The following is a 72,089-nucleotide window of genomic DNA, read 5'->3' as shown; positions in this document are numbered from 1 at the left end:
CCATTCCTGGACCCAGAGATCATGAGCCAAAGGCAGAGATCTAACAAACAGAGCTACCCAGGTGCCGCTAGAACTTGATCTTTTTAAAAGTAGATATCCCAGGCTGCCTGGGTGGCTCAGTCAGTTAAGCAGCTGCCTTCAGCTCAGGTCATGATCCCAGAATCCTGGGATCAAGCCCCACCACGGGCTCCTTGCTCAGCAGGAAGCCTGCTTCTCTCTCTGCCTCTGCCTGCCACTCTGCCTGCTTGTGCTTGCTCGCTCTCTCTGACAAATAAATGAAAGCTTAAAAAAAAGAAAATTAAAAGTAAATATCTTCAATTTTTTTATGAAAACGATAAAAAATTACTTTGCTCTTAACCACTGTGAATACCACTGTAAGAAAGGATTGTTTAAAAGCTGATTACACACACACGTTTAAACCTCACCTTCTACTACCATTTTGTGGCCTTGAACCTGTCATAGTGTTTCTCCATATTCCTTTTGCTTTTTTACCCAACAGGACTAAAAGAGAATTTAGCTATTTGGGGCCAAGAAATATCATAGAATGCACTGAATATTGCCATTCTCCAGGTAGCTTCGTGTGTGTTGTGTCTCAAATGGAACAGCGGCTTGCCTAGGCATGCCCAGGTCCCCAAATCAATGGAGGTCAAAGATCGCCCGTTCCAGCTTCTTCCTTCCCAACCCGACTTAAAGCATATAACCCCACAGGTAACATAGGAGACTGCTGTGGCTTTCTACAATCACAGAGAGACATTTTGGCTTGAACTTTCCTTAGTGTGACAAATGTTTCCAGTTTTAGGGGGATCGTGATTCCATGGGAAGAAATGGCTGAGGTCTGCCTTTCTGTTTGGTGACACTGCATCAATACAGATAAACATATTTAAGAAAAAATTTAAAATAAAGAGAGTACTCCTACCACCGTAGTGGATGTTGGTAGTTAGGACACAAAGAGCTACCACAGAGTGAACTGTTTCTCAGCCCCTGGACCAGGTTCCTTCCTTAGTATTCAAGTTAAGATATTTTGGAGAAACAGTAAATAAGTTGGGAGAGCCTAGATGGCAGGTATGATCACCATCCTCATGTCCTGAATGGGCAGAATATTAAATTCATGCCCTATAGAACGGTGCCTAAAACAGAGCTGATTCATTATTGAGATGTCTCTGCTTAAAGATATACTGACGTATTGTTGCCAAAATGTTGTTTTATATAGAATACTTTCTCAAAGCTCAAGGCGATTTTGATTTCAGTATTTAGGATAAATGGCAAGTAATTCAGATATAGGACTTCCTCGCAAGCTGAAAATATTTTAGAATTCTCAGGGTGGCTTAATCTCAGAGAATTCTAGTTTCTGGAGCATCACCTCCAGAAAAGGTATCACAAATTCAAAGGTATAATATCGTCTCTTATATAGAACTGTAGGAATTTAAGGGAAACTTTCAACCACACTTTGACTACTGGGATTCCCCTACCCCTCCCTCTTTATAAATAAGGACTCTTCTAAACATGAAATAAAATTCTACATCTATACAATGCCTAAAAGGCAAGCATTAGTACACTACAGTTGTGTTATTGTTTTGTTTTGTTTTTTAAGTCCATGCTATTCTGTGAGCTTAGTAATCTTATAAGATTAATTGCACTAACCAGCTGTTGAGATGTTGGATGTCATTTACTTACTCTATTCTTGACATGTCATATTAGAAAAGGAAAAAAAAAAAGGAATCGGAGTATAATGAGATTGAGAATGTTACTTTATCAATTTTATACAACAGGAAATCTTCTAAGAAATTTAGCAGTTTATTGTGAGTCTGTCCTCAGTGCCATATGGTGCGTATTTCCAAATAATGAGATTACCAGCAGAAATGCCATAATGGCTTATTTTTGTCAGGGACTAGGAGGCCTCTTATTTATTCATAGGCTTTTGCCAGGAATTTTCATTTTCCTAGTGTGATCCGCACAGGGTGGGACCAGTGGTCACGTTCATCATGAAAAACAACAGGAAGCCTATGCTTTGTTAAAACCAAGGAAGATTCTCAGAGATGAGCATCAGTAAACCCTATGTCCGTGGCCGCCGGTGGAGTCAAGATGTAACTAATATTATGTTTATTTGACCAAGACAGGGAGCCAGACTGGATAACTCTCAAATCTAATCTGATTTTACTGAAAGCATCACACTTTAGCTGCTTATCTTGGTCTCCTTTCTGCTTGGTGTTGAAAACAGATGCTTTAATCTTAAGGCATAGCTTTCAAACTCTCCTACATGCTTGCCCTATTGATGTGGAGAAAGATCCAAAAAGTAATAAAAAAAAAGAAAAAAATGCTTGCAAGATACAAACCCTTGCAGTGATCTGGTTCTTTCCTAAGGTTCCTTCCTGGTCTCTCTGCTTTTCCAAAGAAGCTTCAGAAAAAAAATGCTAAATGTTTAATCCAGGGCTACTGACTAATAAAAATGACAAGATCATTCTTGATGAGTAGATTAGATCAATTTTTTAAAATATATTCACATAATATCTGCTTAATGGAAAGCCCCCTAGTGTGTTTCTCCGTGATTAAAGGGACTTACCCCAGAACTAACATGGGAACTTCCTGGTTACATAAAGTTTGCACACGAGTTAAAACTTGAAATATTCCCCACCCAAGGGTTAATTGGCCGCCATACATTGGGCTTATTCTGGGTTTGACTTTTCTCTGGAGGTTTTCAAAATTTTTCAGCATCCACTCATACTGTGAAGTTAGAGATTTGGGTCAACTCAAGATTTACCTGATTTTTTATTTTAAAACTATCGTTGGTTTAAAATCCTTCTGGTTTTAAAGCCAAATGGCCTCCTCAGCCATCGTTGTGCTTTCAGTAAGTGGACCTAAAACCCAAAAATTGGACACAAATAGTTTACAACTCTACCTCCATTTTGCAACAGCCAAAGCAACAATCTCACAGAATATATTTCAATAAAATCATCTTTGTTATTAGTCACATATGGGATAAGAACAGATGCAAGTAATAAAATTGATCAAAAGACATACAGATCATTTGAAAGCTAAAAAGGATACTTAGAAGAGTTAAGGACATTAAGATAGAGAATCGATATAAAATAAAGCTCAAGTATTTATTTCAGAATGCTTCACAAAGCTGTTTCTCATATGGAATGGTCAAGAATGTAAAAAAATGTGAGACAGCGTCTTACAGACCACTCTCCTTTGCCATGGGTACATCCATCTACTGTTTCCGGCCCCTGCTGAAATAAGCCTGGGCAAGGAAATACCATTGAGGGAGCTCATTCCAGTTTTGAACAGTCACAGAAGCATTTCCATATATTCTGCTGATCTCTACCCGAAATTTCCAAATCCACTTCCTTTACTTCTTTTCCAGGTGACTACCGTTCCACCATTGGATGGTAATTCTCAAGGCCTCCTCCCGAGGGTCTCTTTTGGGAGCCATGCATCCCTAAGTAGTTCATGCATTTGTTCATTAACTTATTAAGTAGTTATTGAGTATCTATTATATACTAGGCACTGGGGACTTTGTTCTTAAAAAAAAGGCATAACTCCCTCCCTGAAGGAGCTAATGGTTTTTAGGTGGAGATAATACACAAAAGGAAAACTGACAATAGAGTGTGGTACATAGTGGTTGGCTAGACTTTGTGAGAGCCTGGAGCAGGGACATATTTGGGTGTGAGAAGGTGACCAGAGAAACCCTCTAGAAAAGAAGACACTTGAGATGAGTTTTGGTGATCAAGCAGGAGTTACCTAGGTGCTAATACTGAAAACAATAGCATTTTCACTGTGTCAGGCACCCAGCTAAACCCCTTACAGACATAATCTCATTAAATTCTTAGTAATATAGTAGGGAGTGGTTTTTTTTTTTCCCTCATTTCATAGATGAGAAAATGAAGGTTTAAAAATGGTTAGTGTCTTCAGGGAGTAGCAGAGCTCTGTCTAGGAGAGTTTCTGGCCAAGGCAATGGCATATGAGCAGGTCTTAAGAAGGGTCACAGTCTAACCTGCTTGAGCAAAGAAGGTGGGACTGTGTAGCCAAAACCAAACCAGCCTGTGCGAAAGCGAGGGTTGCTGACTGCCATAAGGAGGCTCCAGCCCAGCGAAGCAGAATTGATTATTTTGGATTTAACTCCACAGCTATGATAAACTCTTGAGAGAGCCTACAGAGGACAAGAAAAGTGGAGCATATTTATCCGTGAAGGCTTGAGTTTCTTTTTTATTTCCTTTGAGACCTGGTGTTACCAATTTGCATGACTTGACCACCACCCATTCCTCCAGGGGAAATGGCACTTCCAACATCCCCGGTGCTCTTGGACACAGCCTCCGTGGTGGAGATTTCAGTCATCAAATTTGAAACGCTAAGTAACGGACCTTCTCTGAATCGGGGATCCCTCATTAGGGGTTTTCAAATGCTAACTAACCACGTTTGGAAAATCGGAGCCTCTTCACAGCGCACAGAGATTGTATCAAAATATTTTCAAGTAAATCAAGATCTGGTAACCCCCAGATAGGGTTTACCACTAAAAACAAGAGAGAAGAGCATCCCTGTGTGTGTGTGTGTATGTGTGTGTGTGTGTGTGTGTGTGTGTGTGTGTGTGTGTTTAGGGACGCGGCTCTCCTTTCCTTTTCCTGAATGGGTGCGCAGATGATGAGTTAGGAATGTGGGTTTGTCTGCAGAACCTTGTGACACACTCCAGCTCCATAAACACAACCATTATCCCTCATGCCTCTTCCGTACCTGGGCGGGCGCTGACCAAGAGAAGTCCAGGCCCAGACTAGGCGGCCACATCTGAGAAATGAGAGCAGGACCGACAAAAAGGTCCCAGATGGCATCTCGTTTCCACGTGGCTGGCCTTCGGACACACTGCGTGTTGCTGGGCCCTGCTTGGGGAAGGGGGACTTTTTCTGGGCCAACGACAAAACACAGCACCTCTGGGGAGGTCAGTGCGCCTCTCGCTGAGCAAGATCTGAAGGAGATCCGAGATCCGGTCTGCGCTCCTTTGGAGTGTGACTCCCTGAACTCAACATGGGGCTCGAGGGAAGGCGCGGAGCCCTGTGGGACTCCTGGGCTTACGGAATCTCACAGAAGCTCTGGCCCCAAGCCTCCCTCCCAAATTACGGAGCACATATGTTCACACTCACGTGGTTTTGTGTCTAATTTCAGGAGGTTCCTGGCCCTTCCCCTTTCCTAAGAAAGTAGAGTCGTTCAGTGCACTCTAAAATAAATGATCTCTGAGGGCAAGACCACCACAAGAAAGTAAGTAATTTTTCTATCATTTCACCTCATTTCAAATCAGATTTTAGCCGAAAATCAATATAGAATTGTCTGGCCTTTGGGGCGTCCAACAGTGACATCAACAGCCCTGATTTCTTTATTCTAGTGATGACCGACTGAGGTTGGGGGCTACCAGGCAGGAGTGCTGGGGAGGGTCTCCTATCCCGGATGGGAGATTGGACACGATGCCCCACACACGGGCCTTTCAACTCTTGAGTCCATGTACTTCCATTTGGGACTCCAGTGAAGGAGAGTGCTGGAGAATCTCCAGGAATCAAAGAGAGTTCATCTCCTCACAGGAGGATCAAAGGTTACCTGTAGAGACTGCAGGTCTCAACACGGAATCAACTCTAACACCTTGAGTTCAGTAGCTCCTGCCCCTCCAGCCTGCTCACTCCCTCAAGCCCCCAAATTAGGGACTGGAAGAGCAGGAAGCAGGCCTGGGGTCCAAATGCCTCCAGGACTAAGATTCAGAGCTGAGAAGTTGGGTATTTGAGGTCTGGAGGTCTACTTCTAGAATAGAACTACAGTTTTCCTGTGCAGTTGGTTTCCTCATCCCCTCCCAGCCCCAGGCAAAGAGGATGTCAGCATTCAAAGATGATTCTTTGGGGTGCCCCGGTGGCTCGGTTGGTTAAGTGACTGCCTTCGGCTCAGGTCATGATCCTAGAGTCCTGGGATCGAGACCTGCATCAGGCTCCCTGCTCGGTGGGGAGTCTGTTTCTCCCTCTGACCCCCCTTCTTCTCATGTTCCTTCTCTCTCTCATTCTCTCTCTCAAATAAATAAAATCTTTAATAAAAAAAAAGAACAAAGATGATTCTTTGAAGATAATAGAATAATAGAATGTGTTTATAAAAAAATAAAACACACATGTACAAATATTAAGACAACACTGAAAGCAGACAATAAAATGTTCATAATTACTTTTGGGTTGTGAATTGATTGGTAATTTGGGGGTCTTGTATTTACACATATCTTTATAGGGCCAGCTTCTGTTTTCTGCAACAAACATTATGACTATTTTTCCATAAGAGCATTGACAATATTTGTAGATACAAATTCTGATTGAGAAATGCAAACCATCATTGTTGGAAGGTCAGACCTGGTAGGACAACTCAAGACCAGATCAAATAATTCTGGGGAACAAGGGGCTCTGGGGTTCTCTGGATGCCTTGAGATAATCACCAATGCCACAAAACGCATTGCCATACATTCACACAATTTCACAATCAACACACTGAATCTTACTGGGGTGCGGGGTGGGGGGAGGTGTCAAAACACAATCTGAGCACATTAGACTTTCAAATATAATGGCAGCCTCTCCGAGATAGAAAACCCCTTCTTGATTTGGGGTTCCATACCTTCGGACACTCTCTCTTTCTCCTAGCACAATTTCAAACCTTTCCTCCTTCAAGAGCTTCTTTAGAGCCTCAGGCAAGGTTGGGAACAGCGAGGCTAGCCGCACCTTCCAGTTTTCTCCTGGCTGCAGTCTAACCCAGTCTCTCTGACCTCCTACTCCAACTACTCCAAGCATCTGCAACCAGCCCCTGCCTCTGTTTCATCTTTTCCTCAAGATCCTTCCCACACCTGCCAAAACCAGGTGTCCGTCATGGGATGCCACTCTGCCCCATGAATCAACAGGTCCGTATGAAATTCAAGGGCAGGTGCCCTGCCCCACAAGCACCGATTTCCAGTCAAGCTGTTTCCAACATGAGTAACTTTATATAGAAAGATCCAGGAAAATTAGAAGCAGGAACTTTTCTTTCCTTTTTTTTTTTTTTTAAGATTTTATTTATTTATTTGACAGAGAGACCACAAGTAGGCAGAGAGGCAGACAGAGAGAGAGGAGGAAGCAGGCTCCCTGCTGATCAGAGGGCCCGATGTGGGGGCTTGATCCCAGGACCCTGGGATCATGACCTGAGCTGAAGGCAGAGGCTTTAACCCACTGAGCCATCCAGGCGCCCCAAGAACCAGGAACTTCTTTACTTAAAAAGGTGCAGTGATTCTCCCAAGCAATCGCAGATGGGTCGATCTTGGTTTATATGGTCTCATGACAGCCCCACTGCCTCTCGGACTGGACTCTCTGGTCCCTGGGAGTACAGATGCACCTTCTACCTCCCTCGAATCCCCCACTCCAGTTATTGTCAAGCTGAGCACCGAGTACATAGTTTATAAATTCTACTTGACCCAGCATAGCCATTGTCTATGGTCCCTACAAGGGTATCAGGGGAAAGTTGCAAAGAACAGAAAACGTTTGACTTGGGCTTTGAAGCCCAGGGAGAGATCAAACGAATACAGACTTGAAGGAAGAGCCTTGGAGGCAGAAGGAATGACCTGCAGAAGCACAGAGAAGTGAGAAGCAGGTTAGGGATGGAGAAGCACATCCCCCATGTGGCTAGCGGACTTGATGAGGTGGGAGGAGGGGAGCTGGCTTCAGGCAGGAGGTGGGGAGAGCTGACAGGGGTGGGGAGGAGGGTGGAGATGGGGGAAGCTGGGAGGGATGCCGGGAAGTGAGGGCTTCCTCTCTCGGTTCCTTCTTTCTTTCAGGTCATTTTCCTGCAGCCCCGGGGACTACCGGTTCTGCTGCCGTGATGTGAGTCACTGCCTGTCTTCTCTTCCCCGGGCCTGAGAGCGGCCTGATGGAGGTGACTGCTGTTCCTAACATGCCCCTTCGCATGCAAGTTTCAGTCATTAGTAACAGCCGAGATCCGGCCTGCTGTGTCACCGGCTGCCACAAAGCTGCCCCCAGAGGTGCCATCGACACTCCGACCTTGCCCAAAGACAGGTTCCTGCCTCAGGAAACAGGACAACACACTCAGGAGAGACACATGAAGAGGAAAAACAGGAGGAAAAAAATTGCAGGAGGTTGACCTGACACTTCCCAGACAGGGCGTGGCTGTGTCAAGCCCAAGATTTTCCTCAAACATTCCAGAACAGTCAGAGAGAAAGAAAGAGGAACAGAGTAAAGAAGAGAGGAGAGGAGAGGAGAGGAGAGGAAAGGAAAGAAGCTTACTTTCTTTTTCTGTCCCTTCATAAGACTCTCAGTGGGTCTGTGAAAAGCAAAAAGGCCTATGTGCTTGAGGGAATGATTAGGGATGCAGGGTTAGGCTTGTGCAAGCCAGGAAGGGGTTTCCCCAATGGTATCATTTGTAAGATTTCTTCCGTACAATAAAACGTCAACTAGACCACAGAGCTGTTGGAAATGCACAGACCCTGTCCTTTGAGTGTGTAAACGTGGCTTGTAAGCTGCGAGAAAGAGGTGGCAGTTAACGTTACCTTATTTCTCTGGGCAAATACCCCGGGGGGGATGGATGGATCCTGGAATTTCACACTTTTTCAGTCTTGTCGTCAGCAGATACTTGTTGAGTGGCTACCGGGTGCCCGATGCTACTGTCGATCCTGGGAACGTGGCGATGAAGGGCTCAGTTATCATCCAGGGGTGTGAATTCCTTTAACCACGGCTTATCCCGACCGTCTCTTGTGCAGAGCCAGGAAGGAAGGAAAGGAGGGAAGAGTGAGCAGGCAGACATCATGGTGGTTAGAGGTCCCTGGGACCTGGCCGTGGGCTGAAGGGAAGCCTGCAGATGGAAGACAGAAGAGGAAAGGGGTTGTTGGAGAATCTGAGAAGCGTGTTGATTTTACCATTTTGTGTGACACTCATCTTAGCTACAGCCAGGACACGGGCAAGAGTCAGCCACTCTGGTCCTATGATCCCAAGGGAAGTTGTCCCAAATGTCACATGTTAAGTTTTTTTCCTCTTCTCCCCTTCCCTCTGTGAAACGGGAAACCAGGAAGCAAGCTTCGGCCGGACAGGGAGGAACAGGAGGAGGAACAGGGAGCGGATTCCTGCTGGGAAGGTTCTACCTTGCTGTCGGCGGTCCCGTTCCTTCTCATTGCAGAGTCTAGGTATGGAGGAAGCAAAGCGCGCCTGCAAAAGGCCAGGTAAGAGGGGCAGGGGCCTTGCTGGAGGAGGAGCCGTTGATGGCCCTCACCTGGATCCGCCTGGCAGCTGGGGCTGCAAACAAGGCCTGGTTTCCGAGCTCCTTCCGGGCACCTGGCAGCTTCCATGGCCCCTGACTGCTGCGGAGCCTGGAAACCGGAAACGGAGCAGGTGGCTGGATGGAGGTGGCTCAAGGTCAGACGGATGCTCTTGAGCGCCAAGGTGTCGCCTCCACGCAGCGAGCGCAGCGGGGGTCCTGAGGGACTTCCTTGTCTCATCGAAGGAAACAGGAGGGTTTGACATCATCATTACATTATGCCCTACGCACTGCTGGGATGCGGTTGACTCTGCCAACAGCATTCAGTTCCAGGCCAACCACCATTCAAGCTTTATGATGTAAGACCACAAAAACTGGAAAAATTGCTTTTGGGCAAAGGCCACATTTTTGGTGTGGCGAGTATGCACATGTGGGGAAAACATTGCGGGGGTAATGTTTCTTCATTCAGTACTCTGTTTTTGTTTTGACTTTTAAAAAGGTTTGATTGACTTATTTGCCAGAGAGAGAGAGAGAGAGAGAGAGAATGCATGTACAAGCGGGGGTGGGGAAGCAGGCTCCCCTTGAGCAGGGAACCTGGTGACAAGGGCCTCGATCCCAGGACCCTGGGATCATAACCTGAACCGAAGGCAGACACCTAACTGACGGAACCACCCAGGCGCCCCCTCCTCATTCAGTACTTTGAAGTGTCAGTTTCCCTTACTAGACCCGGCTTGTTTAGGATGAGCAGTGAGTTCCAGCTGATGATCTATTTCAGAAATCAGAGCAGCCTTGACCGATTTCTGGTTGAGGTGTACTTTGGCTCCTTGTTGAAGCATGTGTTGAGGTTGGAGCCCAGCATTCCTCATCCAGAGCCTTCCCCAGCATAGCCAGATTACCCGGGAGCCTGGCACCGGGTCTGTTTGCACAATGCATTTTTAGACTCTGAATCATCCCAGGTTCTCCCCTTGGTATCACTTCGGATTAAACTCAACGGCATCCTAGTGCCCTGGCTTCTCCTTGTACAGACAGGTTGGTCTCCCAGGCTTCCCGGGCACCCTGCCTTGAGGAAAAAGAGAGGCCCCGCAGATAAAAGGGTTGCCTACATTAGACACCCACTCACCTGGGACGACCAGGTACTGGTAAGAGGCTTTTTATCACTCCCAGCCCTTCGAAACTTACACAAGGCTGCCCTAGGCAAAGTGGTGAAACAGACCCGATTCATCCGAATTTGTTCTGTCTTTCCTTATGTCAACACTAGCTAGCATTCCCTTCTATTTACACTGAAATGTAGCTTCATGCAGCAAGCGTTCATTGACATTTATTTTGCCAAGCAACGTGTGCCAAGCACTGGTCTGGGCCTCGGGGATGAGGCAGTGAACAAAATGGGTGAGGCCCCTTACCTCATGGAGGGGTTGAAAGCTACCATGATATTTGCTATGTAAATTTTTCTTTATACTGTGTACAGAAAACCTGTACATAGTAGCGAACTATATGAGAAGTTAAACACTAAGCGGTTAATATCCATGTGCCACAGAGATACACACCCAGTAGTGAAGGTATAAAGAATGCAGAAGAATGACACACACACACCACATGAGGAGCTCACCACTAGGAGAGGAAAGGGGACAGGGTCAAGAAGAATGCAAACGGGCTCCCGTTCTATCGCTAAGGATTTCTCAAGCTGAGCGGTGGGTACACGAGTACTTTTCAACAATGACTTGTGCTCTTTTGCGTATCTTAAATAATTCATTACACTTAAAACAAAATCTCAGTACTGGATACAAAAGCGTGTGTGCGAGGATGCTCATTGCCAAGCTATCCGCAGCAGTCAAAATATTTTAAACCGAGTGTCCAACAAGAGACAATTGGTTAAGTGAATTATGGCGCAGTAAAAAAAAAAAAAAAAAAAAAAAAAGGCAAGATGATCCTGTGAATATTACTCTAGTTGTCCTAGGAAACTTAGGTTACCTAGTTTAATGAAGCTAGCTGCTGCATCTACCAGCGTAGGGAGGAAGATGACAGAAACGTGGTGCCTCGTTGGAAATGGGGAGTCCTCACATTTTGTTTTGCTCATTCTCTCTCGCTCGCTCAAATAAATAAAATCTTTTTTAAAAAATGTATATTATATAGTAACGGACCTTGCCAAGGATTTGGTTATTTCTGTCCATCCCCTTTTGCACATCCCACCCAAGAATTCTAAGGAATGTAGCTTTCAAATCAGTGTTAAAAGACAACTGTCTTTCTACTCTGCTGTGGGGTGATTAAACTGTGGTTTGGCAGTGGAGGGTAAACTTTTTCCATTTAAAACAATTAAAAGTAGCATTGTTTTCTAAAGGCATATGATGCAGATATGGCCACCAGCCACTAGGTGTCACTACAGAGAATCACAGGATCCTTTCAGAGCATCACAAGACCGGTTGTAGCAGAAGGCTTAGCGGGATTTGTGTTCAGCTCCTGAAGACCTCTGCTTCTGCCCTCTATCATCACAGTTTGGTGATCGCTCCTGAATTTCCAAAAAAGCTTCCCAAAAGAGCTTCATGGGAATATGAACATATGTAACTCCTCCACTCTGGTTTATTTGCATTTCAAACTTTATCTCAAATTGTTGAAATGCTTGTGCTCTGTTAATAAACCAGAAGCAAGAGGAGATGTATTTCAGGGGAGGGAAGAACTATGAGAATTTTCAATCATCCATACTCCAGGCAAGATTTGCAAGTACATTCAATTTTATACTTTTGTTTATGTAGCCTTTGTAGAATGTTGTACTGTAGAAGCTTATAAACAAGCTTGTAAATTCAGTTTATAAGTAAAATGTCTAGTTTCCAGGGAGCCTCGGTGGCTCAGTCAGTTTAGCAGCTGCCCTCGGCTCAGGTCACAATCCCAGGGTTCTGGAACTGAGTCCTGCACTGGGCTCCTTGCTCAGTGGGAAGCCTGCTTCTCCCTCTGCCTGCCACTCCCCTTGCTTGTGCTCTCTCTGAAAAATAAATAAAATCTTTTAAAAAAAAATGTCCAGTTTCCAAAGTCTGTACCTAAAAGGCACATACAGGAAACTAAAACATCAGTAAAAAGTATGAAATTTAAGTTGAATTAGAAATGATTTAATTATACCATAACTTGCCATTTACCTTGATTTTAATAAAGCAGCCCATTTTATCATAAAATGCCCTTCAAGGGTGCCTGGATGGCTCAGTGGGTTAAGCCTCTGCCTTGGGCTCAGGTCATGGTCTCAGGGTCCTGGGATCCAGCCCCGCATCGGGCTCTCTGCTCAGCGGGGAGCCTGCTTCCCCCCCTCTCTCTCTCTCTGCCTGCCTCTCTGCCTACTTGGGATCTCTCTCTGTCAAATAAATAAATAAAATCTTAAAAAAAAAAATGCCCTTGAACCTTTTTGAAACTTAAGATACACGTATATAGTTTGATCATTTGACTCAACTCCACTTATGAGCTTTATTCTGCAGTAAATGTCTGTGTTGTCTTACCTGCTGAAAAAAGAGATAAAGGTAGGAGAGCTCCAAACCTGTACAGCACCTTAGTCCTGAGCACCCTGACACAAAGGCAGCCCCTCCCTCTACGGATAGCCCCCCCTCTCCCTCCAGTTTGCATGACAGTCAGCGCAGCCAAAAATTCATAGAACTGCCAATGGAACTAATTTCAAAACCAGATGATTATCACCTCTATCTTACAAAGTTATGAATCTAACATTTTTAATCTCACATGATTTTTAAAATCCAAACTGTAAATTTCATGTTGATTCTTCTACAGTTACAGATGTGGGTGATGGTATGGTGTAGAGGATACCGATTAAGTGTAGGTAAAATTTCTTCAAAAAAGGAAAGATGATTTGTAAGGGGAAAAAAAATGAGTCCGAGAAAAAATGGAGTTTACTGATTAAGGGATACAGTCCAGTTGGGTAAACCAGCCCTTTCGCGGGACCGCACAGATGCCAAGTCTAGGGCCGGGTCATGATACACAGCTCCTCACTAATTACCACACAGGACTGTAAAAACACTGCTCAGGTGTTTGCTACTTAGGATCCAACTTTGAGACTTCTACTAAAACTCAGCCTACATATAAAGAAAAAAAGAATTGGTGATTGGAATAACCCACAATGATGACTTTGACATTTTCTGTATTACTCAAGGATATTGATTATATCGGTGTAAATATTACTCAAGAAAAATGTTAAGTAATTAAGAAATTGATGAGTAATTCAACATATTTTAGTAAAGATAAGAAAGAAAGGAGGAGGATAATAATGGTACTTTATCTCTTCACCTAGCATCATCATGGAATCAGGCATTCTATGCAAGTGGGAAAAGATTATTTACTAAAAATTTTAGGGCACATTTTATATTTAATGGAGAAAGTATAGATGCTTTCCTTGAAGATCACAAAAGCACCTGCTATCATTGATCCTGCTTAACTTAGTACCGGAGGTCCCTGCCAACATTATAAGAAAAGAAAAAGAGAGACAAAAGATAAAAATGTCATCATTTACAGCTGATATGGTCTCCTACCTGAAAAAAATCAACAAAGAAAGTTTAACAAGGTTGCTGGGTGCAAAATCAAATAACAATAAACCATACTATTTCTCTATGTCAATCCTATCCACCAATGTAACTAGTTATATCCAAGTTACCATTCACAATGACAACAAAAACTATAAATATCTAGAGATTAATTTATCTAATAATATATAAGATCTCTAAGGAGAAATTTGTTAAACTCCAAGACATAAAAGATGATCTGAATAAACGGAAACACATTCCATGTTCTCAGGAAGGGCAAGCTATTATTATTAAGATTTTATTTACTCATTTAAACAGAATGAGAGAAAGAGAAGGCATGAGCAGGGGGGAGGGGCAGAGGGAGAGGGAGAAGCAGGCTCCCCACTGAACTGGGAGCCTGACATGGGGCTCCGTCCCGGGACCTGGAGATCATGACCTGAGCTGAAGGCAGACGCTTAACCATCTGAGTCACCCAGGCGCCCTGGGAAGGACAACTTATTATTAGAAAGATATTAATTCTCCCCCAAGTAATCTATTTAATGGAATTCAAATTCTGACAGGACTTTTTTAAGGAACTCAACAGACTCTGAAATTTCTATGGCGGAACTAAGACCCATGAATAGCTAAACCTACACAAAGTCCCAGTGAAAACTGGGGGTATTTACGCTTGTGGCCCTAAACTTTACCCCATGGGTTTGTTTTTTCCCATCTTTGTTTCCCCACCCCAAGAATCCAGTAAAAGCTTTGCTCAGCTTTCCAGCCTCTCAGTTCCGTCTTCCACAATCGGCAAAGCCAGGAAGGGGGACTATGGCACCCATGGTTTTGGCTCTGTGGGGGCTCCTTCTCTTTTGGATCTTGGCTCAGCGAATTCTCACTGTCATGGTAGCTCTCCATCCAGACTTGTAATACTGAGAACTGTCCTAGCCAGTCTCAGAGAGAGGGTTGGTTTCAGAGATGAAATTCCTTTTGATCTTTTTGACACCTTTACCTCACTTCAAGAAATTTTCCATGTACGTGTTTCCATAGTGTAGTGGTTATCTCGTTCGCCTCACAAGAAATCTTCCGCAAACCCCAAGTATGTAACCCTGGGTTTTCCCGTGAATTCTGCACCTTCTGATCACCCCCCCCCCCCGCCGTCATTGCTGTCACAGGGTTCTCAGGATGACACAGATTCTCTGACCGCTCTCTCCCAGATACCCGCGCTCTTTTCTATTTCTGCAGCTTAACTGGCCCCAAAATGAGCTCTCGACATCTCACGTCACCCCAATTGACTTTTTTCGCCTTCCGCAGTGTTTTATGTACAGACCCGTACCTAGATTTCCAAATTCTGTTCACTTATTACTTCCTAAGATCACGAGGATTGTGTGTGTTTTGTTTACCACACCGTTCCCGGCACCTGGCAAGGCGCCTAGGTGATCAGTTGTAGATGATCAGTAACTCTCTGCTGAGAACATGCCTAACAACAAAACAACAGCTAAATATATTGAGTTCGTAGTTAATCCTTCCTACAACCTCATGGAGAAGGAGACTCTAGGGTCTCACCATGGGGAGGTGGGCATAGACATACAAAGCTTGCCCGGGTTACTCAGGTAGTAAATGGCAGAGATAGGATTTCCATAGAGGTATTACGACTCCAAAGCTGGCCTTCTTTTTTTTTTTTTCCAGATTTACTGAGACATAATTGACACTTAACACTGTATACGTTTTAAGTGTACAACATAACGATGTGATTTAGTACATAGACCCTGCAAAATGACCACCACAGGAAGTTCAGCTAACGCGTCCATCCATCACCTCGGGGAGCCAGCCTTCTTGACTTCCTTTGTCAGCCTTTTAGAAAGCACTGGATGCCTTCTCTGGTCCTACCGCACCTCCCCCTCCAACACCCATTTCCACTTCCTTCCTTTCTCAGACAACACTGCATATTTCCAAGTCAACACGCATCTGCCTTTAAGATAAAACCTTGACCTGGGGGGGCGGGGGTGGGAGGGGATTGGCATGGGGACCACAAGCAGTCCAGCACCTGAGCTTGGCTTTGTGAGAATCCCTTGCCTCTCTCAGGTCCCCAGCATGTTATACAACCCTGGCCTGCTCCCCGCCTTGATGAGTCAAATATGCAGGGCAGAGAACAGCGGAACAGGCACCTCGGCTCTTCGCCCCTGGATTTCGCTGGGTTTTGCTGCTGCTCTGGGCCATTGCCTGTGTAGGACTCTGCTTCTTATCAGCATCTCCTGCTTGCTGTGAATCCCCTGACTGGGGCCTGGGCTTGGTTTTCCTTCTGCTTGGTTGTTCCTCCTCACGCAGCCCTTCCTGGTGACCTGCTGCTTGTCTCCTCAGGCCTTGGAATGCTCAGATACAGAACTTGGCCTTGCTTTTTATCACAAGACTAAGCGGCCTGCTTACGTTTGTGAACACTCTGGCCTTGAACTCATGGGTCACCTCCAGGCCATGTGCAAAAAAAAGACTCCCAGTGGTGGTCTTTTCATAGACCTCTCGGGCTTCCCTAAAACCTCGAGGCGAACATGTGTCCCCTAGGTTTTTCTCATTCTCCCATTTATCAATGAAAGTACTTTAGTATATTCCCTCAACTCTTTTCTTTTCTTCCTCTCTTGCTAATACTCCTCAGCTTACCTCCACCCTGTGACCTCTGGTTTCATGAGAGCACCAGGTGCCGATGTGGGAAACCTTCCTAATTTTTAGCAAAGAACTTTGGCAAGGGGAGCTGTGGTGAAGCCATGTATGCTAACAGTATGATGCACTGTTCTCTGTGGTGTGGAGATGGGGATCAGGGAGGTACAGGGTCGGACCTTGAAGAAGACTCCAGAAACTGTATGTAAGGGACCACAGAGATAAAAGGGAGAAACAAACAAACAAACAAATGTGACTAGAAATTATTCTGTGGGAAATAACATAAATTAAAATAAGATCGAATCGACTCCATTATGGCTGCTTCCCTTTTGTACCTTGTGTGTGTGTCAGGGAGACTGCTGGGACCATCTGTTAAATGTTTATTTCCATTGTTACTTCTGAGGTGCCAGAAAAGCCTGTAATGGGAAGAAAGAGGAAAATCGTTTTTTAAGTTCACTGGAAAATGATCAAGAAAAGGAAAAGCCAGGAGCCAAATTCAGCCTCGAGTTCTTTCTTTTTATAACCAGAACGTTCTAGAATAGGCAAGTCTGCATTTTCGGGGAATTATTACCCAGATTCTCCGCTTGTGGCCTTGTTGTTGATACCACTCCTTTATGGCAGAGGAAACGGGGTACTTAGGAGAGAGACAATTTGTCATTTGTCAATACATCTCTGAAAGGACGGAGGAAATAGAGCAAAGACAGGAAACAAACCATTTTACTTGTTAGCTCTCCTGGAAAATAGTTGGAGAATAAGGGTGCAGTCTTCGGCCAAAATAAGGTACAAGAGTTTGTCTGTACAATTTAATTATTCATGCTTTCCCTTCCTACCATTAGTCTGGATAATCAAATACTGAGTGACCCAGAAAGAAGGAAAGACAATGAAGCATTTTCCAGAGGCCTCACATGCTCCTGTGGTTTAATCCCGCTTGCGGACATCCCAGAATAGCTTCATCATGGAAAAATTGAAGAAGAAAGTAATTAGCATCCCTGAACAAACCTTGAAAGTTTATGTTTACATTGGATTAAATTCATAAGAGGGAAAATTGGGTTTTCTGTTCTCTGAACTATAAAAATTTGGTTAGACAATACTTAAAGAGCCAGCAGCTTCAGAGTCAATTACCTTGAATCTTGTTGCCAAAAACTAATTTCATTTGGTGAAAAGCAAAGTGAGAGTCTACTGGTTTGGCCCAAACTTCAAATTAGCTTGCAAATGACAAATTCTCATTTTTTCCATCTAAATAAAATAGCGCTACTTAAGCACTGTATATTTCTAAGAGATCGAAACTAACATATAGGACTTACTTTTAAGTAACTTAACAAAGACCTGGGGGCACTTCAGTAAATAAACCTCTTGGGTAGAATACAGCAGAGCAGAGTTTGATAAAAAGTCAAATCTGTTTAAGGGAAGTTGTGGTGAGATTTCAGTATTTTATGGAACAAATCACTTTAGGCTCATCTGATGGAAGACTGATGAAAGTAAAGGACTGTAGTGCTTTATATGAACTGTCTCATTTCATCTTCACAGTCCAGTAAGGCAGGTATTTTTAACAATTTTTTAAAGATTTTTATGTATTTATTTGACAGAGAGAGAAATCACAAGTAGGCAGAGAGGCAGGCAGAGAGAGAGGGGAGGAAGCAGACTCCCTGCTGAGCAGAGAGCACAATGTGGGGCTCGAACCCAGGACCCCGGGATCATGACCCGAGCCGAAGGCAGAGGCTTTAACCAATTGAGCCACCCAGGCACCCCTAAAAAATTTTAGAAGGTAGATTTAATAACTCTCCCAGCATCATAACGCTGGTATTGGAGCCAGAACCTGCCTACAGGTGACCTAGCCCCTGAACTGTCTCTATAAAGCAAACAGGAAGTTTTTCCCCTCTAATATATTACAGAGATTGCAAGATATAAGAAAACATTTAAATTATGGGGCACCTGGATGGCTCATTTGGTTAAGCGTCTGACTCTTGGTTTTGCCCCAAATTATGATCTCAGGGTCGTGAGATCGAGTCCCACTTCAGACTCCACATTCAGTGTGGAGTTGGCTTGAAATTCTCTCTCCTCCCTCTGCACCTCCTGCTTGTGCTTTCTTTCTCCCAAATAAATAAATAAACCTTTTTAAAAGTTACGGAACTAGAGCTGACCACCCACACAGGAAAATGAAGGTAATAGATCCTAGTCTCATCCTGCTCATTCCACCAGCTTCTGATATGGCCAAGCGGCTTATATCAGACCAACTCACCTAAGAATATGAATTATCCAGACAACATACAAATAAAACAGCCATTTAAAGACAATGGAGAGTGAATAAATGCAGGCAGAAACTCAAAGGGATTTAATTCTAAAATAAGGGAACTATACCAGATATAACCCTTATTTATTCAACTTTTCCCTGAGAGCATCCTGCAGACTGTGAGGCATGAACAGACACAGCTCAATCAAGAAGTAGCCACTTTATTAGCCTAAGAAGTCAGAGATGGAATTAGGAGCTACTAGAGTGGTTAGAAACTGAGGAGGAAAATTCTATGAAAAAGGGGAAACTATGGTAGAGATAAGCACTCAAATCTCAGCATAAACTACCTTCAAGTACTTGGTTGACTGGGAATGGAGTATGTACAAGACATGACTCAAGGAATGCTTGAATAAAAACAGCAGCTGGATACTGCAAAAAGTAGAGATGTTAGGGCACCTGGGTGGCTCAGTGGGTTAAAGCCCCTGCCTTCGGCTCAGGTCATGATCCCAGGGTTCTGGGATCGAGCCCCACATCGGGCTCTCTGCTCAGCAGGGAGCCTGCTTCCTCCTCTCTCTCTGCCTGCCTCTCTGCCTACTTGCGATCTCTATCTGTCAAATAAATAAATAAAATCTTTAAAAAAAAAAAAAAAAGTAGAGATGTTGGCAGTTGTCTACTACAGAGAAGATAAAGTGAATTAAAGACCAGAAAATTAAGAGGAATTTGATAAACACTTAGAACATTTCACTGAAAACCAAGAAGGGCCACTCTTTCAAAATGAAGTTCAAATCCCAGGTCTAAAGAATTTGTCTTGGAACTCAAAGAAAAATGAAAAGAGGCCTATATTAATAAAACCTAAAACTGAACTTCTACAAGTTCAAAATGACTGGTGAGCAACTTACATGCTTGCTACAACAAAACCTGATATTCTTTAAAGGTGGATCATAGAATTCAGGATCTTTACATTGATTTCTCCACCATATCTGGTATATAATAGAAACTAGACATAAGAAATAGGAAAATGTTAGCCATAATTAAGAGAAATATCAGTCAATACAAACAGTTCCATAGATGACTCAGATATTGAAATTAACAAAGACTTAAAAATAGCTCTGATAAATATGTCTTAAAATTTATGGAAAATATAGCTATAATGCATAAGAAGATGGGGACTTTTTGGAAAAATATGGGAAGCATAAAAAAGGAACAAATGGAACTTCTAGAACCAAAAATAATAACATCTAAAACTAAAAATGTGGGTTGTCTGGGTGGCTCAGTTAGTTAAGTGTCAGCCTTCAGCTCAGGCCATGATCCCAAGGTTCTGGGATTGAGCCCCGAGTTGGGGTCCTTGCTCAGTGGGGAGCCTGCTTCTCCCTCCCCTGCCCCTGCCCCCAACTTGTGCTCTTACTTTCTCTCTCTCATGAATAAATAAAATCAGAAAGAAAGAAGAAAGAGAGAGGAAGGTAGGTGGGATTATGAGTGATTATTTTTCTCTTCTCAAATTTCCAAATTTTATATTGATAGCCTATTACTCCTTAATATTTCAGTATGTATTTCTGAAAAACAATGACACTCTCATACATAACAGCATAACCCTCAAAACCAGGAACTTAATATGGATATGCCACTGCCATGTAATCCAAACATTTCTCTCAAGCTTTGCTGAGTGTCCTAATAATGTCATTTATAGACCTATGATTAAGTCCAGATCATGTGTTGCATTTTTATTTCTTTTGTACTCTTCAATCTTGAACAGTTTTTAGATCATTCCTTAATTTTTATGACTTTTAAGTTTCGTACACTTTTTATTCTGAACTAATTTTAGACAAACAAGATTTTTCAGAGTACATGAACTTCTATATGCTTTTCATTCAGATTCTCCAAATCTTAACCATTTTAACACATTCTTCTTTTTTTCCCCCAAAGCATTTTAGAGAAAAATGCAGCCATGATGCCTCCTTACTTCTAAAACTTCAGTGTGAATTTTCTATTAACAAGGACTTTTGCTTGTATTATCACAGCACAATTATCAAACTCAGAAAATTAACATTAATATAATACTCTTATCTAACCTACAAACAGTTCTTCCACTAATGTTCCTTTTATCAAAAGAAAAAAAATAATGTCTGTTCCAGGATCCAATCCAAGATCAAGGTTGCATTTTGTTGTCACATCTGTTTAGTGTCCTTTAATCTGGGACAGTTCTACAGTCTTTATGTCTTTAATGATCTTCATGATCTCGGAATTTTTGAATAATACAGGACAATTATCTTGTAGACTTTCCTCAAAAAAAAAAAAAAAAGGAAAAAAAAAAGGGAAATATCAGCCAAGAAATGAAAACAGTAAAAAGAACAAATTGGAAGACTTAGAACACTATAACTGATATAAGAAAATCATTGGATGAGCTCATAAAAATAATAGAGGTACAGACGGAAATGTCAAACTTGAAGACGGATCAATCAAAATGGGTTAAATGTGAAGAACATACAAGAAAATACTGCAGAAAAGAACAGAAAAAATAGTAATAGAGCTTCAGGAACCTGTCTGACATCATGAAAATGGCTGGAGTCCTAGACAGAGAAAAGGGAGATCAGGACAGAAAAAAAATTTGAAGAACTAATGGCCAAATGCTTCCCTTATTTGGTGAAAGGCATAAGTTTACAGATTCAAGAAGCTTGACAAACTCTAAACAGGATAAATCCAAAGAAAAGGGTGGCTAGACACGCCATAATCTGCTAGAAATAAAAAATACAGAGAAAGGGTATGAAAATAGCTAGAGGAAAAAAATAGATTACATTGAGAGAAGCAATGATCTAAATTATTGCAGTTTCTCATCAAAATCATGGAAGTCATAAGACAATGGAATAACTTCTTTTCTGAAGAACGGTATCAAGTTTGTAAATGTTTATACCCCTTAACTCAAAATTACACTTCTAGGAATTTGATATGAATAAATGATCAGAAAGCACCTAAAATGCTCATTTAAGTTTTGCTTTAAACAGGAAAAACTATAAATATTTATCAGCTGAAAAGAGATTAAGTGTATTTTGGTACATCTGTATAAATTTCCTTCTTTTTTAAGAAAGAAGAGGGAGAGGGAAAGAGAGAATCTCAGGCAGACTCCCCGCTGAGCATGGAGCCTAATGCAGGAGCCTTGATCTCAGGAGCCTGACACCATGACCTGAGCAGAAATCAAGATTTAGATGCTTAACCGGCTGGGCCACGCAGGTGCCGCTGTATAAATTTCTATTCAGTCATTTAAAGCCTATTCATATACTTATTGACATGAGAAGATACCCACAATCTTATCAAATTTGGAAAGCAAGCTATTTAAAAGGTATGCATGGCATTTTTTCTGAACTTATGCACACAAATTCTCACCAAAGCAAGAAAGACAATATCATAGCTTTGTCTAAGGAAGAAAGACCAAATGTTTAAAATACTATTAGTTTCAAATATTACTTTCAACATTGTTTTATCTTAGTGTTAAAATTCCCAAATTATGACCAAGAAGCTATGTCTTCTTCATTGAAGTGAGCTCCTCTTAAAAAAAGGAACTTCAGGGTCCTGAAGTTCTTGAAACCACCTGGGTGGTTCAGTGGGTTAAAGCCTCTCCCTTTGGCTCAGGTCATAATCCCAGGGTCCTGGGATCGAGCCGTGCATTGGGTTCTCTGCTCAGCAGGGAGCCTGCTTCCTCCTCTCTCTCTCTGCCTGCCTCTCTGCCTACTTGTGATCTCTGTCTGTCAAATAAATAAATAAAAATCTTTAAAAAAAAAAAAAAAGGAACTTCAAAAGAGGAACATTTAATATTACCACAGGGAAATAATTTAAAATGGTCCCCTGTGATCTGTGCCTCTCTGAGTCTGTACCCTTTGCCATGTCACTTTGTTACTCTTCCTCTGGAGAGGAGGGGGTGTATATTTCTCCTGGGTCTAACTGGCCTTGTGACTTGCTTTGACCAGCAGAACGTAGTGGAAGTGGTATTCTGGGATTATTGAGCCCAAATCTTAAGTAGCCTGCTAGCTTCTGCTTCTGCTTTTGGAATGCAACAACTATGTAAAGGTGATCCTACTGGGAAAAGAAGTCACATGAGGAGCGAGTCCCAGAAGGATGGGAGACCATGGGAAAAGAGACAGAGGAGAATGGAGGCACCACAGCTGACAGCCAGCACCAAGGCCCAGACTTGGGAGTGAAGCTTTTTGGGCTCCTTCAAGTCAAGGGACAACATCAAGCGATGTTGTCCCAGCTAATAACCACATGAAATAAGGATGAGCCATTTCCACTGAGTGCTGCCTGAGGTTCTAATCCACAAGGTCAGCAGTAAGTGGTGGTGGTTGTAAGCCACTGAGTATTTTCAGTAGTTTGTCACCCATAGGTAACTGGAACATTTCCATTCAGTTAAAAATCTCGACACCAACTTAAATACAGCTTATAGCTAGAGAGTAAGAAAATGTCTGGAACATAACGTGGTGACCATTTTGAGCGGGCGTGCAAGTACAGTCCCTATTAAAAAGACCCAATTTGGGTATTCAAGCAAAGCTCGATGAATGTGCTTTCCAAAAAGGCATCACCGTTTTTTAAGCTTTTTGATTCTGGCATTTAGAGTTGTTATATAACATTAAATTCATTTCACCAAGGTATATTTGAAAATTCACAGTAAGAGAGTAAATAATTTAAAGCAATGTTCTGCTAAAATGACTATCAAAATTCATGGCAGTGAAAATTTTGAATTCATTGTAGAGACACCTGCTATGCAAACAAATTGTCAAAGTGATCTCAGTGATTCTCAGTATACACATCCTTATTTAAGTAAGTCATACTACCTTTGACGACTATTGAATCTTTCTCCTTCCAAGAACAAACAATGTAGGTCCAGGTCATTCTACATGGTCGACATTTAAGAAATAGATACTATTCAAAAGCTATTAAAAAAACATAATTTACAAAACAAAAAGTGTGCATTCGAAATCATATTTGTCCGCTCTATTCCAGTATCAATAATTGGCACTCATTTCAGAAATCAACCTGAAGTAGTATCATAAGGATTCTTCTTGAATACGTTAAAATCATTCCAAAAAGGACGCTGCGACTAAAGAAATCGCTTTTTTAAAGATTTTATTTGACAGACAGAGATCACAAGTAGGCAGAGAGGCAGGCAGAGAGAGAGGAGGAAGCAGGCTCCCTGCTGAGTAGAGAGCCCGATGCGGGGCTCGATCCCAGGACCCTGGGATCATGACCTGAGCCGAAGGCAGAGGCTTTAACCCACTGAGCCACCCAGATGCCCCAAGAAATCGCTTTTTAAGATAAGTTCTTTCAAAATTTAAGACAGTAAATAGTAACAGCACCCATATGAGTAATGCCATATATTCTTTCAAAAAATCTCACAGGCATTATTTTATTAGGTACCCAAAACAGGTATGTATCAATTTTATAGGTTAAGAAATAGGGCCCTGTATGGATGAGAAAGGTGCTTCCTGTCACTGTTGTAAGAGTATCTTTTAAACTGTAAACCTAAGTTCCCTAAGAGTTAAATGTCTAATGCCTAATTCATGTGTTATTGTCAGTGGAGATCATGACATTTGGTGCAGTCAGCACTGAAAGGCAGATAGGGAAATGGGGACACAACCCTGCTCCATGTCTATTTAAAGCATAAATTTCATGGGAATCTTTCAGCCAGCTATCAAAACTTCTGTCATGTTTCCTGATAGCCAAAAAAAGTAAAACAACAATTCCTTTTAAAGGGAAACTATCACTCCCTATGATACCTTACCATATATATAGATATATATATACATATATATGTATATGTATGTTTGTGTGTGTAGATATTGAACAAAATGGCACTAAGAGAATCTGAAATATCCTATTAATATTCTGTACCTTGGAAAATGGCTGCAAGTTAAAATGTTCCATTACATAAAAAGGCTGCCCAACAAGCTTAAATGCAGTAATTCAGTGTGGGGTATGTTTTATTGCCAGTTATCAGAATGAAACATACCAAGAAGTCAGTCAACTAAGAATTCATCCTTTAGACAATAATATACTATTACCCTTGGCAGGTACCAGTGCATTTAGATTTCTAAAGAGAGTCATAGGGAAACCTGGGTGGCTCAGTTGGTTGAGTGTCTGCCTGGGTCCTGGGATCGAGTCCCACATAGGGCTCCCTGCTCAGTGGAGGGAGCCACTGACGCCCCCCTGCTTGTGCTCACTCTCTCTCTCTCTGACAAGTGAATAAATAAAATATTTAAGAAAAAAAGTTAGTTGCTTAAAAAAATAGAGTTGTAATTAAATTGTGAAATGATATTTATCAGAAAAAATCTAGGATTTTAACACATTAACTCTAGAAATTATTGTAAACAGCATATAAATACTAACGCTAAAAAGAGCAAGTATGGTGGTCACTCACAGAACAATGAAACAAAGTAAATCCTGAATTACAGCATGAAGATGTTGACAAATAGATGGGTAGGATTTACGAAGTCATTTTTAGTAAACAAGATGAGGAAAGCAGCACAAGAAAGGCTTGGATGTTAGGGGAAAAGTAGAAATGCATTTACTTGGAAGTAAAACTTGGGAATCCCCAGACGCTCTCATTAGTGACTGAGGTATTCTTCTCTTCTCTTCTTTGAAGTAGATTTGGAGACTATTTATTATAACTTGTGGTGGAAAATAAAAGTGCAAATGAAGTGTTCGGTGAGTTGGGTGTGCGAAATAATCAACATCTCCTCCCCACTCCTTCATCACCAAATCTATACCTTCTATATTCTTAATTCTTAATATTCTATATTCTTAATCTTTGTAAATGATAAAACCATCTGTCTAGTTTATGAACCAGAATCTCTCTCTATGCTCTTCTCATTGAATCTGTCACCAAATCCTATAAAGTGACTTCCCAGATCTTAAAGCCGCTCACTCTTCTACCTCCTCAGTCCATGCTCTGGACTTCGAACTGGTCTCAGGCCCATGAGGCCATTTTCTCCCCCACCCTCAACTTCTATCCCCCCAACTCCCAGTGTTGTCAGCATGATCCTTCTAAAACAAAATGTTGATTATGGTATTCTATTTAAAACCCCTCAGTGACACCTCATAGCTTTCAAAAATTATACACACACAGATCCTGCCTGATTTTCTAGCTTCACCTCTATAACCCCACGTTGACACATTTTGTTTCAGGCAAACTGTACTATACATACTGTACTCCATGCCATGTCTCTTCCTTCTGTCCACAATTTATCCATTTAACTGTCACTTGACTTTTAAAGTTTGACTCATATGTGATCATCTCCTCCAGAACACCTTCTTTAATCCCACACTCTGGTGTCTGTTTCTCTTCCTGGCTCTCTTCCAATGGCCTAAGGTCTAGAACATGATTGTGGCCTGAAGCGGATTAGGGAAGGGCCAGCCAGGCAATTGTCCAGGGCACCAAACTTCAGGAAGATTTAACCTTCATTAGGAACATTGAAGAGAGGAAATTGTGTTTATCAATTCTCTATGTGGTTAAAATGACTACTTTGATATCCTTCTAGGAATCAGAAGTCTGAGAAGACCCAAGGATATCCTTGAATAACAATAACGGTTCCTAAACTGCCTTCCAAAGAGGGTGCTTTTGGTTAGGTCCCATGTTTTTGTTTTGCTGGTTAGGGATTGCTGGTTTGGAGTCAGAGCTGAGCTATTTGGAACAATATAGGAGAGGGTATCCTCTGTCAACAGAGGTCCCTTTCCAGCCTTCCCTGCATTGTGCTTGCAGGGTGGGGGTCTGTGCGAAACTGTGGTCTCTCTTCAAAAGAAAAGGGGTTCAGATACTTAAACAACATGAGTCTGAAGGGGAAAAAAGAGCTAATTAGCTTGCTCAGGAGAAGCCATGTTTCTATCTGGTACTGATCATAATATTTATGACATGATCTTGTAATAAAGTCAAATGAATTGTCGAAGTTCTCCATAAGTTTCCCAAGTGCTGAGACCATGAATTTTTTGTTTTGTAACAAGTCCAAAAAAGGAACATGTTCACCCAAATGTGTGATTGGGACATATAATGAACTGACACCCAAAGATCAAAATTTAGCAGTATGCCCAGATGGCAGTATTGTCCAGAAAAGTCAATGACCTTGAGTCAAACAGATAAGAATACTATGCTCACTAAAAAGACGTTATCATGGGATGAGCACAGAAAATTGTGAGTGAAATATCCCTTAAAACTGTCTTTTCTGGGGCACCTGGGTGGCTCAGTGGTTTAAGCCTCTGCCTTCGGCTCAGGTCGTGATCTCAGGGTCTTGGGATCGAGCCCCACGTCCGGCTCTCTGCTCAGCAGGGAGCCTGCTTCCCCCTCTCTCTGCCTGATTCTCTGCCTACTTGTGATCTCTCTCTCTGTGAAATAAACAAATAAATGAATAAAAAATCTAAAAACAAAAACAAAAACAAAAACAAAACAAAACTGTCTTTTCTTTGATTTGGCCTCATGTTTACTAAGTATACTACTGACTGCTCATTTCCTACTTTCATATAAGGGATGGAGAGCCTGGATGGAGAAGACCAAATCTATGGTCCCTAGAAAAATAGATCTACCATTATAAATCAATAAATTTGCATTCTAGTTTACACATTATTCTCCTAAAAGTGGGGTAGAAGATACCTGTACATCTGATTAACTGTGTGTAACATGGAAATATCGTAATTTCTGGACCTCTCATTCTGGTGATCACATCAACCTATCCAAGGTTTTGGGAAAATCAAATCAAATAATATATGGGTAACCATTTTCAAAATTATGAAGTTCCTGCATGTATTTTTTCCTCTTTGACAAGAATGACCTGCATATTTCAAAGGATATTTTAGCTTTGATTATTTTGTCCTAAAATTTTATTTCATTTTGGTACTTCTTTTGACCAGTAGAAATTTTATGCTCTTGACCTGATTTAAACTAATATTTTCCTTCTTTCTGCTGCCAGTAAAATATTGTTCAATTCAACTTTTCTCAAGAGAAAGATGATCTGTATTTCTTCATAGTAGGCTACAACATTGAAAAGAAAAAGGGGTACCTCTTGACCGGATGACTCTTTCTCTGGAAAATATACAGAATTCTGTGAAAAAATAAGCTATTAGGATCTTTTAGGATTAAGTTACATTGCTCTACTAGAGAAGAAATTACACAGATGTGGAATTTATAAGAAATGATGTATTTTCTGGTAATGACCTGTATTGATTTGGCAGTTATTTAAATATTATGTCAACCAATTATATTTAAAATCTCAAGCAGATTGGAGAGATAATATGCTTGGAGGTTGGAGAGAAAAGCAGCACTATCAAGGACAAGGAAAATTTTTTTTTGAAAACTGCTACTTGACCTGAGCCTTGTAAAATTCAAAACAATTATTAGTAATCCTCAACTTTGTCAAACCAGGATATTAAATCACTTAATTATACCACTCGACCCAGTAGAAATGCTATTTTCTTGCACATATTTTATGTTCTATTAGAAAACTGTGTTGTGCTAAAATGAACAGCTTCATAATCCCTTATCCAAAACCCACAGGGCAAATGTATTTTGGAATTAAAACTTCTTCAGATTTTAGAAAACTAATGTGTTTGCCAGATATGCAGTGTGATAGCAGTAAAAGGCTCTCTGAAAAAGTGTTTCTTATGACTTCCACTGATTAAACAATGTACAGCAAAATTCTACTAATAATAAAATATACAATACTCCTTTCTGTAATACTATATAACCAACTGATTTTCACAGAATGCTTTTTTTTTTTTAAGATTTTATTTATTTATTTGACAGACAGAGATCACAAGTAGGCAGAGAGGCAGGCAGAGAGAGAGGGGGAAGCAGGCTCCCCGCCGAGCAGAGAGCCCGTTGCGGGGCTCGATCCCAGGACCCTGAGATCATGACCTGAGCCGAAGGCAGAGGCTTTAATCCACTGAGCCACCCAGGTGCCCCCACAGAATTCTTTAGCTAATTTTTGTCTAACTCTTACATTCACAGCCAACCTATGGTCATGATTAATGAAGGCATGTAATTCAATCACAAGTGTTGATTGATATTTTCCTTAATTCTTAAATCTTTGGGGGGTTTATTAGGTTTCTTTTCTAGCTTTTATACGCATACACACAAATACAGACACACGTACACATACATGTGCATACATACCAAAAGCACTGCAGGCCGTACATGTCTAAATTCCACTGTAGCTGCACCCTAAAAATTTTATGTTGTACTCTCATTTTTGTCTAGTTTTTATTTCATTCTCAAGTAGGTTGGATTAAATTGCTTCCTTACTTAAAAAAAAAAAAATTGTGTAGAGGCAACACTTTATGACCATGAAACCTCTCCAAAGTCCTCTGCCTATATTCACCTATTCCGGGATTTTTTTGTAGTGTGTCCTGCAAAATATTTACAAGTTTTCTTTCAATGGACAAATAAATTCGGGAAGAAAGGGTTAAAGAAAGTTAAAACAAGTTTCCTTAAAGCAGGATTAATATGCTATTATGGGAAAAACATAGCATGTCTGGCCGCATGTTGCTTCTATTTCCCTAGCTGCTGTGATCTATACCTTCGAAACTTCTGCTTAGCCCTGCACATAGGCATGTCATAACTAAAATTTCCAGAAACTGCTTCTTTACCCGAAATCTACCTCACCTGTGGAGATAAAGAGGCATGTACAGAAATGACTGTGCTGTTTAAGATTAACAGGAATGACATGATCAGATTCCTGTATGCAAAGATCAACTAAGGACAGATAAGCTACTCAACCTTCTTCGAGGACTACTGACATCAGTCGTGTTTTGCCTCCGACTCCCTCCCACTTCCTCCCTTTCCTAACATAAAAGCAGCTCAAATTTCAGGCTCGAGATGGTTCTTCGGGACTAAAGTCTGCCATCTCCTCCTATTTTCAAAACTGACTTTTAAAACTAAGTATATGTGTAACTTTGTTTTTTAAAAACACAATTTAAAAATCATTCAAGCTCCCACTGGTTGGAATAGAAAATGGGCAGCAGCTATGAAAAACAGTATGACAGTTCTTCAAAAAATCACATAAATAGAATTATGTGATCTAGTAACTCCACTTCTGGAAATAAAATAGAAATAATTGAAAGTGGTGTTTTGAAAGATAATTTTACATCCATGTTTACAGCAGCCATATCTACAATAGCCAAGATGTGGAGGCAATGCAAGTGACCATCAGTGGATGAATGGATAAACAAAAGGTGGCACAACACAGGGCGCCTGGGTGCCTCAGTCGTTAAGTGTCTGCCTTTGGCTCAGGTCATGATTGAGTCCCACATCAGGCTCCCCGCTCTACGGGAAGCCTGCTTCTTCCTCTCCCACTCCCCCTGCTTGTGTTCCCATTGTGTCTCTGTCGAATAAATAAATAAAATCTTAAAAAAAAAAAAAAAGGTGGTACAACACAGATGGAAACTTGAGGACATTGTGCTAAGTGAAATACACCAGTCACAAAACACAAATCCTGTATGATTCCACTTACATGAGACAACTGGAGTAGTCAAACCCCCAGGGAGAGAAAGGGGAATGCTGGTTGCCAGGGCCCGGCAGGCAGGGAGGGGGTTTTTTAATGTGTATAGCGTTTCGGCTTGGCAGGCTGCAAAGAGTTCTCGAGACAGGTTGCACAAGTGAATATACATTGTGAGTAACAGTACTGAACTGTGCACTTAAAAATGGCTAACATTGGGGCGCCTGGGTGGCTCAGTGGGTTAAGCCGCTGCCTTCGGCTCAGGTTATGATCTCAGGGTCCTGGGATCGAGTCCTGCATCGGGCTCTCTGCTCAGCAGAGGGCCTGCTTCCCTCTCTCTCTCTCTTTGCCTGCCTCTCTGCCTACTTGTGATCTCTCTATCAAATAAATAAATAAATCTTTAAAAAAAATGGCTAACGTGATAAGTTTATGTTATGTGCATTTTGCCATAATTAGAAATAATTAAAAACAATACCTGAGTTTCTGGGTCCCACTCCTGACTTAATGGGCCAGAACCCAAGGCTGAGCCTGGGGAACCAATATTTTTAACAAGGACCCACAATTCATTCTGATGTGCATTATAGTTTTAAATCTGCTGCCCTAGTGGTACACCACCTACATTCTGAATTTAGTAGACCACCATTTTCATTCATTTCATTCTAGCATTCCTGATCAAGGGCATATACTCTCAGCGGAGGAATTAGTTCCCAACTCACTACAGAATAGTCCAACTTACATAGAAGTTATTTATATAGCAATTTGATTACAAAGAGGACTTAGTTACTAATCCCAATGATCATTGCTCTCCAAAGAGTGGGGCAAATTATAAGTATTATCCATCTACAACATATAGAAAAACTGAGGCAAAAGGAGATCAAGTGTCCAGAAAAGACCAAATTTGAGGAAGATATAAAATCTTTTGATTTCCTAATCACTACATGGTGTTTACTACAAAAGAAATTTGAAGATGAATTCCCCTCTCCCAAAGAGTTCATAGATCTGTACTGACAGCCCTATAACCTATGGAGATCAGAAACTTCCTCTTGCCAGCTAATATGACCCCCCATACCCCCTCACTTACAAGTCCAAGGCCAGCTTATTTAGCCCTCTTTCCTCAGTCCCTGATTCTACGAACACTATTTTTAAATATTATGCAGCTTACCAATGTTTATAATCAATATTTTAACAGAGCCTGGCAGTAATTAAAATTAGGTAAAAGAAATGTGAATCCAATTTTGAGACAGATGAAGGAAAAACAGATGTACTAGACATAATATTTTTTGGAACTCAAATCAAAATCAAACCTTATATTAACTTCAGGTCCTACCAGATGAGTCTCCTTTTTATTTGACGAAAGAGCAGACAGATATCTTGGGTAACAGGTCAGAATATTCACAGCTCAAAGAACTAAAATAAAAAGAAAAATTTTCCATAATACTATTTATTCAGTAAGAACATGAGATGAGTGCTGTGCACAAAATATTTTGAAACATAGAAGTCTTCAAATTTTAAGGAAAATGACATACAAGCACATGAGTTGCCAATCTGGGGCATATGCTATCAAGTATACCCAAAACATTATTTTTTACATGGGTTCAAAGAAAACCTATTGTTGCGCAAAATTAGATTAGATTTTAACGTTACCACGAATACTAAAAGCCTGGTTTCTCTGAAATAAAATTAGCTAGAAATTAACATGTGTTAATATTTGTGCTATAAAGAGTGTCAAGAATATACCTTTAAGTCAAAAAAGTTAACTTCTAACTGTTCAAAATGGCTCCTGGAGGCTCTTCTCTTTTTTTTGGCATTACTCATGAACTCTAGAATATTGATTTTAAAGTTTCCATTTCGAGAAATAGTAACAAAGCATTTGTTTAAAGAGCCTTGCAAGGATACCATCAAACCTTCTATGAGAGAATATTAAATTGACTAATTTTAGGACTCATTCACCAAATATGAGAATTTACTTAAAACTCATTGAGGATTTAAGTAATTTACGTTATAAACTCTTTTAATATTCATGAATGAAATTCAACCTGCCATTAGCAAGTCTGTTTCATAGACCACTAAACTCGCAATAAAGTCTATAGCAATAAACTTCGTGTCACATCTGTACAAGTAACTTCAATGCAGTGACTCCAGACAATAACCATCGCCACTTAGATGAAGAAAGTCGGTAAGAATCAGAAAGAGGTAAGAGTGTGAAAACCAAAATAGCTAGATTGACTAATGCGCCCTTCTGTAGGAAGCAAACTCAACTTTTTGCTGGAGAGTGGTCGTGAAAATATTGCCAATTGATGAGAATATTGCTAGACATTATGCTGACTTGGTTTCTTGTCTCTGATGGGTCCCTTTTGCTTGACACTAGTGATTTTCTTGGTTGGCTCTCCTGTCTTGAATCAGAGGAGCTTATGCTAACTTTGATTTTAAAAGAGCCTATTTGTTTTTAAAGTCTGAAGAGATAAAACGCATGATTTTAATAGTTGGAGTGCATACATAGGCCCACACAAATATCTATTTCATATGCAGATTTTATTTCAAGTTCCTGGATTGAGACAAAAACTGTACTATTTATGTTTTTATGGGTTTGCGGTTCACAGGAAAACAGCCTTTTTAAGAAAACTGACATCAAGTAGTTTGAATTATGTAAGGTTTATAAATTATTTAATGGATTGAAACAGTATTTGCCATAAGTGATTGGTATTCAAAGTGAATTCTTATTACAATCCAAAGAAAACCTCATACAAAACAATTTATTGCTTTCCACCATCTACTTTGATGGAAGCCTATTTTAGGATTTCCATTAATATATAATTTTAATATCTAATTTCTCCTCAAAAATCTTAAATTTGCTACATTTATGACATTATCAAGTAATTTCTAAAAGATAGTTAAAGCTAGATATTGATAGCCTGAAATTTAATAACTAACATTTTTTCATTTCATAGACAAAGCACAGGATTTTTTTTTTAATAATGCCAAGATATGAAACCTATTTCTATACATCGGAAAGAAGCACAAATGTTCCAAAGTCCATATTCACTAGTCTTCAACACAAATTTTATCCATACACGGTAATATTATATATATATATATATTATATATATAATAAATTAATGAACTGTGGCTCCACTCATCTGCATGGATGGATTTTAACGTTTTTGAGCAAAATATAGTGTCATGGAAAAATATACAGTGTGACTCCACTTACATAAGATTCAGAAAGAGGCAAAACTAAGCAATGAAAAATTATAAAAACAAAGGAGAATGATGAAAACTTAGGACAGTGGTTACTTCGGGGGGGAGAGAAGTGCACGTGATCAAGAGGAGACAGCGTGGCTATCAGAGATGTGAGTAACGTTCTACTCTTAGAGCAAGGGGGTGAGTACACGGGTATTTGTTTTATTACTCCTCCTTACACTGTACACATACTTTCCACACTGGGGAAAATGAGAGGCAAGAAAATGTTGACTGTATACATGACTCTTGGAAAAGCACTGATCTTGAGTATAAAGGAAGAAAAGAGTAGATGGGAAGAAATGTGAATGTTTTCGAGATTTTGTTTTGCTCTTGCTTAAGACATGCAGAAAGCATCTGAATGACAGAAAGGTTCCAGCAGAGGGGAGAGGCTGAAGCAACAGCAGAGAGGACCAGGGAGGATGGAGGAGGTGAGGCACACGTGAAGGTTTGTTTGCCTGTGAAAGGAGGAGCAGCACAACTCATTCAGGCAGAGGGCAACAGGGAAAGCGACGAATAATGGGCACAGATTTACACAGTGGATGACGGAAACGAAGTGCATCAGATATGGTGGCTCGCTCCTCCCGAATGAGGCTGAGAGGGTTAGGGCAGAGCTGGCTTTGAGAGGAAATGAAGGTATCAAGTGACAGTTTGGGGCAGTGAGACTTAACAACTGACCACAGATAAATGCAGGTGCTCCCTTGGGCTTTTCACCTTCTATGTTTCCCTGGCCTCTGTCTAGAGTACGTTTTCTCTTTCTTTTCACCTAGAAAATCTCCCCATCCTTCAAGGCTTCACCTCAGGTTCTACGTCCTTTGTGAAACCTGTTCTATTCCACAGCAATCTTTTCCTTCCCCTTTTAATCCTTATAGTGCTTAACTATCACTCGTTTTTTATTTACTCATAAACTATCTTACAGTAACTCTTTCGTGTTGTACATGGCTTCATTTTTTGGTGTGTGGTCTCCCTAGCTACAGTTCTTGAGACAGAAATAATTTTTTTTTTTTAGTACTGTGCTCCCCCTCTCAGAAAAATAGTGCAGTCTCATACAGTGAACATTTAGCTGTTCATTGTTCCATTTTTAAAATATGTCATCTACTTAAACAGATACTCTTAAAAGCAAAAGAAAAAAAAAACCCCAAGAAGACATGAATAACTGAACTTTGAATCCTCCATGATTTCTTGTCCCTCCCTCTGGTTTTCAGTTTTTGGTTTTAGAACTTACTTCGCAGAAGCCAAGCCACATCCAGTATTAACACAAAATCAGTTTGATTTTTAGTATTTTTTAAACCAATTGTTTCTACTCATTAAACCATTAAAATTTTTTCTTTACAACTTTTAATATGTTTCTTCATGCAGGTAGTTCCTCCATGAACTAGAAAATGAAGCAGAGTATTATCAGCAAAGACAAATTATGTTAGGAATGCCATCTTGTGGTTGAGAGTAGTTCATTACATTACAGATCCTCTGAGTAACAATCTTTAATTCAGAAATAAAATATCCAGTAAATTCACAAAGGTAAACCATGGTTAAAATTATTATTACTATAAGGAAAGAAAAGCTAGATAGATATGTGTGTTTTCAATTTTGTGTGACTTCAGTTGCCAAAAAAGACAATGTTCATCGAAGAGAGAGACCACAGACAAATTACATAGGAATGGACTCCAAATAATACAGAAAAACTGCTACCTATACTATAAATATACTTCTATTAAGACTATTGAAGTACTCTGAATTTTGGAAAACTTTTCTCATGAAATAGATAATCTTACTGCTATATCCACCACTAAGTAGTTATGTTGATGATTATAGCCTAGATTTAAATTATGTGTCTTGATTTTCAAAATACATCACCCTAAGTACAACCATCCACAGGGGATGGAGGAAAGGACAGAGCACTTCTCTAATTTGGATGGTGTAGGATGCATATAATTATTGTAGTCCACAACGGGACTTGGAAGAGAGGTAAAAACACTGGCCCTGTCTTAACAGATGAACTTACTTCTTCTTCCATACAAGATAGCCATTTGAATGATAAATCATCTTTCTAGTCAATAGAAAACCAGTAATGGTTACAGATGTATTACTTAACAACTACGCTTAAATATTCTAATTGCCAAGTTGAATACGAGATATTCTGATCCACTTCAAAGTAGGGATGAGGACGTGAAAACTGATAAATCCCTCACGAGGGCAAAACACAGCCCAACACAAAGATCCATGCACTATGCTACCGTTTTGACTTCCAGATTATAAGGTTCCAAGGAGCATGTGCAGGTACAATGTTCAGTTACAGAGATCAGGTTACTTGAAATTCCAAAAGATAATGGATCTACAAGTAGATATATTTACCGAAAAATGAAAATGCTATTGTACTGCAGATCAATGTCTGGGATTTATTTTTGCATGCCTACCCCCAGGGAAAAAAAAATTTTTTTTACTCAAAACATTGTTATACGAATTGATTTTGTATTAGTTTTTCCACCTGATTCTTCAGGACATTCACATCCGCTGCACAGACCTGGTACTCCATCTTCTCTTGCTGTTTCATTCTCTCTAATAAGGCTTCATGCGGCGGAGGCAACGCATTGTAGGAACTCAGTAAATAAAGCTGACTTGATGAAGCATGGTTGATTTCTTTAATCTTTAAAGCCTGCATGATAGCAGGTGCAAACTTCGAGTAATGAGCCGTCGATGAGACAATCACGGGGCAAGTTTTATCTTGTGTTCTGTCTGCAACCACTTTTGCAACAGCGGTGTGTGGGTCCAGAATATACCCCGAAGTGTTGTAGGTGGAACGGATGGCTGCCAGACACTCTCCCTCGGAGCACCAGTCAGCTACAAAATCCTGCTGAAGTTTCTCCACCAGCATCTTCTCTATCTGGAAGTGATGCTGCTCTTCGAGCTGATTAAATAATTTTGTCATTAACTCACCGTCTTTATCAGCCATCAAGTGTAAATGTCGTTCCAGGTTTGAAGCTTTAAGAATATCGATCGCTGGTGAAAAGGTTTGTGTTAATTTTCTTTCCCTCAGATCGTAGTGTCCTGTTTTTATAAAATCGGTCAAAACATGGTTCTGATTAGAGGCACAAATAAATTTGCGAATAGGGATTCCCATCATTTTGGCATACACTGCTGCTAAAATGTTACCGAAGTTTCCTGTGGGAATACAGACATCGACCGGGCTTCCAAAGGAAATAAATCCTTGGCTAACAAGATCAAGATATGCAGAAGCATGATAAACTACTTGGGGAAGCAGTCGGCCCCAGTTTATGGAATTAGCTGAACTTAAGACCGTTCCATATTCCATAATAAGAAAGCCAGTAAAATCAGAATCTCTAAAAATTCCTTTGACAGCTGTCTGGCAAAAATCGAAATTGGACTTGACACCCACTGCCCATCCATTTTCTTTCTGACTGCCAATTATTTGTGCTTTCTGAAAGTCACTTACACCGTTCTCGGGAAAAAATGTGGCCACAGCTATTCTTCGCTTATCATTCTTACTAATTCGGCTAAAACCGTTTAAGACTGCGCTCCCGGTGTCTCCGGAAGTAGCTACAAGTATCATATAGTTGCAACTTGGCGGAATACAGTGTGCAAAAAGATGAGGCATGAGCTGCAAAGACAAATCTTTAAATGACCCTGTGGGTCCGTGAAACAACTCCAGGATGAACTGGTTGCCTGAGAGGTGCCTGACGGGGGCAATTTTTGAGCAGGCAAAGTTTTCCCCGTAAGCGGCCTCAATCATTTCTCCCAGTCTGGCGGCAGGTACGTCAGCGGGATGGATACACTTTTCCAGCAGGATCTGGGCCCTTTCTATGTAGGTGGCTCCTACGAGGCTTTTCCACTCCCCGCAGTTTAATTTCGGAAACTCTTTCTCAGGGACGAAGAGTCCACCATCAGAAGCTAACCCCTCGATCACTGCTTCGCTGAAGAATTTTGTTGAAACCTTCCGATCGTCGTCTTTGGGCCAAATGTGTCTCGTGGAAACGAACGTTTCTGAGTCCACATCTTGGTATCGTTTGACTGCACTGAGCACTTTGTCGGCGACCTCCTCTGGGGAAGCCCCACTTTCACAGAAAACCCGGGTATCGTACCACTTCTTATAATACTGTCTTCTAAACTTCAGTAAGTCTCTCATAGGTGTTCCAGCATCCTGACCTACAATCCTGTCGATTTTCATTAATTTTAAGCGGCTGACTATATCTATCAGAGGTACATCCAGGTATACAATTATCCCATTTTTCTTCAGATGCCACATGCTAGCATCGTGCATTGGATTGGACCCCGTAAGGGAAATCACACTTCCAGATGTAGAGAAGTTTAACACGGCTTTTCCTTCCTCTTCTAAAAATTGCTCATTACCAACATCCTGTAATTTTTCAGACACACTCATATTCCAGGTTTTTTCAAGGATATCATCATCCACATCTATGACACAACAACCTAATTTCTGACCTATTATTCTGCCTACTGTTGTTTTCCCAGCACCAGGCGGTCCCATCAGGATAATATTTTTGTCTCCAACAAGAGAGTGGGTTGAGTGCCACGACTTCCTGAATTCTGCAAGTGCAAAGGTTCTTGAAAGAAACAGCTGCACATGTTTATCCGTTCTAACATGTATACTAGAAAAACATGTCTGGGCTATTTGTTTCAGACGCGGACATCGGTTAAAGTGCAGCATTCTCTTCACTTTTCTGCCCAAGTTAACCTAAAAACTGGCTTTAGCCCTTTTCAAAACATAAAAACAAAAAAGACATTTGGTTACTAATTTCAACAAACTTAAAATCCCAAATAGGACTAAAAATAACCACGTCCATGGTACATAAACTGTTTTGAAATCTTTCATATGTATGGGATATTTTTTAAAGTATTCAAACCCAAATTCTCATATATTACATATTATCCTTTTAATAATCTTTTCAATCTCAAGCCTGAATAATTAAAACATTAAAAAAACTGCAACTATAAGGCATGCTTTATTCAGAAAATGCCATATCATAGATGCTTTTTTAAAAAAACATACAAATCAGATTAGTATTTCTTTTCCTGTAATGAAAATTGTTTCTTGGTTTATAACCCGAATAAACAAAGATTATTTGGAATGCTATTTACTTACAATTCATAAAAGCTGAACAATATTCTTTATATTTAATTTCTAACTTTAGTTTTACTAACATGCTGACAGATTATCATGCTACTCAGAAATTTCTCATAACATTCACAACAGGAAAATAGAATATTTGCTTACAAGATGCTTAAATAACTTTCCAAACTATAGGGCAAAGGTATGGCATTTTCTTTCTCATGTGCCTTTTATAAGCATACTGTAAGGGATCATCCTTAGATATTTTTCATATTGAAGGCCTTTTTAAAAAAAAATCTAAAATGAAAAGTATAATATTATACAAATAGTTAAGAAAATTTATAATTAACAGCAACGTCAAAGGCTACATGTCTATAACCTTATCTGCATGAAACTGTCACTTCTGTTTGTCTTCTAAACATTATCAGTGGAGACATGTAATGCAAATTCCAAACTCTACAGTGACAGCAACTTTAAAAAAAAAAAAAAACAAAACTCAGGAAGGTTTCCAATGATGAGAGGAAATAATTATTCTGACCTCCAAAGAACCTCTGCAATTCCCCCATATTGCTCAAATACCTGTCTTTGGAAATGTACTCACCATTAAAACACAAACCTATGCCAGGCAAGTCAAAGTCTTAGTCATACATAAAATGCAATTTAGTAACTGTTGCAATGTTCATTCAAATTGACTAAAGGAACTCCACAGACATGTAGTGGGGCTTTTCACGTGTTCTGCAACTAAGCCATGTTAAATATCAGATGGTATGCTCAAATACATTCTGAAAACTTTCAATCATTTACTACTCTATCTGTGCTACTGTGTTCTATAATTAAACATTTAAAACCATTTTAAAACTAACACTGAATTTAACTTACAAGTTAGATTAGAACTGTCAAGAGAAGGAATACATTTCCTTATCTGGCTTTTCAGCTTGTATATGCTGTGCTTAATTCCCACTGACTTGTAAACCATATGACACACAGGAACCAATCTTTGAGTTTGTTGATGCTGAGGCAAAGTCAATCTTTGCAAAAAATGGAGTCTATAATAGAAAAAATTTCAAATTAATCATTACCACATACAAGGTTACAAAATTCACACATAGACTGGTCTATTATTAAAATACCCACCTGAAAAATTTAAAGTCTAGAGAAAGAATGGATTGACCCTTTTCATGTTTCCCCAAATCTATTATTAAAAGATTAAGATATACTGGTTTTTTTTTAACATCCGTGTCTTATAACGGAAAAGAAATTTCATTAAACAGTACTGAAGGAGTTTCTTCCACCAAGCAATATGAAAGACAGTAATATAACCAAGTAAGAGCAAATATAAAATCTCTCACAATGACACCTGAAATTTTAATTACTTAACTGGATGTTTAGTGATGAGAGAAAAATTTAAATCAGTGGACTAAAGCTATGAAATGGGTGAATTACTCTTGTAGGTTGTTTTATCTATCTGAGTCACTACATGATTTGTATGTAATAATATTTACTGTAAAAAAGCACAAATAAAGTGTCTGCTACACACAAGTATCCCTTGTCTATTTAATTGAGTTTATAATAAATTCAAAACACATATCAAAGTGGCTGGCACATAAGAGTATTCTCATATATAGTCATATTATTATCACTCAATGACGGACCAAAAACATATAAATTGAATCAGAATATCTAGACTCAAGGCTAGGTGTATTTTTTCATGATTTGGTTAGTTTACAAGCCTTCAGAAAAATATGGGTACTTACCATGAATCAGAACTGTTTTGCTATATACAGTCTAATTCTTTCCCTGCCATAAACCAAGGATCAGAGAAGTAAACACTTGAACCATATCAGTAATGTCTTTTATTAAACTGTATTCCAGTATAGTACTTTAATACCAGCTGGTTTTCTTGGAGGAAGGGGAACCCTTTCTAAAAACCACCTGATTCACGTGCTATTCAGGAGTGTGTGCTCTTTTTTAGTTCCCAGTGCATACCTTTCTACTGTCTGTATTAGCAATAATTGTAGTATTACCTGAATAGCCGGTTGGTTTTTCTGGACATTAAATTTTTTAGCTGATCTTTTTCACTTTGTGTTGGTTGCTACAATGTTTACCATCAATTCCATTAAAAGTGGAAGACTGTAACACAAACATTATGCATTGTTTGCCTTATCTTTTATAATCTTAGTTTTCCTTTATTTTATATGAATTAAAAATAGAAAATTATGACAGTTTCATTTAGTTTAGTATATCATTTTACAAAATCTTCCTGAAAATAGCAGAATTCAGTTGTTAAAGAGCTATAATATGTAACAAATATTGCCATTTTTAAAGAAAAATAAAGAAGATGAATTCTATTTTAAGTAACATACTAAATTTTGTTTCATAACATTTTAGCCACAAATTAATTTTAAGGCTTCAACATCCAGTGTAAGAAAACCAAAAGACAAGATGGAATAATATCTGCAGTATGTAACTTTCATCTAGAAACTAAGTCTTTACTTAGGAGATAATACACTTAATTCCCATTATTCATGGCATTATGTTCTTTTTTTTTTTTTTTTTAAGATTTTACTTATTTATTTGTCAGAGAGACAGAGAGAGTACAGGCAGGCAGAGTGGCAGGCAGAGGCAGAGGCAGAGGGAGAGGCAGGCTCCCCACGGAGCATGGAGCCCGATGCGGGACTTGATCCCAGGACTCTGGGATCATGACCCGAGCAGAAGGCAGCTGCTTAACAGACTGAGCCACCCAGGCGTCCCTCACAGTGTTATGTTCTATAAAGTCATCATGAATACTGAATTAGTGAACAGTGAATATTCCCATTACTCCTAGGGGAAATACAGGGTTAGGTTTTTGCCAACTGATCAATACATAGGCTTGTTTTATGTGTTTCCCTTTAAAGTCATTTTATATTTTTTATATTATATTATATTAGTAATTAACTCACCACTGAACATCCAAGAACACTCTAACTTATGCCTGAATGAAGCTTATCTAACACAGATTTTATCTGTAAGGCATATTACAGCCTTATTACCTTGGGAACACTAGGCAGCATCTAGTCAGTAACCTAGGGGCCATTTTAAACAACAAAGCCACCAACTAGAGGCACAAAAATGTGAGAAATGTGGCACTAACTAGAATGGGAGAAGGACACTTGATTACAGTGTCTGAGCTGAAACAGCAAGGGAGAGCACTATCCTGCCTGACCACATTTTGGAGCACACACATCAGGAGACTCCTAATTTTCACCACCATGCATGTGTCCATGAATGAATGCCTAAGTTCTGCAAGTATTAATTTGGGCTTATAAATATATTTTAGTGAGTAGAATTCACAAGTATGGAACCTCTGAAAAATGAGGATCAACTGCATACCATTTTCCTTTACGATTCAAAGCCATGTTATTAAGCTTTTTCATTTACTTATATTTTAGTATGTATTTTAGTCTAGCAGTCATGAATAAGCAATTTTTCCTCAGCCAAAGGACAAAACTTTTTCAAATTAAATGGAAGTCAACCACAGGAGTCAGAAAACAAAAACAGTACTTAAAGACCAAATGTCTTGGCCATAAAGTACTCAGGTTTTACTGTATCGATGTTCTCAAGTATTTTTTGCAGAGTCAAGTTCTTCATGAAAACATTTTAATCATATGCTCTAACTCCTCAGAGGTTGGAAGATCTGTACAACTCCATTATACACTAATGCATTTTAAATGGGTTTTCCTACTGATCACTTATAGTGGGGTTTTTTGATTCATTAACTCCACTGGATACTTTTTAGACATAATAGACAACTGTCTTTCTAACAGATAAATGAAAAGGCTGTCAGTTTCACAGCAAAAATTTTAAAAAACAAAACCAGAATATCCACATGTACAAAAGAATTCAAGTACTCTTTGATCTCAGGGTACAAAATTTAACAATTTTACTTTGGGAAGCTGATCAAAACTGAATAATGAATTCAAGAAAAATAAAAGTACAGAAATCACTTTTTAAGTCACTTTTAAATTATTTCCTATGACTGCTAATAAACTTACATTTTTAAACCAGAAATTCCTATTAATTTTCAGCACCTTATTTACAGTGATGTTTTCTTAAGGACACCACTAGATGATTGCTAATCAACTAAAATCATACCTGTTATCAATGTTTACTTCCAAAATGGTCCAGAAGAATTCCATTATAAAATTACCTAGTTCCAATTCCTTTGGGAAATTATCCAAATCCTATTTAGTCAGGATGATTTAGCATCTGTCACCCATTTAAAATATTTGCAACATACTATTTAAAAATTATTTCATGATGAGAACTGGCTGTGGTTCACTGAACTTCTGAAAATATTTATGCCATGATTATGCTTGTCACCCTATATTAATGCAATCGAAATTTCTCAGAAGAATGACTAAATCTAGCCCATTATCTTGGGAAGATTTGCTGATATATTTTTAAAAATTCTTAAAAATGACTGTATTTTTACAGCAACATATTGTTTTCCAATACATAATAAAAAATGCAAATTTCCTAGGACATAAACTAACCAGGGGGAGGTAAAGTTCTGCTGCTCTGGACTATTAAGCGAAAACCTTCTCAACACGCCTTTTGGTCAGTCAGCTATGTGGCGAGGAACCACACACTCCAGGGTCCTGTTGTAATCAGCGGGATCTTACAATCAAAGGTAGAATTTACAAGTTTATCACTCATCTTTGCCCCTATCTTAGTATCAAAGCTGATTAAGTCTTTCCTGTTGCTTGCCTTTTGCTATTAGAGATCCTCCTAATGGTCTTGAGTATTTAATTCAAAAGACTTTTTATGTACCCTTTTTAATTCTCGAACTTAAAAATACATTATAAAGAATATTTCTTATTCAGGGTTAGTTTTCCTCCTAGTTGTCTTTTTACTATTCCCACCTAATCTCATTTTATTCATCTAAGTAAATTAGAATTAATCTTGAGCAAAAAACTCTAACTTGTATGTACAACCATTTATAGCAGGGGTCTGTGCAAACTATAACCCATAGGCCAAATCTGTACAAAATTATAACCACCCTTTTTGTAAATTAAGTTTCATGAGAACACAACTTTGCTTATTTATTTGTTCATCTGTTTTGTATTGTCTTTGGCTGCTCTTGAGCCACAACAGTAGAGCTGAGCAGTTTTGACCAAAACCATTTCGCCTGCAAAGGCCTAAAATATTTATTACCAAGCCCTTTACAGAAAAAGTTCATGATCTCTGTCAGTATACCAATACTAATTCCCTGTGGGCATACTGGACATAGACATTTCCTTGAACAGTACTGCCATTTTGAGGGAATTATAAAAATTAGAAATATATTTTTGTAAACATGCTTTCAAAAGGCAAGCGGAATTATAGCTCAAGTACCTAAGGAAAAAGTTCCTTTCTAAACGATTTAACAACTTCATCATGACTGGAAACTAAATATACCATAGGGAGGAGATCATAAATTGGTATTTTTAAAACCACAATAAATATACTGACAACCATGAAATTACTGTATTCAGTAACACCAGAAAGTCAAGACTAGCTGAGGTTGGTTGGGACTTATTAATTGGAGAAATCATGCTTTGCCCTTACTGGCTCGTTTAGGAACTGATTAATATGAAACGTCCCAAAATGTTTATTTTTCATGAGAAAATGTATAAGCTTTGGCCAATGACCACCCACTAAGTTAATGATATTATTATGAGTCCTTAGTTCAAATCTTAGCATGTATAAAGAGAACTTTTCTCTATACATGTTAAGCAAAAACAAAATACCTCCCCAAAACATAAACTAGTCAAAAGGGAAAGGAAAATGACAAAGCGGTATATACATAAAAAAATGTTTTGAAAAGCAAGATCTGATGTGAAGACCAGGAGCATCATCTCCAACGTGGCCACTCATCTGAAATAAAATGCTCAAAGTCTGGGATAAAAATAAAAATCTTACCAACTGGGTAAGAAAAATCTAAATTTATTCTTCTATGACGACATTCGCCAAGAGCCCCCAAGGGTAAGGACCCTCACATTCTGCACAGCCTTTTAAAAAGCAGAAGCTAAAAGGTTAATGAAGCCATCCTACTGTTTTTCTCTCCCCACGGAGCACCCTGGCAGTGAGACGACCAGAGCCGGTGTTGGTTTTTATCTTAAACTCCCTCTATTCCCTTTGGGCAGTGGCCTCTGTAAGGTTCGTTTAGGCCAATTCCTCTTTCCCAAATATTGCCAAAATGTCTTTCAGAGACTCGGGATGGCAAAGGCTTCCGTATGAATTTCTTTCAGCGGCCATACGTGCATAAATAGGTACATGGGAAGAGCAGACGGTTCAAAACGGAACAAAACCGCTTCCGAGAAGGCAATTTTCCAAGAGGGACAGCATAAAAATGGGCCGAAATTCAGGGGTCCATTTAAGAGGCTTCTGCTAGTTTCGGCTGCTTATTTAAAAAGCCTCAAGTCCACATGTCTGTGGATAAAGAGCTAAGAGGAGGGGCCCGACCACGAGGTACACAGGGCTGAGAGCAGAGAACCGGAGAACGAGGGAGGGCGAGGGAAGGACCGCGGCGCGACAGGTGGACTGGGCGGACGGGGCGGACGGGGCGGACGGCGGGGGCGTGCGTGGGCGCGCACTCCCACAGGTGGCGAGCGGGGCCGCGCACCGGGCTCCGGACAGCCTGGGGCAGAAGCAGCGGGGAAATGAGCGCAGACACGGTTGAGATAACGACGGAGCAGCGGGCGGGCAGGAACGAGGTGGGGGAAAGGCATGCAATGGGAACGGACCGTTTTCTACAGTTTACCCGTTCTTTCTCCTCAAATCACTCACCAAGAAAATCACACTGGGAAGACGGGGTAAAGGAAAGAGAATGGGGAGGAGCGTCCAGGAGCCGCCAGTGCCGCCTCAGGACGGAGGGCCACACCTCAGGGGCTCACCCACGCTCACCCACGCTCACCCACAGCCCACGGCCAAAGCATTCCCTAGGCCTGACCCGCCCCCAACCCCGCGCCCCGGCCACTGCGCCTGCGTCAGTGAAGGCCTGCGCGCCCGCCGCCACACCCACGCGCCGAGCAACCCCACACCGGGCACGTGACTCTCGGTCCCCGCTCCACCTACCAGAATCCGCCGTGCTCCTCAGGCTCCTCCTCACCCGGTCCAACTCTCCACAGAGTCCTAGCGTCTGTGAGGCCTCAGCGGCTCGCCCCGCCTCCCCCGGGATTGGCGCCTGCGCACAAGAGCCTTATTGTGTGACGCGTGCGTACCAGCGGCGTTTCCGTGCTGTCCCTCGTGGGGTATATGTTTCTCTCCAAATATGCAGGGATAGAAACGTGCGATGTTTTTAGGAGGATGCCATTCAACTCATTATTCCCAAAGGCACAAGTAAACAGTGGTTTCCATATTGAACTCCAGCAGAAAAACTGCAGGGGGAAGAGAGGAAACGTAGTTCACCGTGCTGCCTTCCACTTCCCCATAGCCTAGCAACTGTTTCCAAGGCAACCAGGCCGTCAACAACGCTAAGCAACCCTGCGAGAATTAGAAGGGCTATTTTATTTTCTTCCCAAGAGAGAGCTGCTAAGAAGAGGTCAAAGGGGAATTAGGTGAAAGAGAGAAACCTTAGTTCTGTGAGAACACAAAAGTAGGAAAGGAAAGGGGTAACAGTGAAGAAAGAGAGAGATTGGTATAGTGAGAAAAAATATTTTTATGCAGTCATTTCGGTGGCCATGGATACAACTTGCTTTTCTGAAAGCATTTATAACCTCATACCCATTGACTGGAAGGAGCCTCCCCAGCCTCCTAGGTATGTGGGTAAGCAAAGATTATCACTTGAAACAAGAATAGGGCATAATTATGCCATTTCAGGATTAACTGAGCATCATATGACGTTGAAAAATAACAAATTTCTGTCTCAGTGAAGTTGTCTCAGATGTCAGTTTCATAAGGAAGTGGCTGCAAAATCTAGGTATTTCACATCTCACAATTCACAGAGAGGGCCGTCCAGTGCTGTGAGAGGGCCATTTTATTATGCTGGACACCTATTAATACAATATGTAATTGTTTTGTAATTTTCTAATTGTTCGTACATGATGTAGTATATAAAATGACGTAAAATTTCTTGTTGCTGTTAAAAAGAAAAAATCATTTATATTATCCTCTGCTAGGATACTTGTTACTTGGTTTCAGGAGTTCGTTGCTTTATTTCTGTCTACACTACCGCTACCTCTCTAAAGGGATAGTAGTTACTTGTTTCTGAGATTATTGTCAAGTATAAATTCTTATTTGTTTCTGAAGCTCAGTTTTTTGATTGGTAAAACAAAACAGAAAAGCTTTTAATGTCTTTTCCAGATCTGATAGCTGGATAGAAGGAAGAGTAGATGGGTGGAGGCCCCAAGATATGTAATTGAGTTAAAATTTTTACCTAGGTATTAGGACCCCTTAATTTCCCCATTACTTCAAAAAGTTAACCCCAAAGTAAATATCTCAGTTACTCTCCTGTGTAGGGGTTTAGAACTTATGTAAATCTATGGGGCGGAAAGAAGGTAACTAGTGCAGAAAATCTTATTCCTCCTAGTACTTGAAATATTTGCTGTTTTTTTACCTTTCTTCTTTTGCTGACGCAAGTCAAAACCACATTGAAAGAGCACCAGGCTAAAAAGCATGCTCTGAAACCCATTGGTTTGGGAATAATGAATAAATTTTCATTTGTTTTCTTTTCTTTTTTAAAAAATATTTTATTTATTTATTTAACAGAGCAAGAGAGAGGTCACAAGCAGGCAGAGAGGCAGGCAGAGAGAGGGGGAAGCAAGCTCCCCGCTAAGCAGAGAGCCTGATGCAGGACTCGATCCCAGGACCCTGGAATCATGACCCGAGCTGAAGGCAGAGGTTTAACCCACTGAGCCATCCAGGCGCCCCTTGTTTTCTGACATGTAAAACGAACTAAATGATCCACATAATCTCTAAGTTTCCTTTGAGTAATTACTTGGGGTGCATAACATCATCAAGTGGGCAAATCCTTCCATTTCAAGCCCGAGTATCTAGTTTTAACAAGAGTAGTACCTGTATTATTTTCCATTAGCTTCTCGAAATCGAATGAGCATGGAAAGAGGAATGTAAAGTAAAATGTGATGGAGTTGCAGAGATTATGAGGAGGATCCAAATTAACTATTGCTGAATGAATGTTTGGTCAAAAATTCCTGTATGTTGTACTAGATAAAGCTCCTCCTTTCTGTAACCACTGGTAGGTTGTATTTTCTATAGAGTACTGAATTTGAACGTTAAGATATTTTATTAGATATGTGTTTTGTTCATTGGTAAATTAAAAAGATGTGACTTTACTATATCTAAGTAATTTTTTCAAGAAATTTCATAGGAACAATCTTTATTCATTTGGCAAGCAATAACTGAGGCCCTATTATGTGTATAACATTGCCCTTGGAGAATGTCTTGGGAAGTGTTGGAAGTGACAGCACAAACTCCATGGTTGACTCTGAAGAAGTAGGAAAAAGGAACTCAGGTGAAGGGATTAGAAGGTATCCAAATGTGGTGCCAAAGAACTCTGTTAAAGTGAGACTAAGCAGAACAACCTATACTGCAACAACCCTGAAAAGGTTTTAATTTGATAATTAGACCACCAATATACAAACTACCAATATATAAAAACAGAACATAACACATTTAACACCTTCCTCTCACCACACTATTTGCCCTGACCCAATCCCCTTACTAATAGTAAGAATTAATCATTAAAAAGAAATGTATTAACCTACAAGACTTATTTGCTTTACTGAGTTACAAATTCAGCTTCAAAAAAGCTCACTGCAGCTCTTTGCCAGATTAGCAAGATGACTGTCCGGCTTTCACAAAGAGGTGCATCCCTCAAAAACTGACTGCATTGTGATCTCCCACACCTCAGACATTACAGTCTCCTTGGGACACTACAGTATAAACATTAACATTTGGACTAACAATAAAATCATATATTATTGGAAACCCTAATGAGAGATGCAGATAACTAAATGAGAACTTAGGAAATGGATATATGTAATGAAAATGGGGTGAAGGGCATCCTCTTTTAGTTGAGCTTAATGAGCTGGGACTCAAGATATAACAGTGTTAAAGTCAATGGGAAGCCATGAATCCATTTTCAAAATTTCACTTGCTCACGATGCATGAGATGGTTTCCAAGATACTCACCAAATTTGTCACTCTTCTATTGATGGCTCCAGTTACTTGATGTCTCCAATCATTCTGTCTTTCCCTTTTATTTAAGGTAATATTCCATGTATGTACTGGACAGCCCATGGTACCATTATCTTTTCCCTTGCAGCACAATACATTTATTAACACACTCATTAACATTTTGACATTCATTTCCCTACCATTGCCTCACATTGAAATTTCCACATGAATTATGACTAAGATCGGCCTCTACCAGACTATAATTAATGTAACTGATTGTTTTTGATCTAAACTCATTGTTATCTATGGACACAGTTTTGAACTTTGAGTCTTTTGTATATTCTCTCAACCATCCTTCCCAGCTTTGTGACATTTGCAAATCTAGTAAGTATGTCTTTTATATCTCCATCTGTCATTGAACAGGACAAGTAGTTGGCACTTTAGTAGGCTACTAGACCCCTCTTTTTAGGCTGACAGCAATACTGGTTTTGAGGGTTCAGTCAGTCATCCATATGCATCCATTAATCAATTCCTATGTCTCTACCTTATCAATAAGGATAAGAGGCTTTGTTAACATAAAGATGTATATTATGTCTAAGGTAATTGACTGATTTATGAGTCACATAATCTTTTTAAAAAATGATGTTCATTTCAGTGACCTGAAACTCCAAATTGCTCATTTAGTCATTGCTTCTCTACAGATTTTTAGATGCTTTCCAAAATTGACATCAGACTCACCATTGATGCATGGTTTTTAAAAATGGGAATATTTAATGTGTAAGCACCCACTAGTTGACTGTTTTTTTAAGGCTTTCTGGTTTTCATTGACGTTAACTGTGACACGTAGTTAGAATTTCATTTTCAGAGCTCCTCATTCTCTTTGGACTGTCCTTCATTTTATTCAATTTCCATACTGTTAAATCTACATCTTCTGAGGCTTTGCAACATCTCTTTGTTTAAAGTCTAGTTATGTATCTAAATTTGCTAAGCAATCTTGACTATTATGAAATCTTAGATGACAGAGTCATTTTCTCCTGAGATTCTTATCTACTTTGCTGACAACTTGTAGCCAATAATTCAATTGGGGAAAGCAGTAGTCCTTTAAAATGAACTTATATTCAAAGAATGTCAAAAATATTCCAAAGTCTTTGCTTTTATTTTTTAAAAAGATTTTATTTATTTATTTGACAGAGAGAGATCACAAGTAGGCAGAGAAGCAGGCAGAGAGAGAGAGAGGGAACCAGGCTCCTGCTGGGCAGAGAGGTCCGAGGCGGGGCTCAATCTCAGGACCCTGAGACCATGACCTGAGCCGAAGGCAGAGGCTTAACCCACTGAGCCACCCAGGCACCTCTAAAGTCTTTGCTTTTAGTATAATGAAAGTCTATGTTAAAATACCCATTGTTCCAATATATGGTCTCAGAGTTTTATAACTAGTGTTAGAAATTGTTATTCAGATTTTTAATTTGGCTGTCCAGTTATTATTACTTCCATAATAATAACACTTCTTTTCATCTCTTGTAAAGAAAAGAAACTTTACATGTCCTAATATAGAAAGAGATCACATTAAGTTTTAAAAATCAAGTTATATTTCATACATAAATAGAAATATAGAAAACTCAATTTATTTGGAAAATGGATTGAAGAGATAGAGAAAAAATATATTATATTAGTTTCCATCTTTTTTTTTCTATTTTTGTAATTTGGAAAAGTAAAAAATTACTCAAATAGCATAAAGTGTATTGTTTTGTATAACACAGGCAAGATTTCAGCTCACAAAATAATGTATTGAATCACAAGATTGAAAATTAAAAAGAGCTGAGAGTATACACACTCTTTTCTTACCACAGGAAAGTAATTTTATTAATCAAGAGGTAATATCTGCCAGTTCCAACTTGCATATGAAATTTAAGGCACAAGTTTGGACTGAACATTATTTTCTGAAGGTATCTAATAAACTCATTCAGTTTAGACCATAATTAATCCCTAGCCATTGAACTCAAGATTGAGGAAAGGCCTTTTAAAAGCAAGAAACAATTCAATGTTTCTCCAAACAAATTTATCAACATTAAGTAAGGAGAGAATAAGTTGTTAAAAGTGGTATAGCTGAACTTCTGCTTCCAATCAAATATGGAATTTACCCTCTCACCTTAAACAACTAAAACACTAGGGGGGGAAAAGTGTAAAACAATAGTTTTCAGACAATGGACAATAGGCAGCACAGAGCAGTCATCCCTAAGAGAAGAGAAACAAGCCTCACAATTGCCCAACAATCTTCTTAGAGAGTTTCCAGGCCGAAGTCCAGGGAAGAAGAATTTAAACAAAATCCAGCCGTTCCTTGAGTTAAAGGAGACAGAGTTCAGAGTCTGGGGAGGTCAAGGCATGTAGAATTCACAGCACTGAAATACAAGGTACCAGAGAGGAGAGAACTGAAGAGAGAGAAAGAGAGAGAGAGTGTGTGTGCTCTAGAAATATGCAAGAAGATTTTTCTGAAGTCTTTGGTTGACAGTACATATATGCAATGAAACTATGGAGGCCAGAGAAATAACCAACGGAAGGTAGTAGAGTCAGATAAAGTTCGAGTTCCCACCAGCCAAAGTGGAAACACCTCCTAAGGCACAGGGCATTGAGTAGTGCACTCAAAAGTATATTGCCTCAGTAGTGGAGCCAAATTAGAACTAGACTCAAAGCTCTTCTGGACCCAGAAATATAATGCATAACCAAAAGAAAATTAGTCAATGCAAACAAAGAAATGGCATTAATGAGAGAATTAGTAGACAAGACCATTAAAGCTATTTTAAATATTCTCCATGTATTCAAAAAGATAGAGGAAAACATGAACAAGATACAGAGAGAAATGGAAGGATAAAAAAAGGCCAAAAAAAAAAAAAAGACCAAAATTGAACTTCTAGACATAAAGGATACTACTTCTAAAATGAAAATTGTCCACTGGATGGGATTAACAGTAGCTAAAACACTGAAGAAAATATTGTTGAATTTGAAGACATAGTAATAGGACAATACAAAATAAAAGAAAAAAACTGAAAAGGAAAACAGTGAATCAGTGAGCTGCAGACAACATCCAACAGCCAAACATAAGTATAATTAGACTTGCAGAAGGAGAGGAGAGAGCTGAGGAAACAGAAAACATATTTGAATAATGGCTAAAATTTGACAAATTTAATGAAATTTCCAAATCCACAAATCCAAGAATCACAATGAGCCCTAAGCAGAAAGAAGAAAAAAGAAGGAGAAGGAGGAGGTGGAGGAGAAGAGCATACCAAGGGATATTACAATCAAATTTCTTAGAACCAGTAATAAAGAGAAAAACCTTAAAAGCAGCCAAAGGAAAAAGAAACATCACATATAGAAAAAGAAAGATAGCAAATATCTCATCAGAAACAATGGAAGACAGAACTTACAAGGTGCTTAATGCAAATGTAAGTAGAAATTGGAAATTTGGATTTACACAATGAAAAAAACACTGGAAATGGCAAATATATGGTAAACATTAGAAATTATTTTTTCTCTTTAAATTTATTTAAAATAAAATTGGCTTTTTCAGGGAAAATAATCACAATGAATTATGAGTTTTATAACACATCGAAGTAAAATATAACAGTGGGAGAAAGGTGGGGGGTAAATGCAAATATTCTTTTGTATGTTTCTTATACTGCATGTGACATGGTATAATGTTACTTGAAGGCAGGCTTTGGTAAGTTAAACATGCATATTGTAAACCTTAGAACGTCCACAAAATAAAATCAAACAAAAGTAAAAAATGAGGCAAAATAAAAAGAGGAAGAATGAACAAAGGGGTATGTAGAAAACAAATAGCAAGATGGAAAATTTAAACAGAAATGTGTTTTTAGAATTACATCAGATATGAATGGTCTAAACAAATAAAAGATTTTTTAGAAAGAATTAAATTTCTGTGTTCTCCATGAAAAAAAAAAACCTTTAAAAATAAAGTCACAAAATAAGTAAAAAGTCAAAGAATGGAAAAACAGTGTGTTGCCACAGAGCAAAGAGTGCTGAAGTGGTTTTATTAATATGAGATAGAGTAGATTTTAGAGTACAGAGTTTTAAGGGAATAAATAGCATGACTTTATAATGATGAAGTGGTCAGTTCAAGAAGATATAATAATTTTAAATGTTACGAAACTACAAACAGAGCTTCAAAATATATGAAGGAACAATTGATAAAACTAAAAGAAGAACAAATCCACAATTGTAGTCAGAGATTTCAACATCTCTCCATAATTAAAAGAACACTTGAAAACACTACCAGGTTGACCTGATTGATATTTATAGAACATTCCAGCCAGCAACAGCCAATACACTTTCTTTTTGAGTGTATATAGAACATTTACCAAGATAGACCATACTTTGTGCCATAATACAAAGGTCAGAAAGTTTAAGAGGATTGAAATTGTACAAAATACATTCTCTAACCATAACAAGTTAATTAGAAATCAGAAAGACACCTGGAAAATCCCCAAATATTTGGAAACCAAACAAAACACATCTAAAGAAACTCAAGTCAAAGAAGATATCAGAAGAGAATTAAGAAAGTATTTTGAGCTGAATGAAAAGGACAGAATAAGCATATCAAGATTTGTGGGATGCAGCTATCAAGCCGTGCTTGGAGGGAATTCTACAATTTTAAATACTTCTATTAGAAAACTAGTAAGTTTAAAGTCAAATACCTAAACAGGCACCTTAAGAAACTAAAACAAAAAGGGCAAATTAAATCAGAATAAGGAGAAGTAACAAAGATAAGTGTGGAAATCATTGAAATGGAAAACATGTGAACATTAGAGAAACACAATGACAAGGACAATGAAATAAATGCCTAGCTAAACTGGTCAGCAGAGAGAATGAGGACACAGTTCACCAATATCAGGAGTGGGAGAGGTGACATCACATGTTCACATGTTAACAACGAAATACTATAATCTTGACCCTGGCACTTGAAATCACTTTTACTGGAAATACAAATGTTACAACTTTTCTCTCTCTTTCTTTTTAACTTTAGGTACACATCCATTTTTAAGACATCTGTAAAAGAGGACATGCAAAAACATAAAACTGCAATGAAGACTATGGGACCACCAAAAGTTGAAGTACCTTCTCCGAAGGATTTCCTGAAGAAACATTCAAAGGAAAAAACTCTACCACCTCGTAGGTTTTATCATTCTTTTTAATCTTAAAAGTGCTAACAGATCATTTAACTAGAATTATCTTACTGCCAATGAATATTAAATGCTCATAGGTGAGAAGCTTACCTCATATTTAACAGAATCTGGCATTCTGGGAGAAAGTAGAAGTAGAGAATGTAGTGGGAAAAGAAGGTGGAGAATACTAAGTCATCCCCCAAATAGACTTACCCTGTGATGTGCAAGCATCTGAACTACAGCTTGGACTATCCAATAAAGCCCCACCTCCAGCCCCACAGGCCTCACCATCTTAGTCCCTAGCCAGACAATTTCAGTAACAAATAACGATTGTAAGAAGAGTTTGAAACTCTAGTGAGAAGATAGCCTGGCATCTAAACCCATCTAGTCTTTTCTGCAAGAGAAGAGAATTGCAACTGTTAGACCAGTTGAAGCAACTATCAGGCACGGGCTTTAACTCTCCCAGATCTCTAAGAACATTTGGACAGTAAATGAGTCCGGTGTAATGGAGGAGCCGTCATGAATGACTGGGAGACAAAGCCAGCTTCTTGGGCATGTGTGTGGTCACACAGGGCCATGTGCTTAGAAACTTGGTTTAATGCTCTGCTTTTGTCCTCTTGAAATTCTTAATTTTTGATCAAGGAGCTCCATGTTGTCCTCTTGAACTAGGCCTAGCAATTTATGTAATTAATCATGGTCATAGAGTATATAGATAGTAGGGAAAGGGCTATCTGGAAAATGGACAGGTATGTATGTATGGAAGCAGCTTCTTCCCATCCTGGTTGTGTCTTTCCTGATGTTTTAGGACAATAGAGAGGAGAGGGAAATTAGTCTCTCTCTTTCACAAAGTTAGCATCAAGGAAATAATGCAACATCTCAAGCCCAGCTAGGATGTACCTTTTGACAAGAGTGAACTACTTCTCCCTATGGCAGTATTTTATATCCCACAATCCTCCCTCATAACCCATAATGCCACGACAAAGGATGAGGATATTATCAGGAAAGATGGAAAATGCAAATCTAAAAGTACAACATTCTTGCATAAATTCATGTCTTTCAGAAGTCTCTATTATATCTCTCTCGAGGGGAGGCTTGGTATTTTGTGACCCACAACCACTTGAGAACACTGGAAAATCTCAAAATGGAATTAGTTTATTTTGATATTACTTGGGTTCTCATGCATCCTCTCTAGAGTTAAGCACATTATATAACACAAATACCAAACTATATAAATCCTAAATATCAAATAAGGGAAAGGGGAAGAAGTCTATCTCTCCCCTCATAACAGGACAAAAAACCCCACAAAATAATATTGTCCTTATGAATAATCAAGAAGGTTGTTTGCTGCAAGAGTTGAATCCAATGAGTTAAAGGTAATATAGACCAAGGCTACTTCGAGTCTCTTTTTGAATATTCTGTCATTTTGAATGCAATAGTTTTGAAGACGGGAATTTGCTAGACACACTGAACAATACTTAACAGATCCATGAACATTTCTATAAATTCAATTGCTAGAACGTCTGCATGACAGCAAGGCTGTATTGACATTGCCATTTTGATATAACCATAAGAAAACAAATCATTTGGTTTTCAGATTTATTATCCTAACTCCCAAATACCTTGTGAAAAGACATCCTCATCCCATTTTCCAAGGTTTACCCCATTGCCAACCCCTATGCCTGGGGTGAGAGAAAAGATGATGTTTAAATAGACATAACATAAGGGAAAAATGGGGCCAACTCTAGGCACCATCCAGCGGACAACCACAACCAATCCAGGGTTGTAATTTACTCTACTAACTCACCTAAGAATGAATTATCAGTCTTTGTAAACTGTTTCCTCATTTTCTTAGAATTCAGCTTTACCTCTTCTATACATTTCTAAAGCTACAGAGTTCCTTATATTTACATTGGCATGCACTGTCAATTCATAATTAGATCTTTAAATATGTTCAATATAAACATCAAGAGGATAAATAACTGGGTTTTTAGGCAAACAGATTTTGCAAGCTTCATTGGGTTGAGTGTATCTGGTAGAAGAAAGCTCTTTGGGTTGTAACAACGAGCCCTTATTCTCTGCTCCAGGCTTTATAGGAACTCCAAATTCAACTTCTAACATTGTTCATAACATCTCATTAATAGTTAAATCGGAAGATACTATTTTGGTAGATCAGAAACAGTAAACAATTTCACATATAATTCAAGCAAATATATACATTATATTCTACATATTAAAATGCATTTTTTTCTTCCCCCCCTATAATGTAAACTCCATGAGAACAGGGACTTTGTCTCTTGTTCATTGCTATATCTGCAGTTCCTAGAGCATTAACTGGGGACATACTAATTCTCAACAAAAACATATTGCATTAATTAATGAATAAATATTAATGATACTTATGATAAACTCCTTTCTGATATTTCTGGGTGTGTAGAATTAATATCAGAAGTGTTGGCTTGCTAAGGCTGCCATAACAAAGTATCACAGACTGAGTAGCTTAAACAGAAATGTGTTTGGTACTGGTGTTAGGGCTTCAACAGATGAATGCTGGGAGGCATACAATTCAGCTCATAACAAGAGGTTAATCCAGTCCTTAGACATTTAATAATATCTTTTTTCCTGCTAATAAAAGTGACATAAACTCATAAAAATTCAAACAGCACAGAAATGAAAAAAGGCAAAGTACCTAGTAATTGTGAGGGGTGAAAATGTGGGTAAAGTTTTGTCAAGATGGCTGTTGCCTTCAGTTCTTGGAAATAAATTGTAATTCTCTTACATTTTAGCATTCTTACAAACCATTTTGAGGTGGTTCTATCAAAATAGATGAGTCAGAACGGTCACGTTGAAGAGGCTGTGTAGAAATGGCCAGTCTCATCTGCTGCTAATGAAGACAATGTGGTAGAAAGAAATAAATAAGATGAATTCTGGATAGTAGTAATTTTAGGAAGTGAGGAACAGTCAGGGAGGAGCGAACTGGAAACTTCAGCTGAGTTGCTAATTTTTATTAATTAAGCTGCATGTTGGGGACAAAGCTCTTACGTGATCTTCATACCTGATAATAAGAGTTCTAGTGAAAAAATCCATAATTCTTGGACTTTCATCAAGTTTGACTTATTGGTGACTTTACAGTAATTTTCCTCTGAAGAAAAAGTTACTAGTAATATTGGTAGTATTTAGAAAAGACTTTTAAAGTTTTTTTGAAAATTTTTCGGTGAAAAAGCTTAGCATTTATTATTGATAGCTTTGTAAGAAAATATTTTCACACTAGCTAGTAAAAATATACTAGTTAGCTAGCAGATGATTGGGAGGCTTATCTTCTTCCCTTAGACTTGGATACTGTTCCTCAATATATTAAATGATTGTGTTGTGCTTAATTTGGGACATTTATGATTACTGATGTTCCCCTAAATACTTGAATATATTATAAACAAAACTCTTAGGGGGCCCCTGGGTGGCTCAGTCATTTACCGTCTGCCTTCAGTTCAGGTCACAATCCCAGGGTCCTGGGATGGAGCCCCGTTTCAGGATCCCTGTTCATTGGGGAGCCTGTCTCTCCCTCTCCCACTCGCCCTGCTTGTATTCCCTCTCTTGCTGTCTCTCTCCATCAAATAAATAAATAAAATCTTAAAAAAAAAAACTCTCTAATATACTAGTGGTAAAATATCAAGATATTATGAATAATACTGAATAACAATGTTTATAATTTAATATTAACAAGAAAATGTTGTGTTTAACAGAAAAAAAGTTTGATCGGAATGAGCCCAAAAAGCCTCCCGTGCCACTGAGGACTGAGCATCCAGTCATGGGAATACAGAGTGAAAAAAATTTTATAAATACAAATGCAGCCGATGTCATCATGGGAGTGGCTAAAAAGCCTAAGCCAATTTATGTTGACAAAAGAACTGGAGACAAGCATGATCTTGAAACCTCAGGACTTGTTCCAAAATACATCAATAAAAAGGTAGCCTTGTGATGTAGTAATGAGACCTTAAATGCAAATAATTTAAGTATGGTTTTCAAAATGATTATCCATATTATTAGTAATAGTGCTCTCACTGGGCAAATTATTCCTCTATAATCTGTGTTTGGTCCAAATCTAATGTGATGAAGTTATGGAGAATTTGAAATTAATAGCATCACTAGTCCAGTAGAGGAAAACTCTCATTGTTTCCCTTAATTTCAGCTTTTAATATATTTAACAGTTACAGCAAACATCCTCTAAAAGATGTTAATTTTTAGTGTGGTGGAAATTGCATGAACAGCGCAGTCATTACTATGAGTCATTACTAAGAAATAACCTTTCAGAAAGTCCTGAGATTTAGTCATTAGGTTATAATATCTTGGTAACAGAATGAGGAAAAATGAAGAGGAAGATGATTTTAGAGCCATCCATCCTATCTATGTAGTATAAATGATTCACATTACAATTTCAACTTGAATGTGTCTGGAATAAAGCAGACCTTAAAAGTACTGCACAATGATCTAGTCCTTTTGGGACCTTCATCTCTATCTGAAAAGGTGCTTACCAGAGAGGCATACAATTTCATTGTTGAAAATTATAGGACCTTCAGTTTGCTTAGATATAGAAGATCTTTAAAATTTAAAGAGCTTACAAAAATACCTTACACAAAACCTATTTTACTTTGTATGCTTACACAGTGTAAAGCTGCTTGGAACACACGTAGTAAAATACGAATGCAAAATCCTAAAGAATGATAATCCATAATAATAAGGTGTGGCAAAAAAGAAAGGAAGGACAGAAGGAAGAAAGGAAGGAAGAGGAAAAACAGAAATTGCAATCGTGGTGTATGAGGGGTTTACATCGAGGTAGTGCGGTGATCTACCATGATGAATCCAACGCCTGCTCAAAATCAAAACAGGAACCTCACAGCTGTTGTCAGAGTACACCACTTACTCTCTGCGAAACTCCTGTCACTCATTAAGCTAAGACAATTTCGGGAGACCTTAGCAGGTATCTAAGGGTTGGCAGCACGTGGCAATGAAGTTATTTCCGGCTTCCATGAATACTTCCTCCTGTGCCCTGAAGGCTTCTCATAGCCCTTGTCCCAATGGGGGTGGAAAAACAGAAATGTCACTCTTCTAGCTGGCCCTTTAAGGCAACTTCCAAACCATTATTTATCCACTAGGATGTAGAACCTTTCTTCTTTGCCGGTTATGCCACCAACTGTCCACACAGTGCCCCTCCTTCTGGCTGCCTTCCGCCTAAGCTGTCCACTTCAATAAATTTTCTATCCTGAAGAGAAAATTGAGAGTATTCATCATGGAGACAGAAAAATATTAAGTTCGCCTCCTGGTGCTTGTTTACCAAGCCATGCAAACACTCTGCACCCATTAGACTCTTGGTGTTGCTGGCTGAGCCCCCTTCAGGGCTCAGGAAGGACTTTCTCAGCTTACTCTCCACTGATCAGAGTGAAGTTTTTAAGACTTGGGGCACCTGAGTGGCTCAGTCAGTTGGGCAGCTGCCTTCGGCTCTGGTCATGATCTCAGGGTCCGGGGATCGAGCCCACAGACTGCTCCTTGATCAGCCGGGAATCTGCTTCTTCCTCTGTCCTTCCCCTGCTCATTCCCTCTTTCTCTCTCTCTCAAGTAAATAGATAAAACCCTGTGTGAAGGAAATTATAAAGTTTTAAAAAAGATAAAACCTATTAATGGTAAGTGAGAGATCAAGTTTTTAAAGGGCAATGCCATTTTTTTTTAAAACGTAAGGGAACCTCGTGTTTTAGTTTCAAGTAAAATATTGTGTGCGCATTTGTGCCATGGGAAACCATCTGTGAAAACAAATGGAAGCACTGATGATTGCCTGAGGTCTACGGCAATGGACGTGAGACCTCGTCTCAAATTCTGACTCTGCCACTTAACTCTGTGATCTTTCACACATTATTAGATTTATCACAGGGTTGTAGTGAGAATTAAATCATATAAAATCTATCAAGCACTTGATACACTATCTGGCACCTAATAAAAGTTCAACAGAGAGTGGGTATTAGTAATTATTACATTAAGAGTATGCATTAGCCCTTAGTGGTCCAGCACTGGGAATATTTCAGATCACTGAAGCTTTTAGCCATGTGCAAGACATTTCTTCTTCCTAAAATATATTATGTTATTCCCCTTATTAAGTAGAATATGCCCAATATAATTTAATGTTTTGGTGATGACTCAGAATCATTGTTATGAGCATCAGTAACTACTTAGTTGTGATGAAGTTTTGCCCTCAGTGTTTCCTGAAATGAATTGGTCTGTTTACTGCTACGCTAACTTACCAGAATACTGTGCTCTTAGAATTTATTTGTAGAGTGTTTTGCAACTTGCCAGAACACACTTATAGCTAGGATTTCAAACTCTCCTTTTTTTAGCCAGGATGGGTTAAGTTATGCTTTGGTAAAAAATAACCCCAATTTCAGCATCTTAAAGCAAGGAAGTTTTATTGTTTGCTTATGCTCCATGTCCATTAAGAGTTGGAAGCTCTTCTTGTCCTCATTCCAAGACCCAGGCAAACTGAAATATTTCCCATCATTATACTAAGTAGAAAAAGAACATGGCAAGTCATCTATTAATTCTTGAGGCTTCTACCCAAAAGGGACAGAGGCCACTTGCACTATCACTGGGCAAGTCGGGTCACATGATCACATCTTACTTCAAGGGGTTGAGGAAAGTGTTGTCCCATCAACTGCCTAGAAGGAGAAGAACCAGAAGGTTTACAAATAATTTTAATGACTATCCTACCTCTTAACAGCTGCTTCCTCAGAGAGTTTTTCACTGAGCTCCTTATTTATATAAAATAGATCCTATTTCTTTCTTCCCCTTACGATTCTTTGTTTCAGTTTGGAGCACTGATACATATAAAATATATGTGTATATGTATATATAAAATACTTTATTTTTCGTGAGTTTCTCTCACCACAGAATGCACATTCCATAAAGACAGAAACCTTGTCTGTCTTATTCACTCATATACCTGGCATCAGGTAAATTCTCAAATAATTTTTTGAAAAATAAACAAGGAATAGTATAGTTCGATTTCTGTATGCAGTGATATCAAGCATAGCCACTAGTTTGAAAAAAATCACAGCAGATTGCTTTACTGTCAGTCCTCGTAAGCGGCCCAGGAAACTTCAAAATGGATTTTGCATTCCAAAAACAACCTTAGGGTCCCAAGTATTTTTACTTAAAGCAGATGTGCGTTGTGTATTTGGTTTTTTACTATACTTTGGAAGCATTTATCCTCTTTTATGTAAGAAGAACTTGCAAAAGAGGCCTCGAGATATTCAAGATATTTAAAGGTAAAAGCTGAAGCACCTAAAAGAAATAAAGAAAAGCCAACTCTCAGAGGTAAAACAAGGGCTGAGTCATCAGCCAGGAACAGGTGCTGGAAACATTCAGAAGAGAAAAAACAAGCAGCCACAATAACAATTCAGATGATTTTAAAAGCCGAGAATCAACTAGTTCCCAATGGGAAAAGAAAAACAAACAAGCAAACATTGAATTTTGTCAATTTGCCATGTTTGGAGCAAAGGCTTTGCTCCAAAAAATCTGTAACATTTCTTTTTCTCCCGGTCATGAGTTGATATGTGCACGTATGTAAGACTGCATTCAGGATCTTAATTTTTTTTTTCTGGAACATCCTTATAAGGATTATGGCGTCACACCAGAATATATATGTAAGCGAAACGAGGAAGTTAAGAAAGCCCAAGAAGAATATGATAATTATATCCAGGAAAACCTTAGGAAAGCAGCTATGAAAAGGCTGTCCAATGAAGAAAGAGAGGCCGTTCTACAGGTAAGTGTTCCATAATTTATATTCATGTGTAGTAGTACTTTGGAACATCTCTGAACGAAGGGTCCATCCACCATCAATGAATATGATAAGCCTGCATCTTGACTTTGAACTCAGAACACTCTCTTTGGGTTATGGTGAGGAGTACGTGTGGTACACTGACTCTTTGGGGAGAGCAAAAGTTGTATTAGGAATTATTGGATAATATTTTGTTTCCAATTTTGGGAACTTCTGTTTTTTCCTGGGGGCAGTTAATGTTGTATGAAGCCCGCCTTCTGCTTCAGCCAACATGAGTAAGTAAAGCCAAAAGGCATTTTTATTTTTCTTCTCATGTCCCTAGATTTTTCAAAAATAATATCCATAAAATAGATATTTTTCACTAGATGGAGCTCTAGAATAATTGAAGCTGCTCTTAGGCCAACTTTTTTTTTTCTTTCCTACAAGCCAAATGTCCAAATTTTAAAATGAGCAGGTGTTAGGTATTTTTATATATTTTCTTTATTTTGAATCAAATAGGCATAAAGATATATGACCTTATGTGTTTACTGCAAGTCTTTTATCTGAAGCATTTACAATATCTTTAGAGAGTATTTATTAAGCACCTAAATGTACTCTTCTATAGTCAATGATATCTCTTATAGAGGTAAAACTAGTACTTTATTCCAGTACTTTGTTGTTTCGAAAGATTTCTACAAAGTCATTTCTAGTGACCTTTTAAAAACAGAAAAAAAATATTTTGTCCACATAAACTTCTGTTGAAAATAGATTTGTAAGCTGTTTAAATTCCTAATGTTTTATTAATGTTACAATCATTATTAAACATTTACTAATTCCTGTTTTGCATTAAGTATCATGCTAAGCCTCAAGGATATTAAAAAGGCCATAAGATAAAATTCTACTATAGATAATGTTGTAATATAATGGATGAGAGGTGATATGTATATATGTACATATGTAGATGTGTGTGTATGTGTGTTAGGTAGAGATCATAAGTTTTATCAGGTTCTAAGAGTATCTGATGAAGGATTTAGCTTGGCCTTCGACTGCAGAGTAAGAGGGTCTTCTGGACAGCAGAACTGACCTAAGGGCAAAGACTGTGTCTCTTTGTTGGCAGCAGTCTCCTTTGTGCCTAACTTGGTGCCACAGTATAAACAGGGAGGCTTAATATTGGTGTGCTGGAAAGAAAAAAGGAAGAAGGTAGGCAAGAAGGCTAGCGGACATGGAGGTGGGACTTTGGATGTCATGTTCAGAGTACTGGTTTTTGGTCCATTCTCTCTCTGTCCCCCTTTCTCTCTTGCTCTTTCTCCTTCTTGCACTCCACCTCTCTCTAGTTTGAATCTACCATTTATAGAAAGTACATGCTTTTGTGAAAGCCAGGTTTTTATATCTAACCGATGCTGAAAAAAAGAACACAAAACCACCAGCGGATAGATTATCCAGACAGAAAATCAATAAGGAAACCTCAGCCTTAAACAACACATTAGACCAGATGCACTTAACAGAGAGATACAGAACATTCCATCCAAAACCAGAATACACATTCTTCTCAAGTATTCTTGAGAACGTTCTCCAGGATAGATCGTATGTTAAGCCACAAAACAAGTCTCAATAAATTTAAGAAGACTGAAATCATATCAAGCATCTTTTCCACTTATAACAGTATAAAACTAAAAATCAAATACAAGAAGAAAACTGGAAAAATCACACACATATGGAGATTAAACAATATGCTAATGAACAACTAATAGCTCAATGAAGAAATCAAAGGAGAATTCAAAAAATACTTTGGGGGTGCCTGAGTGGCTCAGTCAGTTAAGTGTCTGACTCTTTATTTTGGCTCAGGTCATGATCTCAGGGTCATGAGATCAAGCCCTATGTCGGGCTCCATGCTCAGTGAAGTCTGCTTGAGATTCTCTGTCTCCCTCTCCTTGGGCCTCTCCCCCTGCATCCTCACTCTCTCCCTAAATAAATAAAATCTTAAAAGAAAAAATACTTTCAGGCAAATGAAAATAGAAATACAACCAAAATCTATGGGATGACAGTTTAAGAGGGAATTTTATAACAACAAAAATCTCAAGCAAACCGTCTAACTTTACACCTAAGGGAACCAGAAAAAGAAGAACAAAAGAAGCCCAAAGTTCTGGAAGGAAGGAAATAATAAAGATGGAATAATAAAGAATGGAAATAAATGAAATAGAAACTAAAAAGACTAGAAAAGATCAATGAAAGTAAGAGCTGGTTCTCTAAAAAGAAAAACTAAAGTAACCTTTAGCTAGGCTCACTAAGAAAAAAGAGAGAGGGCCTAAATAAATAAAATCAGAAATGAAAGAGAAAAAGTTACAACTGAACACAGGAATACAAATGATCATAAAAGAATACTATGAACAGGTCTATGCCAACATTTTGGACATCTAAAAGAAATGGATAAATTCCTAGAAACATACAATCTTCCAAGACTGAGTCATGAAGAAGTAGAAAATCTGCATAGACCAAGTACTAGTAAGTAGATTTAAACAGTAATCAGAAAACTCCCAACAAATAAAAGTTCAGGGCCAGATGGCTTCACTGACGAATTCTACCAAACATTCAAAGATTTAACATCTATCCTCCTCAAACTCTTCCAAGAAATCGAACATGAGGGAAACCTTCCAAATTCATTTTACAAGGCCAGCATTACCCTGATACCAAAACAAGTCAAGGACACCACATACGCTCGCAAATCATAGGCCGTAAATATCCCTGTTGAACATCATACAAAATCCTCAACAAAATATTAACAAATCAATTTCAACAATTCATTAAATATATCATTTACCATGATCAAGTGGGATTTATTCCAGGGATGAAAAGATGGCTCAGTATCCATAAATCAATCCATATTGATATAACATAGTAATAAAATGAAGGATAAAAACCATATGATTATCTCAATGGATGCAGCAAAAGCATTTGACAGTATTCAACATCAGTTTAATGATAAAATCAACATTATAAAGGCTGTCTATGACAAGGCCACAGCTAACATCATGTGAACAGTGAAAAACTGAGGACTTTTCCTTTATGATCAGGAATAAGACAAGATGCTCACTCTTACCACTTTCATTCAACTTAGCATTAGAAGTGCTACACAGAACAATTAGGCAGGAAAAAGAAAAGCCATTCAAATTGGAAAAGAAGTAAAACTCACTACTTGTGGATGATGTGATTTTATATATAAAGACTCCTCCAAACATCTCTTAGAACTTGTAAACAGGGGCGCCTGGGTGGCTCAGTGGGTTAAAGCCTCTGCCTTCAGCTCAGGTCATGATCCCAAGGGCCTGGAATCGAGCCCCACATCAGGCTCTCAGCTGAGCGGGGATCCTGCTTCCCCCTTTCTCTCCCCCTGCCTCTCTGCCTACTTGTGATCTCTGTCTGTCAAATAAATAAATAAAATCTTAAATAAAAAAAAACTAGTAAACAAATTTAATAAAGATGCATGACATAAAATCCATACACAAAAATCTGTTGTGTTTTTATACACTAACAGCAAACTATTAGATACAGAAATTAAGAGACTAATTCCAGTTACAGTTGCAACAAAAAGAATAAAATACCTAGGAATAAATTTAACCAAAAGGTGAAAGATCTGTGCACTGAAAACTTAGAAGACATTGATGAGAGAAATTAAAGAAGGCAGACTAAATTGAAAGATATCTCCTGTTCATGGATCAAAAGAATTTATATTGTTAAAATGCCCCTAATACTCAAAGCAATCTACAGATTCAATGCAATCCCTATCAAAATTTTTCACAGAAATGGAACAATAGCATTTTTTCAGAGAAATGGAACAAATAATCCTAAAACTTGTGTAGCACCACAGAAGATCCCAAATAGCCAAAGTAATCTTGAGGAAGAAGTACGAAGTTGAAGGCATCACACTCCCTGATTTCAAACTGTATTACTAAGATATAGTAATTAAAAAACAGTATGGCAATGGCATAAAACAGACACATAGATCAAAGGTACAGAATAGAGAGCCCAAAAATAAACCCATGCATATTGGTCAATTAATTTATGACAAATGAGGCAAGAATATACAATGAGAAAAGAACAGTCTTCTCAAAAAGGGTATTGGGAAGAATGGACAACCAAACACAAATGAATGAAACTGGACCATTATCTTACACCATATGCAAAAATTAGCTCAAGATCGGTTAAAGACTTGAATGTAGACCTGAAGCCATAAAACTCCTAGAAGAAAACCTAGGTGGCAAACTCCTTAATATCCCTCTTGGCAATGGTTTTTTGGAATCTGACTCTAAAGGCAAGGGTGACAAAAGTAAAAACGAACACCTGGGACTACTTCAAACCAGAAAGCTTCTGCACAGGGAAGGAAACCATCAACAAAATGAAAAGGGAACCTCCTGAAGGCAAGACGATATTTGCAAATCATCTATCTGATAAGAGGTTAATATCCAAAATATATAAAGAACTCCTACAATTCAACCACCACCACCACAACAAAACACCCCCAAACAAATCAATTAAAAAACAGGCAGAGGACCTGAATAGACACTTTCCCAAAGAAGAGATACAGCTGGCCGACTGGCACATGAAAAGATGCTCAACATCACTAAATCATTGGGGAAGTGCAGATTCAAAACCACAATGAAATACCACCTCACACCTGTCAGAATGGCTATTATCAAACAGACAATAAAAAACAAGTGTTGGCGATGATGTAGAGAAAAGGGAACCCTTGTATGCTGTTGGCAGGAATGCAAATTGGAGCAGCCGCTGTGAGAAACAGTATGGAGGTTCCTTAAAAATTAAAAATAGAACTATCATATGATCCAACGATCCCACTTCTAGGTATTTATCCAAAGAGAATGGAGACAACTCATTTGAAAGTATATATGTCCCCACCATGTTCACTGCAGCATTATTTACAATAGCCAAGATACGGAAGCAACCTCCCCAATGATGTCCGAATGGATTAGGAAGACAGATTAGGGACATATCTGTGTGTGTGTGTGTGTGTGTGTGTGATGCGAAGTGAAATAAGTCACACACAAAAAGACGTTCTATGCAATTCCACTTACACATGGAATCTAAAAAGCAAAACAAACAAAGCAAAACAGAACTCATAAACAGAGCACAGAGTGGCGGTTGCTAGAGGGGAAAGAGGCCGGGGAGGTGAAGTGGGTGAAGGGAATCAAGAGATACAAACTCCCATTAATAAAATAAGTCTGGGGCTATAATGTACGCCATGATGACGCTAGTCAGTAATATTGTATCATATATTTGAAAGTGGCTAAAAGTGTGCATCTTAAAAGTCTTCATCCCAAGAAAAAAATATTTTGTATCTTTGTACAGTGACACGGTAACTAGACTCGTGCTGATTATTTCATAATGTATACAAATATCAAATCATGATGTGGTACACCTGAAACTGAGATAATGTAATATTCTACTTAAAAGCAAAAACAAAAACAGGAAAAGAGAGGAATAAGAACTTCCCTCAGATGGAGAAGACTCTTCTGTCCTGTGTTTTTTTGGCTCTAGGGGAAAAGCAGCCCTCAGTTTCCTAATATGGTCACTGCAGATTTGATAGGCTGATAGCAGACCCTTCCTATATGCCTTATTACAGGTACTCTAGCTACCATGGTAACGGAGGCACCAGCTCTGGTCCTGATACACCCCATCACGTTTCCCTCCCTGATTAAGAGCTGCCCACAGCACTAATAAGACAATATAGTTGTATGTGCCTGAGTAGGCCACATCCTGCTCATTCTTCACAAAATAACAGTCTCACTATAGCTAGAGGATCATCTGGTCTAATGATTCCACACTTCCCATTGGACATATGAGGATATAAAATGCAAATATATTAAGTTTTATTCGTTTATCTATTCATTCACTTGAACAGGCACTGTGAGCGAGACGAATGCACTCTTTACCGTCAGTGAACTCTGAGTTTGGTTTATACTTGCCCTTGGTCCCAAAATTAGCAAGGAGCAGAACAGGGACTAAAACCCACATCGGCCAATTCCTAGGCCAGTGCTCCCCCGCGACATTGTACAAGCGTGCATAGGAAGTAGCAAAAAGCAGCTCTGTCAGTAAGAGATCCAGCAGGAAATACAAGGCACCACCAGCCAGGATCCTGAAGGGCAATTATGAAGGAACTATTTATGGAAGGAAAGCAGGGCTAAGGGAGCCAACCAAAGAAAAAAAACCCCAAAGCACCCCAGGGCTAAGGACAGTGGGAATCCATCACTACCCTAGGCTCAAAGGGCAGAGGCAAGAAACAGTGTTACCAGAGCCTGGTAAGATTTGGAGCCTGGAAGAGGGGGCTACTGAGCAGTGTTGCCCTTACAGACACGTGAGCCAGAGCGAGGGTCCACGTAGCATCAAGGGAGAGGAAGAAGAAATGCCCCAACCTCTCTCTCCTCCCACCAGCGCTGAACTCAGATGAAAGAGTGGGGCGATGGTGTGGGGAACCACCCCATGCCACCCTGCCCTGGTCCCCAAGCAGACGAGATCCTTCATGGAACCGAAGGCACTTCTTACTTATTTTATGACTGCTTCTCCCTATTTGAAGCTTTTCTCAAACTAACAATAAAAAAATAAAATAAAAGAGAAAAGAGAAAAAGTCAACTAAGAAAAAGAAAATCACTGTTCCTGCAATGAATAAAAGATTTTTTCCACGAAATAACAGAAATAAGTCTTAAAAACAGCAGAGAGGCTATGTCAATATAATATATCAGTTACATTTAGTTCCCATCCCTGCCTGTTGACTTTGATTCAAAGGTTTTTGTACACACGGGAAGACAAAGCAAACTATCCTTTAAAAGATAAAGGCTGCAGCGAAAAAGTGTAGCTGCTGTGACCACAAGTAATGTGGAAATACCACTCAAGTAGCTATGAAAAACCTTTGATATTTGAAAGTGTATAAATGCATAGATTTCCTCCCTGCGGTACATACCCCTGTGGAGCACTGTGGAAACATAGTTCCCGTTTCATAATGAAAGGCTATGAGAAAGGAATTCTTCTGAGGACGCCTTTTTGGAATACATCTCATACACTATGAAGAACTGTGCTAACCCATCCCCCTCTTTTTAACATGTAACCTGGATGTTTTTCCTCATTCTTTGCCTTTCCTTAAATCTTTCATTTTGTCTCACTCAATAAGTGTTCAAAATCTGTTGCCCTTTTCCCCAGCCAACCTGGTCTATACAGTGTACCTTCTCCCTAACATCATGGCCCACCTAAGCACAGGAATAAATCACTGAAATTTTGTTATCCCCCAAAAGTTTCTACAAGATTAAATTTGTACTATGAGGGCTTATTATGAAGGTATTATTATATAAGACACTTCTAATCTTGTCTTACACCTAAATATATAGTCATGGATTTCAAGCACCATATTTTCAAGGCAATATTTTATTTTATTTATTTATTTAAAGATTTAATTTATTTATTTGACAGACAGAGATCACAAGTAGGCAGAGAGGCAGGCGGGGGTGGGGGGGTGTGTACGGGAAGCAGGCTCCCTGCTGAGCAGAGAGGCTCGGATCCCAGGGTCCTGGGATCATGACCTGAGCCAAGGCAGAGGCTTTTACCCACCGAGCCACCCAGGCGCCCCAAGGCAATATTTTAAATTCAACTTTCAGTTTGGCCTTTTGTTTTTGTGTAAATAAAGTGATTTGTATACCTATAGTGAATAACAGAAAGTGTTAATTTTGCAAAAGTTTCATAGCTCGAATTTGATTAGAGGTTTCTGCCCATTTTGTCAATGAGACCCTCTAGTGCACTGTGATGAGAAATGGGGACTAGGCAGATGAAAAGAGCCTTTATTGCTCCTTAGAGATCCCTAATTTTGAATCTGTCAGCTTCTGAGAATATAAAGCATTAACTACATTACTGAATTAGCATGTGTGTTACATTTAATGACATCTCAGTTATTTCTGGTATACAGTAATGGAAAGCATAGACCCCTTGACTATATGAAGCATTCTTTCTAATATATTGAAAACATACAAAAAAATCATCTCCTGTTACATTGAATTTTGGCATTTTGTACATTGCCATTTAGGCGAATATAAGCAAACATGCCATGGGAATCCAAATCAGGTCTTTTGATGAATGGGTGTAATGGTTCAAAACTATAAAATTCTTTTTTTTTCCATTAACATATAATGTATTGTTTCAGGGGTACAGGTCTGTGATTCATCAGTCTTACACAATTCACAGCACCCACCATAGCACATACCCTCCCCAACAGAACTATAAAATTCTAAAGAAAAAAAACTAAAATTTTTATAAGAAATAACTTCCTATTCAAAAATATGTCTTGCTTGGGGGAGGGGGGGCATCGATTCTCACGTGTTTTTACCGAAGCATTTGCTGTGAGCTTAGTTTCATACTACTCGTAACTCAGCATATGCATATTTAATGGCAAAAACAAGTAACAGTAACATTAAAACCAGAGCAAATAAATACTCCCTCTGGGAACTGAGCGCACAATCGAGGACAGGATTTGGCCTCTGCACAGTTTTTTCTGTTACTGTAGCCAAGGACTCGATAAATACATATCATTTTGTAAAGTTATTTTCATCAGTTTCCTTTACCTATTTACATTTCTCTTCACTATATATTTTTTTTAACCATTTCCGTTACTTTTGCAGCTACCTGAGTATTTACAGTTCTCGTTCCCCTTTGCAGGGGCTGAAGAAGAACTGGGAGGAGGTGCATAAGGAGTTTCAGTCCCTCTCAGTGTTCATCGACTCCATCCCAAAGAAGATCCGCAAGCAGAAGCTGGAAGAAGAAATGAAGCAACTGGAACATGACATCGGTGTCATCGAAAAGCACAAAATTATTTATATCGCCAATAAGTAATAAGAGATTTTTTTTTTTAAATAGAGTCATTTTAACATAGGGGGAAAAAAGTGAAACTTTGCCTTTCAAAGGGGAAAATACTATGAAGAGAGCAAAAATAGTTTTGACCAAAATGCTGAGGCAATGATTAAAGGGTAATCGAATTATTCTACTGACGTGAGAGAAAAATGTTTTTTCACCAGTGTTAGGTTTTGCACATATAAACGGAAGTTTGATGTGGCGTGTTCCAGTCTTTGGGTGATCCATTACTTTTACACACTCGCTTCACAGAAACATTCATTTCTGGGCGCTGAAGAATAAGGTCAGCTCTCGGAACTTCAAATTTTCTCTATTCTGATGATACAAAGAGCACAACATTAAAAACCGTGTAGAATTCTGAATTGGACTTAGTGGCATATGCTTTCTTCCTACTCCCATGCTTTCTGCATATTGCTTAAGATTCCCACACATTTAACAGCAAGCAATTTCCTTTTTTTTTTTTTTTTTAAGATTTTATTTATTTATTTGGCAGAGAGATCACAAGTAGGCAGAGAGGCAGGCAGAGAGAGGGGGGAAGCGGGCTCCCTGCTGAGCAGAAAGCCTGATGTGGGGCTCAATCCCAGGACCCTGAGATCATGACCTGAGCCGAAGGGAGAGGCTTTAACCCACCAAGCCACCCAGGCACCCCAATAGCATGCAATTTCTGATAGCCTCTGTCATTTGCAGCTCTTCTCAACTGCAGACACCGTCAATGTCCATAATGCTAGCTATGCTGAAGGGCTTATGTTGGGAGGAAGAAAAGTGAAGATGGTAACATAAAATCAAGAAGACAACTTAGAAAATGCATCACTGAGGATAATCAAAGAGAATAGCCTTCTTCCAGGCATACCAACTTTTAAGAACTTTGCTACTCCAAGTGCTTTATTCCATAATTCACTATGGGTGTTTCACTAAAATGGGATGTTCCTTTTTCTTTTTTTGTTCCTACATACCTATCTGGTGAATTCGAAAGTTTCCACTTGTATGATTAATTTATTAAGCAATAAGCATATGCAAGTAGAGCAGCCTTCAATTCAAAGTAAGTGTGTAAGGAAAGTCTAAAAAGAAAGGATTCTTGTATGAAATTTTAACTTAGAGAAATTCAGTAAAACATGAAATACAATATATCAGAGCTACACAATGCCTGCTGCTTACACTGATTTTTATCTAATGGATGATAGGAAAAAAATAGCATTTCTTTTTTAACTTTTTCACAAACAGAATTTAAGAGCATTGTAGAAAAGTTTACTTTAATTGAATAAAAATGATTATGTACAAATATTTTTGAAAGCTCACTTTAAACTTTTTTCACCTCTTTTTATGAACCTCCTTTCTGTATTTATTACTTTGGAGCAAGTGCTTGAGCCTAAAAGCCAAAGTTCATTCCTGCAGCTAGTTTGACTTAGTTTTTATTCCTATTCCAAAGAGCGCTGAGCAGAATAAAGATCTGATGGTCTGGCCCCTTGCCTGTGATCTTCAGCTTGGTTCCTTGAAATGCTGCCCCCTCCCCACTGTAACGGCCGTTCCTATAATACTGAGGTATAGAGCACTCCCCCCCCCCCACTATCTTTGCACATTGTTTCCTCTGCCCTTTTTTTCCTACTCCTGCATATCTGCCCGGAGAATCTCTGCTCATCAAGAGTTGGGTCACATTACGCTTCCGTGACACCCCTTTT

General features: G+C 39.1%; 2 protein-coding genes across 3 annotated transcripts; one reads left to right on the top strand and one right to left on the bottom strand.

Annotated features, from left to right (window-relative positions):
* Window positions 1-31,497: 31,497 nt before the first annotated feature.
* On the bottom strand, window positions 31,498-45,336 carry THNSL1 (threonine synthase like 1). 2 transcript variants are annotated; one of them, XM_080810659.1, is made up of 3 exons: window positions 45,199-45,336; window positions 39,271-39,437; window positions 31,498-38,035 (listed from the first exon to the last, which is right to left on the bottom strand). In XM_080810659.1, exon 3 carries the CDS (start codon window positions 37,987-37,989, stop codon window positions 35,758-35,760), a length of 2,232 nt encoding a protein of 743 aa, XP_080666785.1. In that variant the 5' UTR covers window positions 37,990-38,035; window positions 39,271-39,437; window positions 45,199-45,336; the 3' UTR covers window positions 31,498-35,757. The 2 variants fall into 2 exon arrangements, with proteins under 2 accessions (XP_080666785.1, XP_080666786.1); XM_080810660.1 differs by lacking the exon at window positions 45,199-45,336 and having other exon boundaries at window positions 39,271-39,546.
* A 755-nt stretch (window positions 45,337-46,091) lies between these two features.
* ENKUR (enkurin, TRPC channel interacting protein) lies at window positions 46,092-71,689 on the top strand (the record flags this gene model as incomplete). The annotated part of the gene is made up of 5 exons (XM_080811819.1): window positions 46,092-46,168; window positions 53,582-53,727; window positions 57,458-57,681; window positions 61,375-61,521; window positions 70,222-71,689. 5 exons carry the CDS (start codon window positions 46,092-46,094, stop codon window positions 70,393-70,395), a joined length of 768 nt encoding a protein of 255 aa, XP_080667945.1. The 3' UTR covers window positions 70,396-71,689.
* Between the last annotated feature and the right edge of the window lie 400 nt (window positions 71,690-72,089).

Source organism: Martes martes (genome assembly GCF_963455335.1).
Source record: "Martes martes genome assembly, chromosome: 8".
Lineage (NCBI taxonomy): Eukaryota > Metazoa > Chordata > Mammalia > Carnivora > Mustelidae > Martes > Martes martes.
This window is presented reverse-complemented; position numbering and strand designations above follow the sequence as displayed.

What these genes read in the sequence shown, in the direction of transcription:
- THNSL1 (XM_080810659.1), bottom strand. Translation starts at nt 37,989, where the DNA reads ATGCTGCACTTTAACCGATGTCCGCGTCTGAAACAAATAGCCCAGACA.